At 37.3% G+C, this 51,083-nt stretch overlaps 1 protein-coding gene and 1 long non-coding RNA gene across 8 annotated transcripts; one reads left to right on the top strand and one right to left on the bottom strand.

The window, feature by feature from the left end:
- Window positions 1-1,638: 1,638 nt before the first annotated feature.
- LOC138101336 (uncharacterized) lies at window positions 1,639-7,023 on the bottom strand. The gene is made up of 4 exons (XR_011147108.1): window positions 6,952-7,023; window positions 4,145-4,234; window positions 3,281-3,361; window positions 1,639-2,798 (listed from the first exon to the last, which is right to left on the bottom strand). It is a non-coding gene; the product is annotated as an uncharacterized lncRNA (long non-coding RNA).
- A 430-nt stretch (window positions 7,024-7,453) lies between these two features.
- ZFC3H1 (zinc finger C3H1-type containing) lies at window positions 7,454-49,146 on the top strand. 7 transcript variants are annotated; one of them, XM_068999087.1, is made up of 35 exons: window positions 7,454-8,101; window positions 12,460-12,879; window positions 15,956-16,014; window positions 16,278-16,473; window positions 16,656-16,882; window positions 18,460-18,583; window positions 20,180-20,277; window positions 21,231-21,434; window positions 22,071-22,235; window positions 23,827-23,964; window positions 24,369-24,487; window positions 24,828-24,974; window positions 25,885-26,059; window positions 26,278-26,409; window positions 27,102-27,650; window positions 27,734-27,843; window positions 29,032-29,163; window positions 30,147-30,268; window positions 30,823-30,924; window positions 31,297-31,413; window positions 32,305-32,488; window positions 34,269-34,455; window positions 34,871-35,062; window positions 36,989-37,226; window positions 38,415-38,520; window positions 38,602-38,800; window positions 39,272-39,366; window positions 40,266-40,376; window positions 42,614-42,718; window positions 42,811-42,976; window positions 43,638-43,738; window positions 44,915-45,016; window positions 45,616-45,655; window positions 48,048-48,110; window positions 48,236-49,146. In XM_068999087.1, the coding sequence occupies exons 1-35, from the start codon at window positions 7,522-7,524 to the stop codon at window positions 48,371-48,373; spliced, it is 5,943 nt and encodes a 1,980-aa protein (XP_068855188.1). In that variant the 5' UTR covers window positions 7,454-7,521; the 3' UTR covers window positions 48,374-49,146. The 7 variants fall into 7 exon arrangements, 6 of the variants coding, with proteins under 6 accessions (XP_068855188.1, XP_068855187.1, XP_068855186.1 ...); XM_068999086.1 differs by having other exon boundaries at window positions 16,275-16,473; XM_068999085.1 differs by having other exon boundaries at window positions 15,950-16,014.
- The last annotated feature ends 1,937 nt before the right edge of the window (window positions 49,147-51,083 follow it).

The raw sequence follows: 51,083 nt of genomic DNA, 5'->3' as shown, positions 1-51,083 counted from the left end.
AGAAATCTAAATAAATTTTTAAAAGTGAACGCTTTTAACATCCATAATTATTTCAGTATAATGGATCATGATTTTTAAAAAAATATATTTTGCAGTCTTTTGTTTTGAGATTTTACCAGCCTGCTTTTATGTTAATTATTTGAGACTTCCCCTGTAAATATATCCAACTATCTGAAATTCATCTTATATGTTTAATTTATGTCAGACACTGATTTAGCTGTAAGCCTTAGGCATGCTGGAGCTGGTTTTCATTGTTTTTCCCCCAAAGATTCAAACCCAAAGGAACATATGTCAAAAGCTGTGAAAATGAGAAACTCGAGAACTCTTCCAGAGTCAGATCTGCCACATGGAGAGCTTCTGAATTTGTTATTTTTCTTCCTGAAAACTGATCTTACAGTTCCACTAGAAAAGGCTCACATCCAAATATGACTAGTAATGAAAAGCTTTCTGTACAATAAGCAGGCCACTAGTAGCTGCTGGCTGACATAAGGTACTGAAACTTTTGCAGGAATGGCTCATGGCATGATGTTCAAGAATTCTTTGTCTTAGGACATTTTCATATATAGAATCAATTTGAGGCTATAGATGTCACCATCCTCCTACTAATTAACACAATGAGATTCCTGCAATGTATCTCCTCTCTGAAATCACATTAGGGGAACTGAAACAACCAGTAAAGAAATTTTTCTTTCTCCGTTTACTAGAGAGAAGACTTCAATGATATATTTATACTGCTAAATGAAAAAAAAAAAAAAATAGCAGCTGGGAGCAGCTGAAGCACTGACCTCTCAGTAATTGACACTGCTTAACTGTAAACTTACTCTCCAGATGTATTTGGACTCTTCTGAGGAGACGATTCCAGGAAGTCCCTAGAGAGTGGGCTAGTCCTAAGCACCAACTAGTCTTGAGGGACTGGATCTAAGCCCAGTTATTTGGCAGCACAGGCAAAGTCAAATATCAACCCTCTGTGCCTTAAACTGGGGCCTTTGTGACTACCATCCCCTTCAACTTGTCTCCTTGCCAAGTTAAGGTTCCTGAGCTTTCCTGAAGATAATATAAAGAAAAGATATTTGGAGCAGGACAAAACATCTAAAATTCTTTGATTTTCCTACATATTTATAGTAGAGATTGCATTTAAAAATAACAGTGAAGTGCTGCTCGAAAAGATGAAAATTTTTTCTGGCACTGAGGGTCATGTCACACCTCTTTACATATCAGTTTAATTCTCTTTCACAACTGTTTTGCAGGACCCAGCCCTGGGAGATGAAAACATTCCCTGGCTGTGCCAGTTACACCTTGATTCCTCATGGCCCTCCCCAGATAACCACCTTGTTGCACCTCAGGTTCTTCTCACTTAACTTTGCTGGTGTCACTCACCTAGTGGCTCGCCCTAGCAAGGGAGCGTGATTGCATCAGTACAACAAGCTTGGTTTGCCCCAAGTTTTCTGTAAGAGCACAGCAATACTGCAGCACTTTTCCAATTTGTTTGGTCCATAACATCAGATGAAGGATCAAAAGATGCAGCACACCTAGACCCATGGGTTTCCTTTGTAAATTTGCAAGTGGATTTTATGCAGATGTCCAAATGCTGCAACCACAAATACACTTCTTTAGTCATAAACATTTTATCAGGATGGGTAGAGGTCTGTCCATGTAGAAGGCAGATATTACTACTGTCACCGAGACACTTTTGGGAAAATGCATCATTTTGGAATACCCATTGTACCACACAGTGACCAGGGGACTCATTTCACAGGACAGGTTGCCCAGGGGGTTTGTAAAGCCCTAGGAATCCAACAGCATTTACACTTTGAAGTTGCTGAAAGGAAGAAATCTGTTTAAGAAATGTACTGGCCAAAATTTGTGAATAAACTGGCCTAAAAGGGCCAAATGATTTTCCTTTGGCCCTAATATATATCAAGATCACTGTGAATAAAAACACATGCTATGTCCAGGCAAAGTTGCAACAGGTAAACCCATAAGGTTACTGCACAGCCCACCTAATCCACCACATAGATCCAAGCTACAGGTGAGCTCTAATAGTGGGAAGACTATACACTCACAGGCTGAAAAAAAATCCTTCCAGAACTTGCCTCTGAATGTACCACCACTGGGGACCACAGACCTGAGCCTACACCCAGGTGACACACGCATGACTCAAGACCAACAGCATCAGATCCATCAACAATCCAGACTGTTTGCTCTGTCCTCAAACAGTTGAAAGTCTTTGTATCTTTGCATAAACTATTAAAATACCTTTCTTCAGTTGGCCTACCATTATGCTAAAGACTTAAATGTTTCAAAATGTTGGGTGTGTTCCAATATCCCTCTTGACTCTAGTGAAGGTGTCATCGTGCTTCCCATAGCATGTAATTTGTCAGTAAAACAACCAATCTGGAAAACCCTGAAGGCAAAAATTCCTTTTCCAAGGTCACAAATGAGAACTGATCTAAGCTGATCCAATAGAGATATGCATGAAACTCCATCTCCTACCCACCACCTGGGATTAGTTGCATCTGGGAACACTTGTTACTTGAAAGCAAATGCAACATGCCACATGGGACAAAGTAATTCCCAAAACTGCAGGACATGATAGGATATTGCTTCTGTACGTTTCTACAGTGTTTTTAACAAAAATAAGGGTATTGTACCTTCCATACATAGATGACAATGCTACAGTATAATTTCACACTCCTCATCAGAAAAAAAAAGTCTCAGGAAATTATTGTGAAGTTTATTTTTTCACTTCTTTCTCCTTCCAGCATTCTGTGTGGAACCAAATCCATTGCAGTATTTACCTGTCAAATAGAAAAGTTACAATTGCTTATATTATTTTAAATCATGCCAATTTGAGCTTTTAGTTTTAGGCATTATGTTTTGAGGAATATCTGAAGTATTTAAAGAACACTGAGGAAAATACCAAAATAGTGGAAAGTGCTGCATTTAATCTACTATATATGTACTTGCATATCTATCCGAGCATGAAAAATTACCACAGACACTTGATCTGTTAAATATCTCTAGCTGAGCTGTAGCATCTGCACACTATAAATAACAATATAAATATTATCAACCATGTACACAATTTGAAGAATTAAGCAAGACCAAACATCCCATCGAAGGGCAAAAAAAAAGCATTACACACTCATCACAGTCTTTGGGGTTAACATTGGTCTAGGTGTCCAATACAAGTACAAACTCAACAGAAAAAGCCTACAGTCTTCTTTGCCTTAAAGAGGGCATAAGTTCTATGGTTCAGTTTCTGACATTGCTTGCTTACTTCTCTTCAACATGTTGCTCACTTCTAGGAGTCCTTGCTCAAAGGCTTGTGTAGGGTCTCAAGTACCACAGTTGAAAACCCCTGGGGATACAGGAAAGAGTGCTGAGGTTCCTGAGAGGGAATTGCCATTCTTTTTAGCAACATCTAACAGGAGGGAGTTAACTGCTACTTAAGTGTGTTCCATCTGAAGTTATCTGCAGTGACTATTTCATTTTCCTAAAAATAAAACCTCTTCCAAAAGAAAAAAGCTTCTTGTATGCAGTTTGGGAAAGACAGAACTCTCAGCTCTTCCATCAGAGTATTAGTACCTGAGGTGAAAACCTAAAATCACATTTTGACATCTTCCAGATTTTAAAGAAGTCTTCTTTAGTAACTGATAGGTACTAAATAATTGCACAGTCATAAAAATGAGATTTTTCTCATCACCAAGTGCATGTCTGAGAACATAACAACGTCACTGATTCATATTTTAGCATTAACTCACCATAAATACCGAAGTAAAGATTACAGACTACTTTTTTATTTGAAAAGCTTTTATAAATAATCTTCTGTAAAATACCTCATTTTAATCTCCTATCTCAAACAAATCTCTCATACTTTTACCTCATTCAAGAAAAGATTCTTTTAGATATGTACTACACTCTGTTCAGATATATCTCTTGGTGAAATAATATTTGATTTTAAGCATGTCATGAGGCATTTCAATCTATCATTGTCCAGCTCTGCTTGCTATTTGAATGTGATCCTTTGTTCCGTTTTTCAAACTTATAGTCTCCTCTAATTTTTACTTCTTTTTACATTCGTATGTATTTTGAATACATTGGGTTCGAGACACTGTGGTCAGACTGTTCAATAAGAACTTACCTACATTTAGTGTTTATTTTGAAACTGGGTGTTAGATGTTCCTGCTTGGATAGAAACTGCTTTCTTCTTTGGAAGATTGGACACAGGTTTCTGTTAAAAAAAGAATTTAAAAATCCAGAAAAAAATTAGTTAAGAAACAGAACAACAAAATTATGTGAGATCATGCAACGAACATGTCAAATTATCGATTAACTGGATAGTGTGTCAGCTGGCACAGGCACAGCACAGGAACAACCACGAAACTGCAGAAGAAATGCAAAGAATACACTAATCTTTGTTACCTCACCAACCAGGGGATCCACCCTGAACCTATGATTGCAATTGACACTTGCAGAACAAGAAGAGCAAAAATAATTTTAGCCTAAGCGATATATTGTAGTACCAAAAGATACTGAACATCTTTTATATTCTGAAATCTGGCCCAGTCCTTATAACTCAGACTGTGCTTCTGTAAAAATAAAATTCACTTTACTTTTTATCGTTGAATTTAATTTACATGGTAAACATGTTACTAATTTCCTGCCTCAAATTTTGAAACAAGTCAAATTCTGTGCTCCTGTATTAAAATGTATGGTCTTCTGTATTTTAAATGATTCTATTTGTCCTTTACTGAAAATATATTCAGTATTTAATACAAAAACTTTTTCTCCGGCATCAATATAATCTGTTTTAAAGGCATGAAGTCAAATGCAGCTAAAATAAAATTTCTTTATTTTTTGTCTTAAATTCACACATTGCAACGAAACCTCACAAAAAATTCTTAATCTCTTACTCACGTCATAAGCAAGGAAGTTTCTTTGTATTTATTCTTTCTATTTGAATGACAGCTCCCTTGCAGTTTTCAAATATTTATGACCTTTGTTCAAATGTGTAGGTAGCAAAACCATCAGAAAAAAATATTCTTTTTACACATGATATTTTATACCCTTTACAGAAAAGAATTTAGCACTATCAATTTCTCTATTTATTAACTGTGGTGAATCTGCTTGTTTCTGAAAATTTAAAATTCCTTGCATGATAACCCTAGATGATAGGAAAAAGCTGGGAGTATCAGATGGCTGAAATGAAAGAAAGGATATATGATACCATAGGATATGCAAAACCACTGGAAGATTCTCAGGGTCTTCTTTTACAGATGGTTAAGCACAGATGGTTAAGTTTTCTCTTAGATAGAAGTGTATAATACAGATCATGTAGCATTGTTGAATAAACTTAGCCACTTGTTGGATGAACAGTAGGCAAACATACAGTAACAATCAACAGAGTGGGAATACCCACGTCAGGGTAATTTCCCATAAAAGAGCTGATGTTTTGCCAATACCTTACAGTTCTATAAACGTTTTCCTTTCTGGTCTAAAAGATACTAATTTCCTGCTACTGGTGTGTGAAAACACTTAGAAATAAAGGTAACTATACAAAGGCAACTGGAATCAGATGTATGCAAAGCTCCGGGATGGCCAAGTAAGGACATGTGTGCCAGGAGGGAAATTTCTGCAGCTTACATGTAGTGTAGTGAAACTGCTTTGTAACTACAGTGGATTAGATTTCAGAGATGGACATAGGCACCTAGCAATGTTTAAGAGACATTCCAGCTGCTACTTGAAAAAGTTTTTAGTATGTCCTATGTCACATTTGCGTGTTTTTAGTACTGTGGGATATGTAAAATAACGTAAGCCTGATTCCTAGGGATACCAACTATTTGAACAGAAGTACTGACACAAATAGTACATTAATGTAGAATGACAGATATGTGGGGTGAGGAGGGGGAGCGAAACAGAAAACCTTTAACTTGCTTCCCTGTAAACATCTTCAAAGAATGCACAGTTTTAAACAGAAAAAACTGAGAAATCTATGACATTATATACACGTTACATTACCCTGTTTTGCATGAAGTCACTGGAATCTATTTTGAGTCATGTAGTTTGTCCAGTTAGACCAAAAAAAGGGTAAAAAGTGTTTTGAGCAAAGAAAAGTAAGCTTGTTTAGCATAACATTTTGGACTTTACAAAGCATATGTATTATCCACTCCCTCTATACTTGTTGGAATTAAACTAAGTCTAGAGAGGAAGGCAAAGGAAAATAAATAGTAACATGATACCGAGTTTTATTTTGGTGCTTGTGATTTCATAGCATGTTACTCACTAAAAAATACCCAACAAAACATTCACTCCCAGGAAAGGCACAAAGATGCGCTCATCTTTCTCCCAAGTTTAAAAATCATGGCAAATCTGCAAAGACATTTAGCATGCATAATGGAAAAGAATCTCTCATGTTTCTCAGTTTTAAAAGTCAGGTTTTGTGAGTTTTACAGGAGACACCAATCTAACCTAGAAAGGCTTTTTTTAAAATGAGGTTCCTTCTGCACAAGAAAGTCATCACTCCTCTCCAGTCAGCACTCTTGGTAGGATGTTGCATCCCTTAACAACCAATTAGGTAGCAACAGAATGCTACTTAGAGATATGAAAATAGAACAAATGATTGAAGGTGTTTATGCAATTGCTTTACCCTCTCTGATGCTTGCTTGTCACTTTATCACTAAAGGCATTAGGGCCAATCTGAACTTCTAGGCAATTACAGGTCTGGAAAGCTTCACAGAAACCTCCATCTTAAAGATTTTAACATTAGTTTAGCTAGTGGGAGGGTTAACCAGGCTGGGGGTTAATGCCTGAACACCCGCTGCTTTCCCTTCTTTAGCAGCCTGTGCACTGTTTGGGGGGAGCAGTAGGACACGGGCCCAAACAACACAGCAATGGTAGCCAGCACCCGCAATGAGCACCCAGGAGGCCCAAGCCCCCGAAACACCTTACTTGGCGCAGCCTGGACAGCGCCAAGGAGAGCTGCCACTGACCGTCCAGCGGGAGGGAAGAGGAGAGGGGAGGGGAGGGGAGGGGAGGGGAGGGGAGGGGAGGGCAGGGCAGGGCAGGGCAGGGCAGGGCAGGGCAGGGCAGCGCAGGGCAGCGCAGGGCAGCGCAGGGCAGGGCAGGGCAGCGCAGGGCAGGGCAGCGCAGGGCAGGGCAGCGCAGCCCGCTGCCGTGCCACGTCACCACTCCCTGCCCACATAGAGCCGCCCTTCGGTAAGATGGCGGCCTCCTCGCTCCCCTCCTCTACCAACATGGCGGGCCGCGCGCCCATTGGCGCCCGCCGCCGCCGCGCGATAGGCTGAGGCGCCGGCTAGCCCCTTGCAAGGCCTCGCCCTGAGCGGGGAACTACATTACCCAGGATACCCCGCAATAGGGGCGTTGCCCCGCGCCTCTTCTTTCCTTACGCGTCGTATCTCTGTCCTTTTTGGGGTGGGAGGGACGGGGTGTGGTCTCGCGAGAGTCCGCGCGGGCCGGCGGAGGGGGCGCAGGGCGCGCCGAGACCGTTGTCGTGGGTCCATGGCGGCCGCGGAGGCGGCGGCCGCGCCCGACCCCAGCGGGCTCTCCCCGAAGGAGGAAGGGGAGCTGGAGGACGGCGAGATCAGCGACGATGACAACAACGGCTTCGGGCCCTGTGGCGGCGGCTCCGAGCGTGCCGGCAGCCTCGGCGGCAGCAGCAGCAGTAGCAGGCCGTACTCGAGGCGCCGGCCGCCCCCCGGGCTCCACGGGAGCGGCTCCGTGTCCTCCTCCGGGCGGCCCTTCCCGCGCTCGCGGCACCAGCCCCCGCCCGACGCGGGACACGTGCACGGCCACGGCGGCTACCGGCCTAAGGACTCATTCCGCTCCCACCCGCCGGCGCCGCGGATGCCGCCGGGCTCGCACTCCGACACGGGCCCCCGGCTCTCTTTCTGGGAGCGCAGCCACAACGCCCTGGACCGGTTCCGCTTCCGAGGCCGGCCCTACCGGGGCGGTGGGCGCTGGGGCCGGAGCCGAGGCTGCAGCGATCGGCCAGGCAACCCTCCGGGGAGGCCGCCCGGAGGGGGAGGCAGCGGCGGGTTCAGTAGCAGCCAGGGCTGGAGGGAGCCCTCGCCTCGAAAATGTATCCTTGAGACGTGAGCGGGGGCGGGGGGCCTGTGCTGTTGCGGTGGGCCTGGGTGTGGCGGTGCCGCGCTACGTGGCCGAAAGCACTGGGAAGGGTCGCGTTTCCCTCCCGCTCTGGCAGTGGGATTCCCGAAGCGGTAACGGAGAGGAAGGCTTTCAAGCTAATCCTGGGGGTTGGCTGGGGCAGCCGGCCCTGCTCAAGGAGAGGCTGCTGGGAAGTCGGATTACTGCCGTGATCTGGCTTGCGGCTTGGCCGATCCGTCGGGTGTAAGGAAAAAGAAAAAGCATAGCCTGAAAGGAAGCTTTTGTCGGCTGAATTCCAGGCGGCTGCTTTTCTAGCCCGAAGTGTGAAGATTGTGAAGTGGGGTCAGTCTTTGGTGTGGCAGTGTTAATATGTATAATTAGTGTCACAATTGTAAAGCTAAAACGCTAAGCTTGTTAATTTCCTATATTGTGCAATGAAGGATCTACTATTTTTTTTCTTTTTCACTTTCATCCCTTCAGAGGCTATTGTACATAGGTTTAGCTTTAGTCAGTTTTAGCTAAGCTGAAGTGGGTCTGCATACACAAAGTGTGGTTTATGTGGGTATTCAAATAAAAGCCATATTCACCATTCCTTGTAGGATGTTCTCCACTGATTGCTCTTAAGAGTTTAGGTGACTCTCAGAGTTCTGATATTTCATCCTTTTAGGAGCAGGAATTGTGAAATTGCTGGGAAAAGCTTCCCCAATTTTTCTTGTTTGCTGTAACAAGTAACGTGAAGAACTGACGCTGAGTGTAGCTTGGGGCCGCCTGGTTACTTCATGTAACTGCATTGTTGCCTAACTGAAGCTGTAGATGAGAGGTAAAAAACACTGAGCAAGAGAGATGGTGGTTAAATCCTGTTCTCCAGAATTTTGCAGTGTTTTATTGTCCTTCATATCAATATCAAAGGATGTGTGTTTGCTAGACTGTGCACGTTGATCCCTCGGATCCTTATGTTTTATATTATTATTTATGTCATTAATATTTTTTATTTGTTTAAATGTGGATGGAATATGTAAAATAGCAATAGAGATGCTTTTATTAAGTCTTGTGGTGAAGTTGCAGCATTATTGAAGGCTTCATCGGAACCTTTCATTCAAGGGTTTTACCTTGAGAGGCAACAAGTGAAGATGTGATTTGCCCAAGTTTTCACAGTAAGGCAATTCTAGTGCTGAAAATAGCTTTCAAGACACTTAATTTGCAGTGTTGCTCTGAGTAGCCAAAAGTGGTTACTTTCTGTATAAGCAGTAATTTGCAGAGCAAATGTTTGTATTGTCATAAACAGACCTTGCAATGTTTCTTAATACTGATGCAAAGTCTCCTTCTCCCTTTTAATTAAAAGAGCATTCAGAAGCCAGTAATTCCATTTTCAAACCAAAAGCAGAGAATGAGGATGTTAGATGTATTTTTATTCCTGGCACTTAAGATTCACTCTTCTGTTTAAACATGGTAGATAATATTCTGTTACTCTTGCTCTTTAATAAGTTGTTTATGGATCATATAGTTAAGGAAGGTCCATGATTTTCTCTCAATATGAGCTACTTTCTGTGTTTGTCACATCCTTGCCACCTAATAGAGTCAGTATTAGAGAATTCATAAATATTAAGGCACCTCCGTGTTGCTAACATTAATGGAGTACCGGTGTAGTTCATTGGCATGTGGCTTCAGAGGAGACTTTCATATCAACTGGTACAAGGAGCCTCGTGGCCTGGAATGGTATTAGAAGTTCCTTCCAGAAAGTAAAATGTTTTAAGTGTATTGAGTCCTGGTTTTGGCTGGGATGGAGTTACTTTTCTTCTTACTAGCTGGTGCAGTGCTGTGTTTTGGATTTAGTATGAGAGTAATGTTGATAGCACACTGATGTTTTAGGTGTTGAGTAGTGCCTACACTAAGTTGAGTTCCAGTGTCCCGTGCTCTGCCTGAGGAGGTGCACAAGAAGCTGGTAGTGCGCAAAACTGAGACCCAAACTTAGCCAAAGTGGTGTTGCATACCACAGAATGTCAAACCTAGTGTATAAACTGTGGGGAGTCGGCTGAGAGCCACCGATTGCTGCTTGGGGATGGGCTGGGCATCTCTTGGTGGTGAGCAATCATATGTTGTATTACCCTCCTTCCTTGGGTGTTATTCCACTCTCTTTTTGTTATCTCCCTTTCTGTTATTATTACTATTTTACTTGATTTCCATTATTAAACTGTTCTTTTTTTCAACCCACTTTCCCTCAACCCACATTACCTTTTTCCAAGTTCTTTCCCCATCCCACCATGGAGGGGAGGGAGGCGTGAGAGTGTGGCTGTGTGGTAATAAGTTGCTGACTGGTGTTAAACCATGGCAGTCTGGTAAGACAGATTTTTTTACTTGATTTATCCTATGAAGTTGTGTTTTTCACCATGTTTTGGCAGAATATATATGTAAGTGGAGTAAAGGACATGGTGGAGCACTTAAAGAATTCTTGTTACTTTTTTTGGGGTGTTAGCTTTTAATAGGCTTTTCTCTTTCAATTCTTGGCAGCTTTAGTGTGAAGCTGTTGTACAGTAATTCTCCAGGAATTCTTGCATAGAGGAGTGTGGAATTTGAGTCTGAAATATAGAACCTAAATGGGAATTTCTGTTTCCATTGAATTCTGAATTCTTCACAGTGTACATTTTTCTTCATTTCTAAAGCCCCATTTCTTCATTTTGGTTCTCAGATGAAGTTTCTCCTGAGGTGGTTGAAGCACCATTGTTGTTTTAATATATGCATGCCTGTCTGCCTTTCAAAGCACTTCATGGAGTCTTGCATTCTATATGTAGAACCACATAAAAATGTTTCTACATATGTGAACCACAGAATTTCTGGTTAACGCCATTGTGGGAGCTTTTAGCAATTGTATTATTGTGAGCACAAAAAACATCTCAAAACTGTCTTGTTAGCCATTTCCAGATGACTTTAGAAGCTGTTGAAGTATTTCAATAGCAAATAGCAGTGAGGCTTACTTTTATAAATTACGGTAAGTTAATTAACTTCAGAATTTCCTGTGATTTACAAAATCACAAAAGTAGCTGGCTCTTTGAAAGTAGAAATGTGTTGGAATGGAATTTTGCAAATATGCTTATTGCATGATTTGGTGTTATTTTGCACATAGCTTTTAGTATTTTCAGCATATTTATAGATTGTTTGATTGCTTTTTGGATTCTATGTACTTTATCTTTGCTAGTTTCTCCTTTTCGTGCTGACACTTCAGAAAACACCGTATAGCAAAACATTTCCTGGTATTACGGAAGTAGCTTTTGTAGGATACGTATCAAGATTCTTCATACTTACGTTAGAACTTAACATAGCAAAACATCCAAGTAGTTGATGCTTGTTGTGAGCAGAAGACAAAAATGTTTTCTTCTGGATTCAGTATGTCTGACTTCAGAGGACACCTATTTTAGCTTATAGTTTTACTCTGTTTATTGTTTTAAGACATGCCGTTGTTGAAAAAGCATTTCGTGTAACTGGGTGTGAGTCAGCTATTATCACAGTGGGGTTGATACTGTGAGTCAAATGAGTAAAACCTGACTTGGTATCTTAAAAGATTTCCCCTTGAGCATGATTATTTTACAGGATAGTTTTCAAGTGTCAGGTTAAGGTAAGAGGAGTTGAACCTCTAATGGTGACAACTTTTGTTGTGGGTAGAGGTGCCACATGGAATATTTCCACTGCTTGCCTTGGACATTCATAGGCAACCTTTTCTGAGTAATTCCCAGTCGTCTTCAGCATTTCTGAATGCTTTGATCACAAGTCTTAGTCCCTTTTTTTTATTCCCTTCAGTTGCTCATTGATTCTTCTGTGCCTTACTTCATTTGCTGTACTGCATGTATGACAGTGTGTAATGGTGCTATGGCCAGACTTAGTATTGGCTAGACGTGGCATTTTATGAAAGGATAAAATGACTGAGAAGGAATTTAACCTGTCTTTTTCAGAATGTTAGATGGGGAGTCAATACTGGAGTTATGGACTCTGGAAGTCTGACTTTCTATAATAGAGAACCATCTCAGCATTATAGCTATTGTTTCCAGGAGGGTGGTGCGAGTAAGAGATGAGACTTCTCAGCAATTCATGACCTTCTTGTCATAAGTAGGATATTTGAAATTGTTGGTTTGAGAAAATGTTTGTCAATATGTAATAATGGCTACAGCTTTTGCATGGTACTCGTATTTATTAAGGATATTTTTCAAGCTAACCTTAAGATAAAATATACAAAAATGACCATAAGTTAATGTTTGTCTTAATTTAGTCTTCCGTGGTAATATTGCCACTGTTTTAAGATTATGCAAATTCTTGTCTTAAGTTTCTTGACCAGTAATTCAGCCAAAACTTTTGGAAGGTCCCCATCTAGAAAGCAGAACTACTCTTCTAAAAATGAAAGCTCTGTGGAAGAAAGTTTTGAGGATCTGCTCTTGAAATATAAACAGATACAATTAGAACTCGAACACATTAATAAAGATGAAAGACTAGCTTTGAGCAACAGGGAAGAAAATGAGAAACAAGATGATGAAAAAACAGTGGACACTGAGGACCAAATAACTGTAGAAAATGACAGTATTAAAACGGACGCTATGAAAGAAGTACCTCCTGAGGAGAAAAATCCGGTTATGGGCTTTCAAGCATTTGAACTGAAACCTCTCAGACAAAAACTGCCTACTCCAGCTGAGAGGAGCAGATTGAAAAAAGGCAAAGAAGGAACAAAGCAGTCCTCGCAAAAATCTGAACTAACAGAATCTAGCCAAGGTAAAGAAATACTTATAAAGTTATTTTAGCTTGTGAAGTTCTATTTACTTGCTATTATCTGTTGTATTTATTAGGTGTTAGAGAAAACTTCCATTAAAATGTTAAAAGTTACAAGTTAAAGATTCAACGTACCTAACTCATGTGTTTTGTAATTCCTTGAATTACATAAACATGTTTGGAAGCATGTTTTTGCTTTGGATTTGTATTTTAAATAATGTGGTTTTTTTAGACCGACTGGCAGAAAGCATGAGGACAAGACTTGAAGGTTTTAAATGCTGTTCACAGCAGAAATCACCGATTTTTTCCCTGAAAGTTTTACTTCTTTATTTGCCTTGTTCTTTTCTGCAGAAGCAAAATGTGGTTATTTTTCAGCTGAAAAGAGAACATTTAGAGATCCCTTTTTCTGCATTTCATCTTTGTGTGTTTTCTCAAGTGGAGGACTAGGATCATGGAATATTTTGAGTTGGAAGGCACCCACAAAGATCATCAAGTCCAGCTCTTAAGTTAATGTCCCCTACAGGGATCAAACCCACGACCTTGGCATTATTAACACCATAAGATGTTTTCACGAGAATTGTTTTCATTGTTGTTGATATTCACAAATAGTCAAGAAATCATAGGCCAGAAATAGAAAGGATTTATAGAAGAAATGCAGCCAAAGAGTAGAGTAAGTGTCTTGTCAAAGATTGTTCTGGACTGCTGACTGAAGAGGGTAATTGCTGAGATGCATTAGCCAGTTACTGAAAAACAAGTGATCATGTCCAGCTGACTTGTGGTAAAAGCACTTGAGCTTACTACTAAGTCTGCTGCAAAATAAGGCAGCTGACTTAAGCTTCCCACTCTGAGGCTTCATTTAGTTTAGTAAGTGATTGCTGTGGTTGAGGGTGGTGCTTGAGGCTATCACTTGTCATCTGATGTTCCCTAATTTGCCAGTGTGTATAAACTATCAATTTGAGTGGGAAGAGACAAAGTAGTTAATGGATTGAATAAGACTGCAGGTGAGTAATTGGCAGGAATATGATGAAAGGTTGGACTAGAGCACTGAAAGTCAGAATGATTTATGTGTAACTTCAGAATGAGAATTTAGGAGACAGATCTTGTAAAGAAAACAAAAGAGAAAACTGATAATTAGTAGTCAAATCACCACATTCTAGGTAATTTCTCCCCATCCTGTGTTTCCCATTAATGATAAACATTTTTTGTGTTCTTTAAGAGGTCATACAGTTCTTATTGACAGAGATGAAGAAAATGAATAAATTTTCGTGATAAAAGAAAAACTAATAGCCTGTGGGAAGAGAACGTAGCAGGACAGGAGTAAAGCAGCTATTTAAAAAGCAAAACAGTCTCAAAAATCCAGCTTCCAAACTTAAAAGCACTGAAGTTGAGAATACAGTTCATATGGTAGTGAAAAATAGATGCTGTAATATGCATATTAAGACCATTTAATTTTTACATGATACTCAAATCTATGATATATGATCTGAAAGCAGATGGATTATGTATGACTGAATGTTTATGACAATATAAGGCAGGCTTCCAAAGAAGAATTCAGCTGATTGGAGTCATTGCAGATTCATGTGTATTAAGTGAATGTATACTACATTAATCTCCTTACTGCCACTATACATGCTGCATGTATTGGGAAATCAGCAAAATTTGATTTCCCCATTTTATTTATTTTTAAATGATGTACTGGATGTTTCTACAGACCTGTAAAAGTTGAGGAACTTGTCTTAAAACTCAGGGAAGTTTGAGTCTCTCTCGAATGAATTCTCTGTGGTTCAGCTGCTCTGACAGGCTTTGACAGTATTCCGTACTTTCCTTCCCATGTTGTGCATTAGGTTTTTGTGTCCGTGTTGTCCCCTTCTGGTGTGTACAGAATGTCCCTTCATATGCCTGCATCAAAAAAGCTGTCTTCCTACTTCCATCCTGTGAACTGGATGGTTAGAAACTTTACTTAGTATAATAACTTTTTTGAATTTTCTTCTACAGTTCATATGGGTATTAGATATTACTCTTCCTTTTGTATGTGCATTTTTAACAAACACATGCGTGTGCAAGGAGGTTCAGCATTTTTTAAGTTTCATATTCGTTTATGTATAAGATCTTGGTGTACTTTAAACCATGGCTTTCTGAATGAAGCTTTCATAAAATGCTAGGAAGAGTTAAAGCTGTACAGAATCCAAATTTATTTTCCACCAATTTGAATTGTGGGAAGGAATCTCTCTTTGAAGAAAGACTAATATAGGAAAAGAACTCCAAGTTTCTCTAAATGTTTCCTGCCTTTGTCTGATGCATATAAACATTTATGTATGGTTATATAAAAAGTCCATAATTACTTTTTTTGCTGCCAATTATATTACTGTAATATAATTGTGCTATAATAAAGTAGGTAATACTGCAATATATACAGCATTATATACTATGTGTAAAATATAGTATGTTAATATGTGTGTATATACATATATACACTATGAGAATTGGCTATATTTTGGGAAGTCTAAGAAATTAATATTTTAACATCTAAATGTTTAGTGGGAAAAGAGTACTGTACTATGCATTTCCATATTATAACTTTTTTCTGTTTTCCTTTGGTGTGAAATGGAGCAAATGTGTTCTTACTGCAGCTTTGGGCCTTTATATTCTGCAAAAGAATGACCAGTTACTCAAAATAGCTGCCAGTGAAATACGAGATGCCCAGGACAGCAGCTGCTATGAGATGGTAGTATAAAACACATGACAAGAAGTCTTCTTTTCCCCTTGTCTGCAAATCTCTTTTTCTCTGCTTCTTGAGGAAGTACATGCAAACCTTAAGACAGGAGTTACTAAGAAATGACAAATCTTGCCTTAGGCTTATGGAGTTGTGAGGATGTGGATTTTATCAGGCATACCAACTTTCTACAAATGTTTGTTCATGTAGTCTTACATGTACCACTGCTATTGTTTTATACTGTGTATCAGTGATACTGATAGAATGTTTGTATAGATTAAATTTCATGTATCATTTTAATGTAGCTCTGTCTCAAGAGAAACAGCTTGTTCAAAAATATGGTATGTTTTCTCTTGGAAGGTACAGAAGACAAAGAACAAACATCAGTGCGAAAGCTTAGCAGTTCCGATGTTGCATCTGAAAAGGTAGGAAAGTATTCCTCCATAGATGAGGCATGATTGCACTATGAATTTCTGATGGCTTTTTCCAAATGGCAGTCCAGAAACAGTCCAGTAATAGGAACTGTCAATTTTTAACAAATGATACTTTCCAGTAAAGTAGGATTTTTGAGCTTTCTTTTAGTAAAAATATTTGGGAAAGATTTCAAAGGACCTTGTGAAGAAAAAGTTGTTAAATGATATTTCTTGACTTCTTGTCTTGTCCTTTCTTCTGTTTTCTTCTCAAGAAGCTGCTTGATGATGAGGAGGAGATGTCTGAATTGCAACTTAGGCTTCTTGCACTTCAGTCTGCTAGTAAAAAATGGCAGCAAAAAGAACAACAGGTGATGAAGGAAAGCAAGGAAAAATTAACAAAAACGAAAAGTGTAACACAGAAAGTCAAAGCCAGTACAAAAGCACATTCAACAAAAAAACCTAGCACTACAGGTAATAAGTTTAATGTTACTGAAATGGCTGTCAGTGGTGTGGCCTCAAAAAAAAAAGTTACATGAGCAATGAGCCTTTAGTCATTCTAAACTCTCACATTTAGTCAAAGCTCTTGAAGAATCTAGGATTAGGTGGAGCCAATTAGGTAAAATGGAGTTAATCACATACCTTTTTATTTAAAGGCAAGCAAACTTTGAGGAAGCAACAGACAAAGACATCAAAGAAGATGCAGCAGCAAAAGGAGCTAGACAGGCGGCAGAAAGAGGAAGACCAGAGGAAACAAGAAGAAGAGGAGGAGAGAAGAAAGAGAGAAGAAGAAATAAGAAAAATTAGGGACCTCTCAAATCAAGAAGAGCAGTACAATCGATTCATGAAGCTAGTTGGAGGAAAGAGGAGATCAAGAAGCAGGGTAACAAATTTCTTACATGGTGTTCTGGTGTTACATTTAGGATTCATGAATGATTTCTGTCTTGCCCCACCTGGTTTTGTGTCACCATCGTGTCTGCATCCCCCTATTCTTCTCCCTGCTTTCTCTACCCCTAGAATAATCAAAAGAGAGCAATGAAAGAAAAGGTCAAAATACTTCAGTGTTTACCATGTTTTAATCCCTTGCTAGACAAGCGTTCCCTTTGGATTTGGAAAAACAGTTTTGTATGAGTTGTACATTTGTAAGTTACTGGTAAAGCATTTTTCTCCTAAAGACATTTTGAACATTGTGATCAAAGAGCAGCCTGTAATTTAACACTAACCAATTAGTGGAACTTCTTTGGCTTTCTTCCCTTAGATTTTTGGGTTTTCTTCCCCACATTTTCAAACTTACATGTGTACAACTTCAGTGGCTTGCTTCTTTTGAAATGTCATTGGAGGGCTTGGTTGCTTTGTAGTATTTTTCAGTTGTAGTATTTAATATATTTTGTTGAGGCATAGGATATGCCCAGACAAAAGATAATTACTTCAACCTCACATAGTGTCAGATTGATTAAGTACTAGAGCCACTGCAGTGGTCATCATGCTACTCTTGTAGGCTGTACTTGTTCTCTCATATTGAGATTAGCGAAAGGCACTTGAGTAACCAACATTCTGTCTCTAAAACATTGGTACATTACAGAAAAAAAATGACTGTTTCTTCAGCATTAATTGTTGCAGCCTGGAAGCAATACAGCTGCTGCAGCTGTATGCTTCAAGTGCTTGGTGCTTAATGCTGTAAGAAGAAACAGCATCTAAGGGTATTGGGGCTCCCTGTTTGAGCTCGTGTTGTAGAAGAATCGTATTTACAGTAATACTGAGTGGAAAATTGAGACTAAAAACATTTGACTGTAAACAGTAGATATTCTAAAAGCTACCAAAATGTCTTCTGAAGGCCTCTGAAAGATACAAGTTAAGGAGTCTGAGAGGTCATACTTAGGTGTTCTGCATGTTTTCAGTCCGGAACATTGATTGGCATCTGTACAGTGTTAGGAGTTCTTTAAACAACCTGATTTATGAGTTGACAGTCTCTGGGTTGTTCTCAGTGTGGTATATGCCTCCTTCTGGGACAATAAAAAGATTCTTCACCTGAGAGTTGTTTCTAGCAAGGGTAGTTCAAGCATTCTTGGTAGTTAACATGGCAGATTACCAGAAATAATAAAGTGTTTAATTCTCTTGCAGTCTTTCAGAAATATATAACCATGCCAATTTAACAGATATATAATGACCTACTAGGTATTTAAAAATTCTTTCTTTTTATCATAACACCCCCACCCCATCATCCTGGAAGAGATATAGTTTTAAAACTGCCTGTCAATTTGTCTAGTCCCTACTTGCAGTGGATTTGATTAAAAGGTAATATTCAGTTTCATCTTCTTGTACAAGATAAGTAAATTGTATTTATAAATCAATTAGAGGAAAAAACTGTAAAGGCCTTTTTGCAAAATTTATTTCTTAGTGGTTTACTCTGAAATAATGATGTAAGACCAGCTAAATAAAATACTTTTTTTGTGTGTTTAGTCTTCAGATACAGACCTGAGATGGTCTTTGGATAAGCAGTCTACGGAGAGTGCAGGAGGCATATATCAGTATGATAATTATGATGAAGTTGCTATGGATACAGACAGTGAAACTAACTCACCAGGTAAGACTTAGTTACAATTTTCTGTTACGGTGATTGGTAAAAATAGGTAAAATGTTGGAAATAAGCTACTGTTCTAGAAAGAGTTTGTTTTGAGCTGTCTGAATTATGGAACTAAAATTTTAAGATGAGCCAATTGTTTTAACCCTGACTCTCTGTCTCTGCTATAGTGGTATTTTTAAGGTCTTCAGGGTATTCTTTTCTCATTGCAGTACTGTATGTTTTATGCTTGTATATTCTCAATCAGCTGTGCAGAAAGTGAGGGCCCCAGGGTGTTGACTGGACAGACAGCAGCTTTGCAAAAAAAAGGGCCTGGGCGTCTCAGTGGACATTGAGTGGCACATGGGTCAGCAGTGTGGCTTTCGGTGACAGGCAAACCATAGCCTGGGTTGTAGCACTGTGACTGTCGGGGGTCAGTGATTGGAGGGGCCTGTTAAACACTGACAAGATTGCCAGTTTTCTGGTTTCATGGTACAAAAGAGTGACATTCTAAAATAAGCCTCGCAAAAGACCTTTTTGACTAAGGGAGACTGTTTCAGGCCTGGTTTTCAATAAAGTTCATTGGGAGACTGAAGCACTTGGCTTACAGCAAGAGACTGAGAAAGCTGCGTTTGTGTTGAGAATGCTAAGGAAGGCTTTTTGGTCTTGTCTTCAGCTACTTAGTGGACAGTTACAGAAAAGACAGGACCAAACTCTTCAGTCAAGTAGGCAACAGAAGGACAAGTAGCAACACTTAAATTGTAACAAAACAAATTCTGCATGGATAGAAGATGGTCAAGCACTAGAGCAGGTTTAAATATTGTGGAATCTCTATCGTCAGGTATACCTGGAATTTGATAACCTGACTTTGGGGGCAGCCCTGCTTTGGGCACTTGTGCTGGGTCATATATCTTCCAGAAGTCTCTTCCAGCCTAAATGATTAATTGACTCTTGAGTTTGAGGTACATTTAAGGTAGTCGGGTTTCTGTGTTCCATCTCAACATGTGGAGAATTGAGAAAATTTCATTAAGCATACTACTTGATTGGCTACTTTTTTTCTCTTGCTTTTCATCTTCCACTCTTTTTTTTTTTTCCTTACTTTTTCCCCTTTCTTGTCAGCCTTCCTTATACATTACATTGCTAAAATATGCACCTGGTATTTTGTATGTGTAAGCTACAAATCTCTCTTGATAAAGCATCTTAATCTCTCATTTAATGTTTCAGAATTTATCAGCTGTGCTTTGGGTCTGCTTCTGTCCTAGTTTGTGTTGTATTGTAATTTTGGTAGCCAGTAGTCAGGCAACTGAGATATCTTGTTTTAGAAGGTAAATTCTTGCAATATAAATCCAGTATGAGGGCTGTGTTACCTCAGCAGTACTGGTTGGCTGCACTTATATTTTGTATGTAAAACAGGAAAATAAAACATAACTACTCTTTTTTAAAATATACATACATGTAAAAAAAAATGCACTGTGCTGTGTCTGGTGTTATGTTTTGAAATTAGTGCATAGTAAAAACATTTGTCTCCTCCTGCTTCATTTAATCAGTTGAAGCATAAAGTGTGAGTTGTTGTTTAGTAAATACCTGTCAGATTTCTTACATTCAGTATTTTAATTACAGCTTCTTCCCCAGTGCAGCCTCCTTTCTTTGAGTGTCCAATAGGATATTTTCCACCTCCAGTACCACCAATTTCCTTGCCACTACCTCCTCCAATTCCAGTAAGTAACCCTGATAATTCTCATTTGGTATCTGATTTCTAATGCTAAAGCTAGGATTAAATTTAGATTCTGGTTTTGATACAATTCTCTGTTTAATGATTCCCTTGAACTATCTGTTAGACTTGTGGTTGCTTTTCAAAATTTTTTCACCTATCTTTTGGCTGATGCAGATGTTGGTTAATGGAGGTTTTCCCTATTGAATTGAAATTTCTCTTCATTGTTAGAGCTGTGTTTTTTCATACAGAAAGCAAAACTTGTCTGAAGCACATAAAGAAAAATGAGTTTGACTGTTAGCATAAGGCAACTTTGCCTCTTATCTCTAGGCCATGTATGTAGGTAGACAAGCTTATTCTCTGACTTGTTACCTAGAGGGGGGGAAGAGCCAAGAAATACAGCTCATCACTCATTCAAACTTCGTGCTTTTTGGCTGTGTTTTCTGTCTTCTCACCTAAGAGTCCACATGGAAATTGAATTAGCGTGGGGGTTTTTTCACTACCAATTTTTTCACTGAGTGATTGTTACTCTTCTTAGAAAAGCAACAGAAATGTACCATTCTCTCTCACATACAGCTTCTGAATTTTTGACTAAGGGAAATTGTAATTTTGTTAGCTAAGACAGTTTCATAAAACTGTTTAAAGACTGCTGGTCAACTGTATTTCCCTGGCTAGACTATCTCTGGTTCCAGTTCTCATTTATGTTTAGTTTGTATGTCTCCACAGCTTCCACTATCCAAATCTAACTTTATTGCTTCCGTTAACCACTGTGAGACATTACTAGCAGTTCAGTGACAGCCTTTGACAGTGATGTAAGTGCAGTTTGAATGTTAATTAAACTGACACAGTTTATGTTACTTTTAAACCATGGAATAATTTAGGTCTCGACCTCTGCTAAGTAATCATAAAGTAGTAGTTATTTTCACATTTCAAACCCTTTTTTTACTTTTTTGTTCTCAGCCTGTACCATCTTTGAGCCATCTTTACATGGAGGGTATTCCCTGTGTTTCTCTTGAGCCACCTCCACCTCTTCCCCCTCTTCCCCCTGAAGAACCTGAACAGCCACCAAAACCTCCATTTGCTGATGAGGAAGAGGAGGAGGAGATGCTCTTAAGAGAAGAATTACTCAAGTCTCTAGCCAACAAACGTGCTTTCAGAGCTGAGGTACTCTATTGTTTTTTGAATGTAAGCCTCTAGATGGCAATCTTGATCCAGATTTCAATGTGACTTGCTAACGTGAGGCTTACAGGAGTTTTATGCTGCATTTCTGGAGGCTTAAAAAAAATCAAGAGCCACTCTGGAGTTGCAAATTGCACCTTGCCTGTTATTTCTGAAGCAATTAAGAAACTTCAAGGTACTGATAATGGAGTAAGTTCAAGGGAGTGAAGGTTTTCTGCTAGAAAATGTTTACAACTTTTCAACTTTCAGTTAGAAAGTAAAACAAGTAAATTTGTTTCAGCCTTCCAGGAAAAGGAGTTGGGAGAGGTTAATTGTTTCAATTTTTTGTTGTTTTGAGGGTTTCTTTTGGAGTGAAGCTAAACTTGTAGTTTTGGAAGTATATGTTGATTTTGACCATATTTAAAGGTCTCTTGCAGTTGATCTGTGAATACCTGGCCTGTTCTTGTGTGCTATTTTGATATTACTGCAGAATTGCAACATTTGTCTAATACATTTGGATAGTCTGCCTAAGTCACATTTTCAAGTTCCAAAGCATGTATGAAACAGTCTCATTTATACTGATACTTTTCAAAATAGCTATGAGATGGTGTGTATTTCTAAGACTATATTTTTATTTTTTAGGAAACATCAAGTAACAGTGGTCCACCTTCCCCTCCTGTTCCAGACAACTTGCAACCTGTGCCAAGAAGCAATCTGTCTGCCGTCAGTATTAATACTGTGTCTCAGCCACGGGTGCAAAATACAAAGTTTGTTAGAGTACCGAGGCTTCCACGAGCAGTGATCACAGTAAGGAAATACTGGTGCTTCCTACTAATAAGACTATTAGTTGAAACTGAGCTCAGAAGTGAAGAGCAGACTTAGACTTAGGTTTTCTAGTGATACAGCACGGAAGAGTGAAGCTTCAGTTAAGCATCTAAATTATTAGTGACTTTGATAATCCATATTCTGCTCTAGAAAGAATTTGACACTGAAGCAAGAATTTATAGCTGAAGAGAGCATCAAAATATGCCAGCATGCAGTGAACTAAGAGATTGTAAATACAGTTCAGTTATTTTCTCATCCAGACTAGCACAGACACTGTTGCTGAAGCAGAGGTAGTCTTGTTCTTCCTCCTGCACCGGGTCAGCTGGTGTCTCCCTTCCTTTAAAGTGGGGTCTGAAGCACCAGTTCCGTGGCTGAACTTATTTTAACATGCTAGATTGGTTAGAAAACTAACTTCTGTGGGGGGGAAAAGTACTTTTCCTTCTAGGGGGAGTTGAATTTTTTCAGTGGATAGTATATGTACGTCAGAGTTAGCATGTCTGCGAATGTGGCTGGAAGAGAGTATTTGTGAGGAAAGGACCAGTGCCTTGCACGAACATAAACTAGAATTTCACCCGCCTGTCCTGTTGTGGTGAAAAATGATGCAGCTGGACTACATTCAGAAAGTAGTAAATACAGCCCATATCTTGAGAATTGCCCAGAAGGAGTATCAAAAAGAACTGATTGTGGAAATTTGAATATTTTTCATTTTTAAAAATGGTGGTTTTTTTGATGGGGTTAATGCTTTAAGACACTTAGGGCTTTGACAAGGTTCTCTCCTGAGATAAAGGATGTAATGTATAATTACAGTTGTCCAGATCTACCATGAGAGATCAGAGGAGCAGTCCTGGAAATGTGAAATAAGTTGCTTTTTTTCTAAGCTGTAACTCCTAGAGCATTTGAGGTTAATCTAGATTGTCTGTTTGTTTCTGCATTTTTCTTTGTGCTGGAATGGCAGTCACCTGATCTTCAGTGAGCTTTTAAAATTTATGTTGGCAAAAGGTAATTAATCATGATTTCATCTATTTGTTACATTCTATTGGTGTTCTGCCAATTAAACTGCCTGAGCAGCTTGCTGTGAGATCAGCTTAAGTACAACTGTGGGACAAGAGACATCGCAACTGTGTAGCAGAAAGATGAGGGAGTTTTGGTATGTCTGCCACACCATTTCTAATGCAGATTTGATTGGTTGTTACCCACCCCTCAGTTACTTGAAAAAATGTCTTCCAAATGACAGATGATCATTTCAATTGCAATTAAAATAATTAATCACGTATAGGAGTTAGATGTTTGAGATTCATATGCTGTGACCATGGAGCCATAAATGTGCTGCAGATACTTTTGGGGGTAGGTTGAAGATGTTGGAGTACCTTTCATGTTACAGTGTCAAGACTATGTACAATGTTACTGTCATGTGGAGATGTACAAATGCTTATTTTTTTCTTACAATGTGGAATTGGTGTGTGTGATAACAAAAGGAGTTAACCTTTTTCTCATCTTGTAAGTATGTCTTCTGTTACACCTGTGTCTCTAACTTTTTTTTCTAACTACAAAACTTTTTACATTCTTGCTGCAGCTTCCAAAACACAAGTCTGTTGTGGTTACCTTAAATGACTCAGATGACAGTGAGTCTGATGGAGAGCCCTCTAACTCAACTAGCAGTGTGTTTGGAGGACTCGAATCTATGATAAAAGAAGCAAGGAGAAATGTTGAGGTAAATGCTGTCCGGATTTTAATAGGTTTATTTTGTAATAATTTTTCTTTGTATATAGAATCTAAAGTTTAGAATTTGGTCAAGAAATACTGAATTGCATCAGAAGGAGGTAGGAGTGAGTACATTACTCCTGTCTGGACAATTATGTTGTAATTTGGATTGCACAAGCAAATAAAAATTTTTTGTTGAAGATGGCATCCTGAAGATAAAACTTGTAATATATTTTGGTTTGATTTTTTTCAATTAAAATTCAGTGCATTATTAAGCAAAAAAGTACTGGCTTAAAAGATATAACTAACCTTGAAGAGCTTTAAGTTAGTGCTGAAATTCCTCTTATAAATACTACTTGATAGCTGTATTTTAAACTAGTGTGACTGGTACTGACTTGAGTCTCATTGTAACAGGCATCAAAAATCAAAGCCCCTCCAAAATCAGAAAAAGAAAATGATCCGATGAGAACTCCAGAGGCTCTGCCAGAAGATAAGAAAATAGAATACAGACTTCTAAAAGAAGAGATTGCTAGGTACAATTTAGATTAATTGTTAATGTAAAATGTATTTTATCTGTAGCCCTTCACTAGTCTACTTTTGTAACTTGAAGGTAAATCTGGTTTTGAAAACCTTGCCATCACCTTCAGGTTTTTCCCCCATGCAATTTTTGGTAAGACAGCATAGAGGTCTAAAGAAAATCCTTGGATTTAAACTGATTTATAGTAACTGATTGCAGTTGTGGAAAGTACTTTTTCTTTTAACTTGTAACCTTGTCCTGCTACTCTTTTCAGAGATGTAAAAACTCTTGGGAGTACACAGTAAAATGAATGTTGAAGCTACTGAACATCTTTGTTTTGAACATTTCTGTTTCAGTCGTGAGAAACAGCGCTTAATTAAGTCTGATCCAGTGAAGAACAATTCGTCCCCTGCAAATTCTGATGGTGAAGTTGATGGAATTGGGAGAATAGCAGTAGTGACAAAACAAGTCACAGAAGCGGAAGCAAAGCTGAAGAAAAACCGGTATGCATTTCACTGTCAGAAGTCTTACCTTTTGCTTAGCAGGATGAAAAGAATAAATAATATTTTTAAATGTGTAGCTTTTAACAAACAGCAAATGATTGATTTCCTGTTGTCTTGAACTATTCAGCCTTTAATCCTGTTGCTGTGCAAAAGGAATTGTGTTGTAGTGCCAGTCTGGTTTTTGCTAGGTATGATTTGTCATGCTAACTGTTTTCAGCTGTTTATGTTCAGTGACAAATATGATTTGTGCCACCTAATATGGCTTTTCTCTTGTGGCATGCCTTTTCCATGTTTCTCACCCTAATTTCAAGTTATGGTTGGAAGTAAAAGTGCTTTGCATCCTCTACTCAGCTTCTCTTGCCACTTGATTATTACTGTATGGTCGTTTGAACAAACTGGTTTGTGGTCAGTCATCAGCTGAAGGACAGTATTCCCTCCTCTCTTTATCCACACCCATCTACCTAAGTGTTTATCTTGCTTCCTTTGACACATAGCTTTTTGTATTTATCTACTCTATTGTTGTGCCATAATTTTATGGCTTGTAATCCAGTAATGTGTGTATGTGCCCTAAGATGGAAGTAGGTTGTTACTTAACAGAAAGCAAGAACATGTGTTTTGGTTGTCATTATATTAAAAACAGTATTAAAGATAGAACATTTGCTTACCTTCCTCTGTTCTTGTACCTACATCTGCATTATACTTACATGCTGAACTTGGGATGATGAAATGTACTGTACTGGCAGTATTTACTGTCTTATGGATGTTAGGACTATCTGGAGAGGCTTAATGTGTAGTCTGTTTATAAGTGAGGAGAGCTGTGTTCTTAATTAACTGGAGTTTTGGAGGAGCAGCAGTAGCTCTAAGCAATTTACCTTTGGAAAATATTGTTACATTCCTTTTCTACTTTCAGAATGCTGTTGATGAAGGATGAGTCTGTCTTGAAAAATTTGTTGCAACAACAGGCCAAGAAGAGAGAGAATGTTCGAATTGCTGAAAATAAAATTAACAAACTGTCTGAACAGCTACAAGCAACAGAGAAGATCTTGAATGCTAACAAGGCATTTCTCAAGAGGATTCAGGAGCATGTAACTTGCACTCTGAAATATTTTTGTTTCCTAGAGCTGGAAATCTTAAAAAGGGATGCCTGATTTTTGGAGGCAGTAGGCTTTCTTTGAATTAATTATTAATTCCCATCTAGTTATATTATGTCTCATTAATTCCATGTAATTATATTTTAGTATCTGGTCATATCTGTAAATTTGCATCTTGCTGTAATATTTAGTTTTTATTTTTATTTTTTCAGATACATAAAGTTCAACAACGAGTTACAGTAAAAAAAGCTCTGGCATTAAAATATGGAGAAGAACTTGCTCGAGCAAAAGCAGTAGCAAGTAAGGAAATTGGCAAACGAAAGCTAGAGCAAGATCATCTTGGTGTAAGTTAGCATGCTTTTAAACCGAACTACTTGGAAAAGAGTATAAATTTTGATTAACAAAGTTCAAGTGGAATTTTAGGAAAACATTTCAGAAACAATGTAGGGAATGTTCCTACTGGGTTTTGTGCATTTTTGAGAATTCAGCAAAAAAGGCATTAATGATTTGAGGAAGAAAACTCTTCAAAACCTTTATTTCTGTGCTAGGGGAATGCCATTCATAGATAAGTAATAAGAGGAGCTGTATGGCTGTGAAAGAACAAAGAAAATACTTTGCTGTCTGTAGACATCAATGGTCTTGTTAAAACTATCAGGCAAAGTTGCTGCAGAGGGGATCGGATATTGTTTTGAAAAATATACGAAAAAAAGGCTAAAATATTTTTGTCAGTTTTAGTGCTGCCACTCCCAACATCATTGTGTGTACTCGTTTTATAGCTCGCCTTTTAAGTGGGGCCAGAACTTCTGTTGAAGCCCCATACATGATGTAGGGTAATTTTTACTGCACAACCTGCAAATCTGCCAGTTGAATTGTGGAAAACTCTTACGTGGTTTTTCTGCTGTTTGGTGAAATCTTCAGGCAGGAGTTTAAAATGTTATTATAAGCTCTGAATTAAATACCTTGCTTATGTTTTTACCTCCTGTCAATAGATCAGTAGATGAGAAGATTGAAATAAAGAGAATTTTTTTCTTTTCAGCCAAGCAAAATGTTGAAATTGGATACCTCCCCTGCATCAAGTCCAAAAAAGCCTTCAGCAGAATTGATTGCACTAGAGAAAAAACGACTGCAGCAACTAGAGTATGAATATGCTCTAAAGATTCAGAAGTTGAAGGAGGCCCGTGCACTTCAAACCAAGGAACAATCAAATACTGCACCTCATGTAGAAGAGGAATCTGAGTTTGCATTACCTCAGCCATCACTTCATGATCTTACACAGGACAAATTGACTTTGGACAGTGAAGAAAATTACTTTGATGATGAAGTTTTGTCTAATTCAAACAGAGAACGAAGGAGATCTTTCAGAGAATCAAATTCTTTTACTAAACCAAATCTTAAACACATGGACACTCCAAAACAAGAAAGTATAAACAAACTTTCTAAAAAGGCTTCAGAGGAGCCTGAGCTGTTCCTTGGGTTGAATATTGATGAACTGAAAAAACTTTATGCTAAAGCTGACAGCTTGAAAGAACTGCTAATGAAAAGTACTGCCTGTATTGTGCCTAAGGAAGATCTGTTGTGTGGTCAGGTAAATGTTTTACAACTAAACATGAAGCTTGTCTTTATTAGGTGGTATTGCAATTGCTGTATATCTGTTTATCTATTTCCTAGGAAATTTCAGTGGACATGGATTTTTTTACATCACAAAGTAAACAAGCTGAAGTGAAACCATTTCCATTTGGACCATATCATAGTCCTCTTCTACTGTTTAAATCCTACAGGTATGAAGACTGTATCAGCTCTTTGACTAATGCATAGGTGTTCTTGTTCGAATGTTCTTCAGGGCTGTTCCTTGATACCCAGGCATGTACACAAAGACAAGTCCTAGTGAGAAACGTGGCTATCCCTAAACAATATTGTCTGGTCTAGGGAATCTAATCATTTTATTCAGTCATTTTTTCCATGCAATATGCTGCTTTTACAGTGTATTGCACAGTTTGATACAACTGAGTTAAAAAAATACTCAAGCATTTGAGATCAGGATTTTTATATGAATAATGCAAATCTAAGAAGCATATTTCAATTATGCAGTCTTTGAACTTGGCTAGGATTTACATTGTCTGAGTCAAAATTGGCTCAATCATCTATTTTTGGATTCGTGCTCAGTGGAAAGAGGCATAATCACAGTGATTCATCTTGACTTGACAGTAACATCTGCAAGTGTAATCAATTTGGAACATCTGTCTTTTGACTAAAGAGAACTTTGTTCCTGCACATCAAATTTTAGAAAACAAAAGTCTGGAATTTAAACTGGAGTAGTTGTATCCTACCATGTGCTTCAGGTTTTTTATTGCTTTGCTCTTAAGTAGTGGAAGATGGAGTATGCCATCTTTGCAGGAGTATTCATTTTGAGTTGCAGGTTATGACTTCAATTCCTGAAGGAGCTAGAGATCCCAAAATTGCTGTAGTGAAACTTTAGCTAAAGATTTAAAATAAGCATTAGTCTGCTTAGCTACGACTGGTTTTGGTTTTTTATACATTCTAAGGCTGATACATTGTTCTTTTGTTCTACTGTTTCTTCAAGTTCATCTTTAACAGTTCCCTGTACACTTCTGTTTGATGTTGGTCTTACTCTGACTAGAGGATGAGATTTTCTATACTGAAATGCACTTTCATTAGTTTGCTTTCTGTACTGGGTTTTTACTGCACTTCCTGTTTTCGTATTCCTGAAGTTCTGCACCTAAAGAAGAGAATGCTAGAGGAGAGCTTAATTAGATTGAGAAGTACTCCTTTGTTCCCTTCCTCTCCCTCTTGTTTTTAGCCTGTAGGTTAATGATGCTTTTGGTTAGTAGCAGGGTTTTGGAAATAATGAGATTTAATACAGAAAGTGATTTTTAATTACTTTTTAGAAAACTGATGTCTTGCCTTGTGCTGTACTTTTATGACAATAATTCACTGTTTCATTTTAGGTTTAGTCCTTATTTTCGTACGAAGGAAAAGCTGTTCCTCAGTTCAATAACGTATAGTAATATGATTGAGCCCAAACAGTGTTTCTGCCGCTTTGATTTAACAGGCACGTGTAATGATGACGACTGTCAGTGGTGAGTACTTTTTAATTTTCTTGACTTAAACTAAACCTCTCTTCTAAATGTCTGACTCTTGAGTCCGAAATAAGTATGGTTTTCTTTTCTTTGAAAGATCTGGGTATGTGATCCTATGCACAAGTTCTAGACAAGGTTATTTTTAATACTCTATTGCAGATACTTAGTTGGAAGAAAAACTCCTTTCATCTAAGCCATGAAAAAAGAGAAGGCTCTTTAGATGTACATTTAGAAAAGTAGTATGGCCTGTTATAGAATATTTCACCTTTTTCTAGTAGTTTAAATGGAACTGGTCTCATACAACTTCAGCATAACTTTAACTCATTGTAGAACCTCACATAGTGGTTGATACTATTAAGCACACTTGAGATGAAAAGTGTATATCAAATACATGATTAAGTAAAACAATAATAATATTGTAATAATTTAATTCTAGTTTCATTGGAAAATACTGGCTAAATTTGTTTCCTTAAAGGCTGATGTTAAATTTTATTAAAAATTAATTTATTTAACAGTGTTGTGCAGTGTATTTACAAGTGGATATGAATTGGTTAGGAATGAACTCAGTATGGAAACTTAGCTACTGGAAAAATAGGAGTGAACTTTATTCTGGATCAGCTTTAAGCTGTTGTCATCAAACCATTGTTTGACTCTTTAAAATACAAAGCGATAACTAATTCTTATAATTGCCTTATTTGAACCAGAAGGTTCTAAGTGCTGTGGTTTTGTGTTATTGCAAAATGAGTGTGTAGACATGTAATTTAAAGAGTAAGGCTGTAGTGAAATAATGAGGACTAGGATTAAGTTACTTACGTAGGTTTAAGTTTAGGAAAGGTCTAGGTATATTTAACCAAACATCAAAGCAAACAATAGGTTTTTTTGTGGGTATTGTTTTCTTTATGCCTCACCCAAGTGTGTACTAAAACTTTCATAATAATTTGTTGCTATGATAAATGTATTAATTGCTTATTTATTCGTTTTAGGCAGCACATGAAAGATTGCACTCTTAGCCGTAAGCAGCTCTTTCAGGATATTCTGTCTTACAACTTGGAACTGATTGGCTGTTCAGAAAAAAGCACTGATGAGGAAATCAGCGCTGCCACAGGTTATTAAGAGTCTTTTATTCTTTTTTGTATCTAAAAATTCATTTCTGAAGGAATAGGTTTCAGTAAAAGCTGTGGGTGCAAGGACTTTGATGTGAAGCGATGTATAAGATACAGCTATATGAAGTTTCTTTTGTTGTCCATTTCTACCCTTTGTAGTGGGTAGTTACTTAGTTACCTTGTTATCTTACAAAATGAAAACAATCACTGATCTAAAAAATATTTCACTCAAAAAAATATAATTGCTGCAATTCAGGGTGTTGGGGAGCAGTGAGCATGGAATCTTTACTCTCCTCTTCCTCCATTCTTTCTGTAACTACTGGACTGACCTGTTTTGGTGGAGCTGGAATTTTATAACAGTGCCTTTGCCATATAGGCAAGTTGCAAAACAGAACTTCCTTCTTTTTCATTTCTTTGTGCTAGTGTGTTAAATTGCCATGCATCTTAAAGCAGTCATAGTTCATAATTTTAGCATAGATTGTATTAAATTGCTGTTAAGTTGCTTAACTGTTTTCATCCATATGCTTATCTTAAGCTACACGTATTCTTGTTTCAGAAAAATATGTTGAAAAACTTTTTGGTATAAACAGAGATCGTATGTCAGTGGATCAGATGGCTGTTCTTCTGGCCAGCAATGTCAATGAGAGTAAAAGTCACAGTAAGTAACTTGGTAGATTAAATGCAATATATATAAACTTTTTAAAATTATGTAAGTACCTCGATGATTTTGTAAACCAAGAATATTTTTTCTTATTGTTGCTTAGTTTATTTATCTTAGTATTATAAATTCTGATTATGGTGAATTCAAGACAATACAGAGTTTGTTTTAAGGCAATAATATAATAGCTTTTGAGTTCCATTTGTAGCCTTTATTTATGCACTTAGGCACAATAAATTTTAAATGAGTGGTATTGAAATTTATACACTTCCGTTGAACTCACAGAATCTTTTTATCTAAAACCTTTATCAGGAAAAATATTTTACTCTTGAATACAGAAAAGTGAAAGAGTTTCTACTACTTTATTTACAGCACCTCCACATACAACTTGGAAAGAGAAGCGGAAATGGAGACCAAAGTACTGGAGAAAACCTCTGTTAGATAGTAGCAGCAGTGAAGAGGAACAGTTTGTTGGACCTATTAAATATGGTAATCTGGATGTGTGGTGGCCTTTAAAAAGAGTACTGGGGGAAAATACCCACCCACTTCGTTCTAACACTTGGTTTTTAAAGTGGTTCTTGAGAAAATCAGTGCTTTTAATAGTTCTCTTGACTTTATACTTCCTGTATGCAAACTTTATTTTACCTAAATTTATGGGTAAAGGTTGACCTACACTTGTAATTCTATTAGATTTTTTCCTTTAATGTGACTGGAAATTAAGGTGGAATTTGTAATTACCTGTTCTCAAAAGGAACATAAAGACCTTTTTCCCTAGAATGTTTCAGCCTTGCCAATACACCCCTGGGATTTTAAAAAAAAATTTATTTTCCCTCAGCATCCCCACCTTCTCCTTCCCCTTCCCCCCGAACTTTAAGTAGAAGAACATCAGTGTTCAGTTATGCTAAATTTTTACAGAGTTAGTATTTGCTGTGAGCTCAGGAGTTAAAAAAAGCTGCTGTTAAACAGCATTTTGAAGCTGCTAGAGCATCAGTAACCTGGCAGTGTTTCACACGTGACTCTTGCAAGTAGGAGCTTTAGCATTTGTTAGCAGATCCCCTAAAAAGGATTTTTTGAGACTCAGAATTGAGAAAAATTTTTCTTTGTCAAATGTGTCTAGTTCCTAATGGTGCCTAATGATCTGCCTCAGCTGGTGTCTGTTGATCAAGGCAGCCTTTGCTGCTATTTATTTCCTTCCTTCACATTTGAAATATAACCAGTTCTCTACAGGCAATACAGTTTGAAGGATGCTGGATAATGCTATTTAGTTCTGATCAATGGCTATGCTTGAAATATATAAATGCCACCTCTTGTGAGAGTTGGAGATCACTACTGTTTTGAAAAGGAAAATTTTTTTTTCTAAAATTTGTATATTATTTACAGCCCATCCCACAGAACATAAAAAAAGAGTTCCAGTGCTTGATGCTGTGGTGACTCCAGATGATGTCCGGTATTTTACAAGTGAGACTGATGACATTTCCAACTTGGAAGCAAGTGTCCAAGAAAACCCCTGTGATGTACAGCTTTGGATTAAACTTGCATATAAATACTTGAATCAAAATGAAGGGTATGTCGCTACATTTTAGACACTTGCTACCTATTAGCTATTTACCTATAATGCTATGATAAAGTTTCCTACTTAATGTTAAAGACCTTCCTCCAACAATGGCACAAATAATTTATTACTTTAATCCAGGTTAAAAAATAGATTAGATTATATTTCCTACTGTATTTAGTATAGTATATGAGTAATAAATTACACTGATGGTTTATCTTTGGGTAGGTTCTGATTCAGAGCAGAAGTTGATGGAAGGTAGTGTGGGAGAAGTAATTGTTCATGTTTGAAGAGTGCTCAGTGTAATATTACAGTGGAATGTTACAGTAAAGGTGGGCCAGTGAACTCAAATCATTCTCTGCAGAGTGGATGGCTGGAATAATGTTTGAAATTACTTTCATCAGCAAACTTTCTTATAAGAACAGTTCTGCTAGTTGGTTTTATTCCTGTAGAAATGGTCTAATTGAGCACTTGGTTTCTTATTTTGTGATTTTTTTTTTTTAACGTTGGTTTTCTAAGTTTCTCTAGCTTCTCTTCCTTAAACTTACACTGCAGGGTACCGTGTTTCTATTGGGAATCAGATCATTTCAATAAAGATTCTGTCATGGTGGTTTCATCCATTTTGATGATTAACCTCAATTTTAAGTGAGGTACAGCTGAGCAACTGCAACAGGAAGCAAGGGGAATGGAGAGGAGCAGATCTACTTTAAAAGCCTTGTTTAAACTGTGGATAATGGAAAATGTAGGAAAAAATCAGTTTAGCTGTATCAATAGGTGCCTGAGCAGTAGAAGGGGTAGAACTGGAAAGACCAGTAATCAAAGTATTACCAGCAAGTGGCAGCATGAGAAGAGCATGCCTTCTAAAAATAAGTGTACTTGGGAAACAACCAAGAAAAGGGAGAAAACCTGGTGGAAGATATGCATCCTTTTCATAAAACAGCCACTTCTCCCATTCCCCACTTCCTCAGTACTCTGAAAAAATTTGACTGCTGTAGCAGGTGAAAGTAGTGGCATTGGGAAAGCTTCAGACATATGCATGGTTAACTGTGTTAGGGTTTTTTTTGAGACTTGTGTTTTTCTTCTCATAAATGTCCATGCAAAATAATTTCTAAAGATGATTTCAGAACAAATGGGACCTCAGAAGTATTCTGTGGTTTTATGCAAGATGTATTTATGAATTAAAGCTCAGCTCTGTGTTTTGCAGTATAGTCAGTTATTTCAGCTAATCATATATTACTTGGTGGGTGTCATCTCATGATTCGTTATCTCAAAAAAGCAAATTTCTTTTTTTTTAATGTCTTAGAGAACCTGCATGGTATGCTGAAGTAAAGGCTTATGTTTAGTGACTGTAGAAAATTTCATTCTTTTACTATTACTTATTAAATATTTAATAAAAATTCAGCTTACTTTACTACATTCTTAAAATCCCTACTTAAGTCCTTAAGCCTGTATGACGTAAATGCCTTTATATCCTTGTAGCTTGAGAACTTTGCTTACAGGTGAATCTTACCTATTTTCAATAATTTGGACTCTTTTATTAGAATTGGCAGTCTTCATAGAATACTTATTTCCGTGCACTATGATAATTGTACCTGATAACTTCTGAAGGTTGAAAACTTGCTGCAGCTTTGAAACCTGGTGATAGTAAAGGACAACGTGTAAAAAAAGATGGTGTACTGTGTGTGACTTTCATTCTCATTAAAAGCATCTATTTTCATATTTGATGTTGTGCAAGTCATAATACCAACACAGTTGATGAGAGTGCTTTTTTTAAAATTTTTAATTTTTACAGCTCGTCATCTGAGTGTTTAGATTCTACTTTAAATGTTTTGGCTCGAGCCCTTGAGAACAACAAAGAAAATCCTGAAATTTGGTGTCATTACCTCAGACTTTTCTCAAAAAGAGGAACCAAAGAGGAAATACAGGAAATGTGTGAAACAGCAGTGGAATATGCTCCCTCTTATCAAATCTGGTGGACAGTAAGTAAAAATTTCAAAGTTTATATGAAATGTTCCTGTAAGTGTGTGTTTCCTACTGTATAAAGTCAGTATGTATGACAGGGAAACTGTCGAATAAAAAGCACTGTACCTTTTTAAAAACTCAAAAGTTGAAAATGAAACAAATCAGGTTCCTGCAGGTTATTTGTAGAAATCATCACTTTTCCTTAGGTAGTAAAAGTTATTTAAAATCAAGATGTTACATTGATTGCAAAATTTGGCTTGTACATATTAAAAGTGGTATGTTTTGGGGTTTAATACGGAACTTTGTGAGGGAGGGAAACACGGTTCATAAGCTAGCAAAAGATACTATTCGAAGTTTGTGATCTGTATGATTTTTAACCTAGAAGCCTTACTTGTATTGTGATTGTTATTATTATGATTTATTTCTCTCTAGTTTTTGAATTTGGAGAATTCCTTCGATGGAAAAGACTATGTTTGTGGGAGGATGCTGCAGTTTCTAATGGAAGTGAGAGAAGGAGGAGAAAATCCAAATCTTGTGTCCTTTCAGCTGCTGGAGACTCTGCTCTACAGGGTTCATTTAAGCCTGTTTACAGGAAGACATCAGAATGCTCTTGTTCTGCTGCAGGTAACTTCCAAGTTACCACTTCAGGAGTGTTTCCATAGCTTTACCTTTTTAATGCCTGTGACTGTGATAGTTTGAACTTTAGAGGAACTGTGCCTTCCTTTAGGAGAATTCCTTCAACAAATAGAGGCTTCTGCGTTGAGCTATGATGCTGTTGTAATCTGGATATACCTTTGGGGGCTTTGTTGCCTACTTTTTTTGTTTGAGTTGCTAATAGCCTAGATTACTATGTCTCAAAATAATTCCCTGGGAGATGCTTTATTTTTTGGTTTCTAGTAAGCCATAGATCAGGTTTTTGCAGTGAAGGGCCTATTAGTAATGCCTTAGTATTCAAAATTGCTACAGAAATTATCAAACCAGTAGTTCTTAGGAAAGAATATAGTAGTTATCTAACAGTATTGCCCTGCTCTCCAATCTGGAGACTGTTAAATCAGATTTTATTTCTCTTATGAACTCCGAAGTCATTGAGTTATCTCAGGCCAGAACTATGTAAAAATAATTTAGGTGACTGTTAACTGTTGTGTAGATGATAAAAGTGGTGGCTGAGGGTGAGAAATGGACATTATCCTCTCCCAAAGTGGGGGGGCTCTGTCCTTTCAGTTGCAGGTTATTTCATTCCTGCCAGCAGGTGCCGCCTATTGCTTGCTGCAGCCTGTCCTTAGACAGAGTTTTAGGCCTTCAGGTTTTTGTCTGGCTCCAGTTAGAATGGGAGAGTGCAATGCTGTGCTGGCTTTCTCCAAAGGTACTGAGACACATAAGTCTGAATTAATAAAAAGAACAGAGGGAGAAAAAACTCCTTGTGTCAAATCGACATGGAAATCCAGTGAGAGACTCCAGGGAGAATAACACTGGTTGGTTACCCTTACCTTTCTGTAAAGCATCATCACAAAGCTAAACTTTTTTTTCCCTAAATGAATCTGAAATGTGTAATTGAAAAGAATGGCTTGAATAATCTCTTGCCAAAGAACAGCAAGAGATTATTTAATCATATTTCAGAGAAAATAATTTCAAAGTAACTGCTACTTCAGAGTAAATAGCAGTGTGTATTGGAAAACTTGAAAGCAATTTCTAAGTATTTTGTGGTGTGAATAAGTGAAATGCTTTTGAAACACCAGTTTTCACCTACTTCAGGGCATGTGTCCTCCTGAATTTTGCATAAATTTGCAAATACATTCATTCCCTTGAAAAATGCATTCTTTGATCATACTGTGTTTGTCCAGGAAAATGTTGACACATCACTAGTCATGAGGTTCTATTGAATTTATGTTTAGACTTTATTTAATTGCATGCTCTAATTATTTTATTTGGGATCTGCTTGTTTAACTGGACTATTCTATCTTTGCATGTGACTAGTAGAAAAATTTGAAATAGTATCCTTGTTCTCAGTAAGAATTTCAAAACATTTTTTAAAACATCATGTCTAGAGATGGTGGCCTTTTCAGTAGACTTGAATAGCTGTAACTTAGTAGCTTGACAACTAGAATTTAATAAATAAAAATGCCAAGGTGAACAGACAACCCCAAATGCACAAAACCTAGTAGGATATAGTGAGTTGAATCCAGGTTGTAGATGAGTTGTATCTAGTGTTACTGTATTACTTCTATGGAATTGGAGGTAATAGGAGAATAGAGAAGGAAAAGGGAACATATATGTTGGGAGATGCATGTTTTCGAAGTGTCTCTCTTCGCTTTTTGCAATAAGGATCTTCTGTGGTTTTTCCAAACATTTTACTAGAAATGCCATAATTTGAATAGCCACCCTTTCACATAAGCTGAATATAATCCTGATTTACATAAAGAATTAGTTCCTGTCTTTTCTATGGAAAAAAATTGAGAATAATGAAACCTACTCTTCCTGTTTTCTTTTCTCATTCTTAAATTCTAAAGACTTTGTGGTTGAAGTGCATTGTATTTCTTTTAACCTTTACAGAATGCTTTAAGATCAGCAAATAAAAAGATAATATCAGAACACCTTACTGCAAGTGACCGTTGCTTGGCTTGGCTGGCTTACATACATCTAATTGAATTTGGTGTTCTCCCAGTGAAGTTCTATGATCCAGCTAATGTCAGTCCTTCAAGGATTGTGCACAAAGAGCCGTTTTTAATACCATGGCAGACAGTTCAAGATGTGAAGACTGATCCTGATACACTCTTAGCTATGTTTGAAGGTAAGATTAAGGCAGTAAATATTTAATACATTCTTCACACCTTGTGTGAATTCAAGAAGCATTATTCAACTTCTGGAATTTCAAGGCAGTGCAATATTGCTGATGACTTTGTTAAGCCATTGAATTAATCCAGTGTATTCATTTTGATTTGAGCAGAATAGTGCGGAAAATCCACGTTCTTGGGTGCTTAACAAACATGAGGTTTTCGTCTGTGGTTCCAAGCCACAGCTTTAGCTTGATAGAATATGATGGTTCAGAGAAAAAGACCAGTCAGTGGCTTGTAATTGTATGGCATTGCTATTTTTTTGGGCTTATGCAAGCATAAAGCCAAGCTTCAGTTGTCATTCTTATCCTTCCCCCTTTCTCTCGCTAGGATGTATTTATTGGAAAGTTACTTTCCTGAAATATTAGTATTTCCTTAAAAGGGGCAGAACAATCCATGTGTTTATCTTAATTCACGGTTTAAGTAAATTGAATAAATTTTTTTAAAGTGTAAAATGGAGATATTAAAAGAAATCGAGATTTTAGCTTACGGTGGTGCTGTCAGAGGTAAACTTCACAGTAGCAGGCAAGTGCTGTTGTAGTATTTATAAATGCTGATGTAGTATTTATAAATGTCAGTATTTAGTGTGTTAGTCAGCAGCAGTATTGAGTTGCCACTGAAAATATACCTATGCTTCCAGTGGTAGTGCAGTGTTGAAATACTCAAGGATCAATGGAGTAGGCCAGCTGTGTGAATGAGGGCAGTCTAGCTATGGTAATGGGGTGTTCATTGTTGGGTACCTTTTTATTATGCTGAGGAGAAAAATAAAATCCTGCATTAGTGTTTGTCTCAATACCTTTCAGCAGCTACACTGGAAATCCTGGTGTGATTTTAAATCTAGGCATATGCTTCTATCGGAAACATTGCTTTAATGTTTCATTGATAGGATGTTTCCTGTTTTTAAAATGAGTAAGAGATGAAATGGAAAGATTTTTGTCTTTGTACTGTGGTGATAAGTGTGAAGAGAGCTTTTCCAAAGATGATCATCTATTTCTAATAATTTGCAAAAACAGCACCTTCAGAAGTAATCTTTTCACATTATGTATTTTCTTTATGTTAAAGGAGACATTTTATTATGTTAAGGCTTCACATAACTTTGACACTGCTTGAGGTGTAAAGGCTTCACTTTTACTTTTGTTTTGAAGATGCAGTCAAAACATGTACTGATGAAAGCCTTGAGGCTGACAGAAGAATAGCTATCTGCTTCCCTCTCTACAGAAACATGATAGCTTTGCTGAAACTGCTTGAAAGGTAAGTTGTTTCAAGACATTCTTAACTGAAGTACTTGACTCACTCTTTCTTTTTTTTAACTGACTTTTACTTTTCTTTAAGGTGGGAATCTGCTGCAGAACTTTGTAGATCTTTATTGGAGCTCTGCCCTAACAACTGTCAGCTCTTGGAGAGTTTGGCCACCTTGTATTTGCAGATGGAGCAGAGTGAAAATGCCCACAAAGTGTGGATTGGAGCTTTTGAGAAGAATCCTCAGAATGCAGAAGTTTTTTATCGATTGTGTAAATTTCTTGTTTCACAGGTAATACTCCATGTCAAAACTTGTTTGCTGGTCTGCTAGCTCTATAAAATTTGGGGTTTATGTTGTTTGAAAAGCTTGTCAAAGTGATTCAACTTAGTGATATTTTTATAATGTCTAGTACTCCTTTATATAAATAGGAAAAGTATAATTGTTGAGACAAGTGAAATGATAAAAGATAATCTTAGAAATTACATAAAATCATAAATTTGTAGTTTGGGTTGTTCTAATTCAGTGTTCATCTTAAGAAAGAGTAACAGAAAGTAAAAGCACACCCTGTAATATTTTTTCAGCTTCTTCCTACTGCTGACTTTCCCATTTAAACTTCATTCTCGAGAGAATGAAGACAGTGGAGCATTGCAGAGATAAACACACCACTTACTTATTTTGCTTAAATTACTCTCACTATATTCCAGGTTGATGGTTGATTTTAATTTTTTTATTTTTAAAAAAAAACCCCAAACAACAAAACAGGAAAGGTCAAGCAGTATTCTTCCACTGTTGCAAGATTTCGTGGCAGCTTTCTTTGAGAATACATGCCAACAGCATGGTCCCATGGATCTCTTAAGGTATGTTTAGAATAATTCTTAATTTAAATTTTGGCAATATTGGCATTTTCATGAATAACATGATAGTCTAGGACTTTTAAACTCTATTTTTTAGCATGGTGTGTTTTGCAGAACTTCAGTGAATGAGGGTTTAGTATAAGGTTTACACTTGTTTTTGCATAGATGCTAATTTATAAAACCATGAGCATCTAAAATAAAACAGCAAGCAAGTCGAATGTCTGGATTTGGGCAATGAAAATCAATCATATATACACCAAAGTTGGTTTTGGGTTTTTTTTCCCCCCTAAAGCTAGGAGCCTAAAATGGCATATCTGAAATACACTGTTTAGGCACTTGTAAAAGACCTCAGTCAAGACATCCAGCATGTTATTAATCACATTAGTATTGGTGAAAAGATACCAGTTTCGTATATAGCCTGATGATTTTCCCCTTGAATATTAGCACCTAACTGAAAGACAAAAGTTTTGGAATCTGCAAGTTCCCTATGAGCAAAATAGATGCCTCTGAAGGTCTTCAGAGCAAAAACCTTCCATGCTAGAGCTCATTCAGATGAGCTTTTGAAATGTTTTTATCTCTTAAGTTAGGTGTTAGATTTTGTTCTTGCTTATGTTTGTTATGTACTTGATGTATTTTATGAAGGAAGGGAAAGTCTGTAATATAAGGCAATATTTAACTTTGTGCATAATGAGAGAGTAAATGCCTTCTGTATTAATTCTACATTTCTGTGTAATGCTTTCTGTACAGATTTTGTCTGGATAGAGTTAAACTGAAATCTAGGAAAAATGCATGTTTTTTTAGTATTTTTTGTGAACTGGACTTCAGAACTGAACATTACATCTACATAGAATTCTTCCATGTAGAAGTATATTCTTGTTTACTACTCCTTTTTTCTCTTGTAGATATCTCTTGAATTTTCCAATGCCAATTGAATTCACATCACCTCTCTATAAAGAACATCTTACAGATGATGTTGTTAACCAGCAAATCCCATATCTGTGGCAGATCTACTGGTGAGATTTTCTAAGGAATTTCTGAGAAACAGCTGTTGGGTCTGAGTAAATTGAGTTTCAAAAGCAGAGTATTCATAACTTGCCTAAGGGTGTATCACTTTCAGTTCTCTCAATAAGTGATTGGCCAGTCTTTAGAGAACCTACTGGCCTGCTGCACATTGGAGATAATTTTATGAAACTGAGTTGCACGTCAGCTTAAATTTTCCACTTGAGAAATCTTTCAGAAGTTCTGAGCTACGGGAATGGTAAAAGGTGTGTTCATCTCAAAATGATTTTTTTGTTTGTTTTACTTTTGGTTTAGGTTACTGCTGCTAGTAGTGTTCCTCTTTCTTGTGGCTTTCAGTTGTCTCCCTTCTATTTTACAATAGTTCTACTTGGCAAAGTTTCCATTCTGTTTAGTCCTGATCTCCCCAGCTCCTTGACTCATTGTTTCAGCTGTTCATGGAGAAGCTCCACAGCAAAGTTAATGCGGGAGGGTGACCTGTTCCTCTGCAAGAGGTTGTAAAGGAACATATCTTTGTCATGTATACACAATCTTTTTTTCTTTTTTTTCCTTTTTCTTCCATCATTCCTTTTGACAGCAGCCTTATACAGGATTGCCAGACACCACAGTATTAGCCGTCTGTAACTTATACTAGCTACTTAACTGTGGTTACTGAGGTGCTTGCTTAGGCTGTTTAGGAAGTTTACCACTTTGTGGTCTGGGTTTGTCAGTCTACACAAGTACCTATTTGGCTTTTCAGATAAGTAAAAAGGCAAGGATGATATTGCTTCACATATTGAGTGAAGACTCCTCAGAACTTCTTCAACACTGTTGCTTATTGTTTTTAGTTGGTGGACAACTTACAGGTAAAATGAATGGTTTTCAAGAAAATTTAATCTAAACCTTTTTTAAAGATTACCTTTATGGGGTTTTTCTTACATTGTCTATTAATAGCAACTTAATTTTTTTTTTTAACCAAAATACCTCTTGAGAAGCTCAGTTTTGGGTTTCCCACTTACACAGTAGAAGTATTGTTACTAAGACACTTGAGATCACTATTTAGTCACAAGGTACCCTGACTTAAACTCAGATTCTCCTGTATTTTTAACACCTGCTTCTAAGAGGAAAAGTAACTGTTCTTGAAAGAAGTGCCTAAATTACTTTCAGAGATAATGGAGTGTTTCTCTGTTTGAGTTTTGCTACAGTAAGTGTCTAGGTACCTGGGCCTGTGTGTCTATATTTCCTTTCTTCAGGTATGGAGGACAAAAGACGTAAAAGTTCACTTTTACCAACTGAAAATAGATTGAAATCAGCAAAGTCTTAAAGGTCTTGTAACAATGTTTTACTTGGAAAGATCCTATTGTGTGTGCGCACAAATGTATACACACTATTTTAGAGTAGCAAATTGGTGATTTAGTTCATAATTCCTGGGGAAAGCAGGAGTAGAATCAGGCACTGATTATGTGACTTCAGTCAGGAGGGTTCTACAGCGAGGTAGCCCTTTCTTACTTTATATATTTCTGTATTCTGCTTCTTTATGAGGTTGTTAGATTTCCCCCTGCCCCCCATTACTTACTGGAAGTCTTACCTTTTTTTTATTGTTACTTTACCCTTTGCAATACGGATTTTTCGCCATGTCTTGATCTAAGAGTGTGTCTGCTCTTGTCTTTGATGAGGTCTTGTATGTTGGTCTAGCTGTATGTTTCTTTGAGAAGCTGTTTAACAAAATTGGGGGGGGGGGTTGACCTTTCTTGTCAGTTTTCTTTTTCCTCTGACACAATTGGTATGTTTCTACCCCAGATCTTGATAATATTTGTTTCAGAATACTAACTTTGTTGCCAGAGACTGATACTATTTCCCAAGTGGCTTTAATCAGACTTGAAATTTATCACTTGGAGCTTTCCCAATGGAAATTCAAGACTTGTCTCCATTCTGTAGCAGTTAGAGCATTCCTATTAGAAGGATTAGTAAAGGGTACTTTACAAGAGTAGAAGACCATTTGTAATATTTAATTTGTTTTTAAGGATTGCATTTTAAACTTCATGGTTGCTTTATTATTCCTTGTTACTTGCTTGTGAGACTTACCCATTCTAATAAATTGACTGATAGATTAGTCCATGATGCTGTTAAACTGAAAGCACTGTTTTTTTCTTGCATCTGAGAATGGGAAATTCTTAATTGTATCTTGCTGTTAATATGTAATTACATATATTGTTTATGACATACAACAGTTTTTATCTTTTTATATAAACAGTTTGTGCCAGTCTCTTCATGCAAGTGTTGGTGAAGCACTGGAGGCTTATGAAGCAGCTCTGGGGGCAGTGATGCAGCAGGAAACTGTTCAGAACATTTGGTTGGAGTAAGTTCTTAAGGGAGGAAGGTTAATTAATCTCAACTATTAAGTGAAGGCTACCAGAACCATCTTTTTTCTTTTTTTTTTTTTTCTTCCAGTTACCTTGTTTTTCTCAATAGCAAAGTTGTTGAATCCACCAACAAAGTTCAAGAATTCAAGCTTTTTACTGATCTAGTGAACAGATGTCTGGTGACAATCCCCACAAGATACCCAATTCCGTTTAGTACTGCTGATTATTGGACCAATTATGAGTTTCATAATAAGGTAAAAATGTGTCTGTGGACAGTTTTAGCTAAACAAAGAGGCTGATGACCTGTTAGCAGGTACCTGTAATCTATTTATTCAAGTACAGCATCAGTATATGAACACTGAGAGCTAGAAAAATAAAGAAGTTTCTGAGTATAGAAGTGTTTGGAGCAGAAGAGTATCTAGCAGTGACCTTTTCAAATAAAGGTCATGTAATGCAAAGAGAAACTTTATGGCATGTTAATGACAAATGATTTTTCCTAGAGAAAAGAGAAAATGTGTAAGGGAGGGAAGATAAGGTTAAGCAAGAGTACCACTGGCAGATGGAAACAGTTTTGATCATAGAAATTATAATGGTTGAGAAACAGAAGGAATAAAGTAGGAGGAAGAAATTGAGCACTTGTAACAGACAGCATAAAGCATATAGAAATCCTGGATCCCATTTTGCTAACAAGCAGTGCATTTATCTTATGCACTAAATGCAGGCTAGAAGGACTAAAATATATGGTGCTAGCAATTTGACACTGTATTATACAAATTGATTTCTGTACCCTTGAGGGATATAAGGTTTGAAGGTGGCAACTCATTTTAGTCATAGTGTTCGTAGTGTGTGATACCATTGTTCTTAGCAAAATAAGAGCTGTAAAGTGGTTTAATGCATATAATTCAAATTCTACAGGTAATTCTTTTTTATTTGAGCTGCATTCCAAAATCTCAGCATTCCAAAACCTTGGAACGGTTTTGTTCTACCATGCCTACTAATCCTGGACTTGCACTGAGGTATGTAAAAATACTTCTAATCAAGGCAGACAGTTAACATAACTATTGTTTTTTTGTGCAAGTCATGCATGATTTGCTTTCTACTACGGAAGTAAAACTGTTCCTCTACTATTGCATATTGCTTGAGGCATATTGTGCGTTCTGATGTCATCTCAATCTTAGATTTGACAATGTTCTGTTCTATCTACAGACAGGTTATAATTATACAGGAACTAACTCTGCATTGTACATGATGACTACAAATGGTCAAAATTTCAAGTGGGTAGAGAAACGTCAGATATATATTAAAATCTTGTTGTTACTTGATGATCTATTACAAGTTGTAGTGCTAGCTAACCCATGACACAAGTGTAGTTCCAGAGCAAATAAAAATGGATATACCAGTCTATAACAATGCTACCTTAAGGCTTGACATTTATTTATCAATGATAAATCATAATTTAAACAAAATCTGATGGGAAACAATCACTGACTCTTGCACTGACTCTTACTTGAACAGTATTTCAAAACATGCTCTTCCAGGATGAGAGTCGATATTTTACTGTGTTGAGGTGCACTGAACACATGAATATTTGAGTAATATTGAAAAGTCCCAAAACACTATTCATCATCAACAGTGACCCCAAAGAACTCAAAGCAAGGCTTGAAGTGAGTGTGTGGTTGTGAGCAGGGGGAGAGTGTGACACACCTGCCTTAGGCAGGTTGAAGTTGAATGGCTTCATTTTAAACCAAGTTGTGATTCTGTCTAGATGGAACTTGCAGCTCCTTTAGACAGTTTTGATACTGCATGAAGTGGGTGAGCAGAACTGACTGAGTAGCATCTCTGGCCACATGATTATAAAACTAATTTGTCTCCTTTCAAATGTGCAGTTACCTTGTGCATGCTCAAAGTGGATGTGTAATCCACTTGTAATCTTGTAATATGCCAAGGTCGTATTTTTCTCTCTGATTTCACACTTCTTAGTTACTCTCTGAAAGTGTATCTTACCTTGTTTTGTTTTGTTCTGAGAGCATGATCAGTCAGTATTGTGTATGGTGGCTTGGGCTTTTTCCTGCTTACAGCTCTTGTCTCAGATTAGGTATAATATATTTTGTGTAATGTGTTTGTATCTTTGGATAGCTTTTCTGTTCCAAGTGATTAGAGCAGTGTTCCTTTCTCATGAATGCCTTTTACAGACTGCTTCTGCAATACTGGGAGGAGAGCAATGTTCAGATTCTGAAACTACAAGCCAAGATGTTTACATATAATATCCCAACATGCCTGGCCATCTGGAAAATGTAATGCAACAGTCATACATCTGTTTTCATAGATATTGCTTTTGTTTGTAAGGTTTACTTCACAAAGGTAAATCTGAAATGTCCTTCCAGTTGGGCTTGTACTGGAAGCTTCTCTTTTGTTAGCTTGTTATTTAGAGAGTAATATTAGTTCATTACAGCAGACAGAGATATTGTCACTTCTTTAAAATGAGAAATGAAATTTCCCTCTTGGGGGAAACTTAATTGAATGGATATTATGCAGATAAATATGAATGATGTATTTACAAGTTGCTTTTTTAAATTCAACTATTGACTTCTGTCTCCCCCTCTCTACCCCTCCCCTTTATATATCACAATAGCAGTATTCTCCATTATCCAGTGATGCTGAACTGATCTTTTTCTTCAGTGTTTGTTCATAATGGGGAACCACTGAAATGTCTTGCTCATGTAAGGTTGTTTTTAAAAAATGGCTATTTTTATCTTTACACAATAGATTAACCTCATTGGAAGTTAGTTTCTTCTCAAGAAATTAGTAATTCCATTCCACAGTCAGTATTCTGCCATTAATGGCATTTAAAATACTTCAAGAATAAATGTTTTTATATATTTCTTTTCCTCAGAGCCATTGCTGCCGAATGCTTTCTAATGGGACAAAGAGAAGTAAGTCAATACAGTGTACTAAAACAAGTGATTATGAAATACTGTAAAACTTCTCATACCTTGGCTTTACCCAAAGCAATGGTCATCTCGTAAATCCAAGATTTCTAGTTAGTTGAAGTACTCTAGTTTATGAACACCAAAATATTTGCCTCAAGTGTGAGAAATGTTTTTGTCAGTCAGGGTAGAATGGATTATATAATGAGTGCACAGTCTTTCTGTGTATCTTTCCCATACTGGGAAGGCTGTATTCTTCTCCCATTTTACTTTTTTTTACCTGGAGGAGATTGTTGTATTTTAAGTTCTAGCAGAGGGAAGCAAGACTTGTGCTGGAAGATGCTAGTGACTATCTTTACAAGTGGACAAGAGAGCTGGAGAGGAACTTTTTGCAAGGTCATGTCATACTAGGACAAGAAGGAATAGCTTCAAACTGACAGAGAGGAGGTTTAGATTGGATATTAGGAAAAACAGCTTTACTGTGAGGTGGTGAGACACAAACAGGTTGCCCAGAGAAGTTGTAGATCTCTTGTAGGGATGAGGTTTCTAGGCCAGACTGGGTGGGGTTTTGGGCAACCTGGTCTAGTCTAGTGGAAGATGTCCCTGCTGACAACGGGGTTTGTGAACTAGATGATCTGTAACCAACCCAAACCATTCTTTGGTTCTGGGAAGTAGTTGGAGGGGTGGGTCTGCCATACTAATGTATGGAAAGAGTTTGCATAGTTCCTGACACAAAAGATGCCAGTTCCTTTTTAGCCAAAAAATAATAGGTTTACTTATTAGTACTTAGGGTAGGGAAATACCACTCTATGTACAAACACAGAAGAGGTTTTTGGGCACAGCAACTGAATCACTTTTTAAACAGAATGATCTTCCTGGTATTGTTGCTGTTACCTTCAAAATACTCTTCTGCCTGTGGAAAGATGTGTATTTGAGGGTGGGGGTTGTCATGAGGCCCTGGATTTGTGACTCATCACTTGCTTGTGGTGTTTGATCTACTTCTGTGCTTGTATCTGGTTTTGTGTCATTGTTGTGACTTATTCTTAGCATCCTTCTGTTTTTGTCAGTAGTCTTTCTTCTGAATCAATGCTAAAGCTTTAGCTGATCCATAAAGGGTAGCATGGCTGTTGTTAGACTCACATACAAAATGTTTTCTTTCCTTTTTTACGGTCTCCTAGAATGTTTAAAAAGAACGTCCCCTAAGCAGAATTATTTGTTTTGCTAGATCAAATAGCTCAAAGTCAGGAGATACCAAAGGCTGGGTTGCCTATTCAACCTTAATTCTGTCTCTGTGTTGGTTTGGTGTAATCTGTAATAAGTCACAGATCCCTGCTTCAGTCATTGTATTAGATGGACTACATCTTAAGACACTGCCTGTAGTAAGGCTGGTGGCTGGTTTGTTTGGTTAGAGAAGTATATGTCAAATGCATAAAAAAGAGGGCCCTTAGAGAAAATGAACCAATTAAAATGAAGACATATGTGAAACATTGTAGCTGGATTACACCCAGAAGAAATCTTGTGATTTTCTTCTGCAACCACCTCACTAATTATACGGTATGTGGTAAAATCACTTCAGTAGGCACACACAATGCAGTTGGGTTTTTGTGGGGGTCTTGGCTTGGAATGTAGTGAGCACTTACAACTGTTTACACAAATCAGTGATTGGTCCAGATAACTGGATTTTCTAGTAAACAAGTAGGATATTGGTTTAAAATTGAATTGTGATTCAGATTATGGATTTCCTGTTCCTGGAGAACCTGTCATTTATTTCCTTCAGAGGTCATGTAAAGGTTTGTTAAAAGAATATGAAAACGAGTACAAGTATTTAAAATGCCAGCAAATACCTCCCCTAGTGACTCTGATTGAAGTTGGGACTTTAGATACCAGTAGTTGAAGGACACTTGAGTAAGTACTAGTATTAAATATTTTGGTCCTCTATTTTGAACCATAAAATGGTAAAACCATTTTTTTTTGAGAGTTGCTAATACTCATACTGATGGTTAAAGCATAGATAGATAGATGCTGAAGGAAAAAAGCCCATGAAACAGTTATTTTCATTGCAGGATTGTGATGATATGCAATAAACAAGACTTGAGACTACATATTGAGTGGTGAAATACTCAGTAAGCTTCTTCATTCCCTGAACGTGTTCCATCCTGTGCAATGAATGAGGCAAGAATCTTGTGAAGAAAAATAGCATGTCCTCATGTAACTAGTCATGTTCATACAAGGGTCAGAATTAAGGTCAGACATAAACTTGGCTTTGCTTTTAGTACCAGTTTAAGGCTTGACTTCAAAACTATTTTAAAAACTATTGCAAGAGATTTTTGTACTTCAGATATTTCATTTTGAGTGCATGAAATTGTGCTGACTTTTAATACTTGCCTTTATTTTACAGGTCCATCATTTATATCAGAGAGCCCTTCAGAAGTTACCTCTATGTGCAACACTGTGGAAAGATGTAATGTTTTCTCCTTATGATTCAGTTTGAGGTTTCATATAAATTCTCTGCATATCCCATATCCATAGATGTGGTGATGCTCAGGCTCTGGCTAAATCTTATATCTGCTTCCCCATCTCTTTCAGCAACTCTTGTTTGAAGCATCAGGAGGAGGTAAAACTGATAACCTGAGAAAACTAGTTTCCAAGTGCCAAGAGGTTGGAGTCAGCCTAGATGAGCTTTTAAATTTAAACACTTACAGAACAGAAAACAAGAATCACTGAACGCTGGGTATGGTCAGCCCTAAGTCCTATAAAATGCCAAAATCAGTTGAATGGTTCTTCAGGCTGATCCATGCCCTAAGATCTATGTAAGGCAGATGAGTATTGCTGAGTGTATCAAGTCTCCAGTCTGCTTTCCTTGAACCTGGAAACAATTAACATGACCTTCTTCTGGAAACATGAACTCCCTGTCTGGCCTTGCTTCTGGGCCCTGCCAGATTCTCATAACGTCATCTACGTAAGTATAGTTAATCAAAATGACAGACTTTATTTTTTTATGTTTTCTTTTTATTTACTGTTTTTGTTTTGCTGTTCCTGATTCACTTGACACTCTCGCTGATGCCTGAGAGATCTGTGTTTGGGATTAATTTACTGGGCTGTGTTTACAGTAAAAAGCAACTAGTCCATTTTGGGTTTTTCCTTTTTTAAACCTTTTTTGAGACCTTTTCATTACAGGATTTAAAACAAAAGCAGCCGCTCTTAAGGAAAGTGTAACTGCCGTGGCCACAAGTATGCTTCTTGCACTTGAAGGCTCTAAGAGGGTTGCTTACTGCCCTTTTCTGCATTGGACTCATGGCAGAGACTATTAAACTTGAAGATTAAAGAAACTTTTGCAAATGCCAGTGCATCAGAACCTAAGAGTGGTCAATTATGTGCAATTTTTTTGTAAAGAAATTTTAATTTATAATAAAGTTTAACAGTTTAAAGAAAGATAATATTCATCTGTTTTGTTTTGGTACTACTTCGCGCTATTACAGGTGTTCTTGCAGAGGTATTTTCAATACAAGCTGACCTTTCAAAAAAAATCTGTTGTCTTTTGTTATTTTGATCAAGAGATAAGCAAATGTGGTTGAGCTGCCTATTGTGGATGTAGAATAACTGTCCCCTTGGGGTTTTTTTCATCCCCTTGCCTCAGGTACACAGCTGTTTGTCCTGTAACAACTATTCTTATCAATAATACCACTTCAGTAATGGAAAACGCATTTTATATTGTCCTTTTTGCCCTTAATGAAATGAGGCCCATTTTCCAAAGTTGCTACATCTACATTGTAGAGAGAGATGAAATATGTGCCAAATCATATCAAAAGGTGGCTGTAGTACCTGTTGCATTGGTGTTTCATTAAGGTGCCAGTAAATGAGTGGTCTTCATGGTAGAGAGGGAAGCAAAGTAGTTTGTGACATATAGTTCCCAGTAACTTTCAAACCCCTTACTTTATCTGAAGCTAAACATGAAGCAGCTCTTAAAGGAGGTAAAAGTGGGAAACACTGGTTTTCATCCAGGGGAATGGAGAGTGTTTCTGTACCTTAAGTCCTATTAAACAACTCATACTTAATTTTATCAGTCATGCTTAAATAGAAAACTTCAAGTACTCACTTTAATGGCCAAGTTTTCATGCAGACTACAAGACCAGTATTGTAAAACTGACTCAAACCTGTTCTTCTCTGGAGTAGGGTGGTATCCTGATTTTTGTTCACACTTATGTAATATGGCACAGACCACAAAAGTGTAGTATTTAATTTTTTTCTATTAAAAACCCCCTTAAGTTTGATGAATGCTGGCTTACATACAGTGGCCAAGTATTTTTTCACAATTTGTTTTAAAACTTTTCAGATAAACAGTTGATATTTTTCTGCAGCAGTGTTAATTTTAGTGGGATACCATTTTACCTTTTCCACTATTAAAAGTGGAAAAGCTGTCAAGGGTTATGGTGCTTGTTATGCTGCCCTGTATGACTCTTACCTTAGTCTCATCTTGCCCTTAGGTCACAAAGTAACAGCCTTTTCTTGCCCTCTTGTACAGTGACTTTATAGCAAAAGACCTTTATAAAGAAGACATTAAGCTTTACATTTTCATCAAGGATTAATCATGTATACTCTGCCTTAATGGCTTCTCTAAATACTTGGAGATAGGGCAGGGGAAACCAAAAGCCCACAATGTTCTGATTTCCATTGGCCTTAATTCATATTTTTCTGGTTAAAATACTCATGGTTTATGCATGTGGCCTTTTGACCCAAACTTGCTTGACAGTATATAAAAGTGGCTAATCATAATAGGAATTGTTAAGTTAGAAACTGAAATGAAAAAATATGAAGAAGCTGTATCGTCTTCAGAGCAGCACAAATTTTTTTTGTTTGTTTGGGGTTTTTTTCCAAGAAAGAAGAAAAATGCCCTGCTGGCTAATGTAGAAGTTCCAGGAATGAGTTAGTGCTTCCACAGGTCTGCACTTAGCATGGAATCCTCTCCAGGCTCTGCTATTCTACTAAGTGGGCTTTCTGTTCCAGAAACAAGGGGATTTCTAGCTATCATTTGCAAAACTTCATTGATTATTCACCAGGAGGAATTAAATTTACCAAGGGCATTAATTTAATCTACATACTAATCTTTCAAATTGGTGATCTTTCCTAAGGACTTCTGTTCTACAAGCAATTTTTTATTACAGGCAGTAGTGGTGAAGAACTGGGAATAAAGGGTAATTCCGGTCAGTTGAGCAAACTACTAGCTGCTTAAGAGGAAAAATAACAGGAAACCACAGTAATTTATACCATAAATTTATCTGCTACTTGGTCTGTGTTCAGAACAGCTACTTTATGAAGAGTGAGTTGATTATTTGGTCTTTAGTTTAAGTGTTTCTGGAAATAAAGTCTAGATTTTTAATAATACTGCACCGAAGTACTCCCACTACAATATTTTTCATTTCCTGGCCCTTGCAAA

This window comes from Aphelocoma coerulescens, chromosome 1A, assembly GCF_041296385.1.
Source record: "Aphelocoma coerulescens isolate FSJ_1873_10779 chromosome 1A, UR_Acoe_1.0, whole genome shotgun sequence".
NCBI lineage: Eukaryota > Metazoa > Chordata > Aves > Passeriformes > Corvidae > Aphelocoma > Aphelocoma coerulescens.
This window is presented reverse-complemented; position numbering and strand designations above follow the sequence as displayed.

Coding starts and splice junctions, on each gene's coding strand:
- ZFC3H1 (XM_068999079.1), top strand. CDS start 7,522: ATGGCGGCCGCGGAGGCGGCGGCCGCGCCCGACCCCAGCGGGCTCTCC. Junction 26,410..27,101: donor TAGAGCAAGATCATCTTGGT/GTAAGTTAGCAT, acceptor TTTTCTTTTCAG/CCAAGCAAAATGTTGAAATT. Junction 38,521..38,601: donor TTGCTGAAACTGCTTGAAAG/GTAAGTTGTTTC, acceptor CTTTTCTTTAAG/GTGGGAATCTGCTGCAGAAC.